The sequence below is a fragment of the Drosophila biarmipes genome, chromosome 3L (genome assembly GCF_025231255.1).
Source record: "Drosophila biarmipes strain raj3 chromosome 3L, RU_DBia_V1.1, whole genome shotgun sequence".
NCBI lineage: Eukaryota > Metazoa > Arthropoda > Insecta > Diptera > Drosophilidae > Drosophila > Drosophila biarmipes.
The window spans coordinates 27,653,871-27,720,688 of NC_066613.1; the positions used below are offsets into that span (position 1 = coordinate 27,653,871).

At 47.3% G+C, this 66,818-nt stretch overlaps 12 protein-coding genes and 1 long non-coding RNA gene across 20 annotated transcripts; 10 read left to right on the plus strand and 3 right to left on the minus strand.

Moving 5' to 3' along the window:
* Positions 1-12,062: 12,062 nt before the first annotated feature.
* LOC127010896 (uncharacterized) lies at positions 12,063-14,407 on the minus strand. Of its 3 annotated transcripts, none has more exons than XR_007763773.1 (5): positions 14,302-14,407; positions 14,099-14,210; positions 13,235-13,958; positions 12,451-13,129; positions 12,064-12,380 (listed from the first exon to the last, which is right to left on the minus strand). It is a non-coding gene; the product is annotated as an uncharacterized LOC127010896 (long non-coding RNA). The 3 variants fall into 3 exon arrangements; XR_007763772.1 differs by having other exon boundaries at positions 13,211-13,958; XR_007763771.1 differs by having other exon boundaries at positions 12,063-12,380; positions 12,451-13,958.
* Positions 14,408-14,533: 126 nt separating this feature from the next.
* On the plus strand, positions 14,534-15,420 carry LOC108027748 (uncharacterized). Its single transcript, XM_017099304.3, has 2 exons — positions 14,534-14,656; positions 14,705-15,420. Exons 1-2 carry the CDS (start codon positions 14,644-14,646, stop codon positions 15,316-15,318), a joined length of 627 nt encoding a protein of 208 aa, XP_016954793.1. The 5' UTR covers positions 14,534-14,643; the 3' UTR covers positions 15,319-15,420.
* A 508-nt stretch (positions 15,421-15,928) lies between these two features.
* LOC108030576 (involucrin) lies at positions 15,929-18,467 on the plus strand. Its single transcript, XM_044094839.2, has 11 exons — positions 15,929-16,569; positions 16,694-16,795; positions 16,854-17,081; positions 17,137-17,211; positions 17,258-17,383; positions 17,441-17,566; positions 17,616-17,738; positions 17,797-17,922; positions 17,981-18,070; positions 18,129-18,188; positions 18,249-18,467. Exons 1-11 carry the CDS (start codon positions 15,997-15,999, stop codon positions 18,465-18,467), a joined length of 1,848 nt encoding a protein of 615 aa, XP_043950774.1. The 5' UTR covers positions 15,929-15,996.
* An 84-nt stretch (positions 18,468-18,551) lies between these two features.
* On the plus strand, positions 18,552-22,992 carry LOC122817735 (uncharacterized). Its single transcript, XM_044094846.2, has 4 exons — positions 18,552-18,687; positions 18,751-19,372; positions 19,440-19,546; positions 21,099-22,992. The coding sequence occupies exons 3-4, from the start codon at positions 19,535-19,537 to the stop codon at positions 22,590-22,592; spliced, it is 1,506 nt and encodes a 501-aa protein (XP_043950781.1). The 5' UTR covers positions 18,552-18,687; positions 18,751-19,372; positions 19,440-19,534; the 3' UTR covers positions 22,593-22,992.
* Positions 22,993-30,436: 7,444 nt separating this feature from the next.
* Positions 30,437-36,749, plus strand: LOC108031162 (probable basic-leucine zipper transcription factor N). Its single transcript, XM_017104385.3, has 2 exons — positions 30,437-30,660; positions 34,835-36,749. Exon 2 carries the CDS (start codon positions 34,954-34,956, stop codon positions 36,538-36,540), a length of 1,587 nt encoding a protein of 528 aa, XP_016959874.1. The 5' UTR covers positions 30,437-30,660; positions 34,835-34,953; the 3' UTR covers positions 36,541-36,749.
* Positions 36,750-36,946: 197 nt separating this feature from the next.
* LOC108031142 (vesicle transport through interaction with t-SNAREs homolog 1A) lies at positions 36,947-38,318 on the plus strand. The gene is made up of 2 exons (XM_017104360.3): positions 36,947-37,156; positions 37,216-38,318. The coding sequence occupies exons 1-2, from the start codon at positions 37,063-37,065 to the stop codon at positions 37,812-37,814; spliced, it is 693 nt and encodes a 230-aa protein (XP_016959849.1). The 5' UTR covers positions 36,947-37,062; the 3' UTR covers positions 37,815-38,318.
* Positions 37,878-39,233, minus strand: LOC108031153 (uncharacterized). The gene is made up of 2 exons (XM_017104372.3): positions 38,962-39,233; positions 37,878-38,855 (listed from the first exon to the last, which is right to left on the minus strand). The coding sequence occupies exons 1-2, from the start codon at positions 39,139-39,141 to the stop codon at positions 38,394-38,396; spliced, it is 642 nt and encodes a 213-aa protein (XP_016959861.1). The 5' UTR covers positions 39,142-39,233; the 3' UTR covers positions 37,878-38,393.
* A 359-nt stretch (positions 39,234-39,592) lies between these two features.
* Positions 39,593-41,348, plus strand: LOC108031345 (retinoid-inducible serine carboxypeptidase). Its single transcript, XM_017104612.3, has 4 exons — positions 39,593-39,748; positions 39,817-40,602; positions 40,665-40,850; positions 40,908-41,348. Exons 1-4 carry the CDS (start codon positions 39,697-39,699, stop codon positions 41,201-41,203), a joined length of 1,320 nt encoding a protein of 439 aa, XP_016960101.1. The 5' UTR covers positions 39,593-39,696; the 3' UTR covers positions 41,204-41,348.
* Positions 41,349-42,020: 672 nt separating this feature from the next.
* Positions 42,021-44,156, plus strand: LOC108031217 (retinoid-inducible serine carboxypeptidase). The gene is made up of 4 exons (XM_017104455.3): positions 42,021-42,150; positions 42,704-43,495; positions 43,552-43,737; positions 43,807-44,156. The coding sequence occupies exons 1-4, from the start codon at positions 42,084-42,086 to the stop codon at positions 44,100-44,102; spliced, it is 1,341 nt and encodes a 446-aa protein (XP_016959944.1). The 5' UTR covers positions 42,021-42,083; the 3' UTR covers positions 44,103-44,156.
* Positions 44,157-44,486: 330 nt separating this feature from the next.
* Positions 44,487-47,550, plus strand: LOC108030004 (uncharacterized). Of its 2 annotated transcripts, XR_007763770.1 has the most exons (3): positions 44,487-45,095; positions 45,598-47,333; positions 47,404-47,550. XR_007763770.1 is itself a non-coding variant. In XM_017102522.3 (2 exons), the coding sequence occupies exons 1-2, from the start codon at positions 44,985-44,987 to the stop codon at positions 47,206-47,208; spliced, it is 1,722 nt and encodes a 573-aa protein (XP_016958011.1). In that variant the 5' UTR covers positions 44,487-44,984; the 3' UTR covers positions 47,209-47,378. The 2 variants fall into 2 exon arrangements, 1 of the variants encoding a protein (XP_016958011.1); XM_017102522.3 differs by lacking the exon at positions 47,404-47,550 and having other exon boundaries at positions 45,598-47,378.
* Positions 47,542-50,417, minus strand: LOC108030017 (zinc finger protein 239). 5 transcript variants are annotated; one of them, XM_050886440.1, is made up of 3 exons: positions 50,399-50,417; positions 48,980-49,037; positions 47,542-48,912 (listed from the first exon to the last, which is right to left on the minus strand). In XM_050886440.1, exon 3 carries the CDS (start codon positions 48,909-48,911, stop codon positions 47,910-47,912), a length of 1,002 nt encoding a protein of 333 aa, XP_050742397.1. In that variant the 5' UTR covers position 48,912; positions 48,980-49,037; positions 50,399-50,417; the 3' UTR covers positions 47,542-47,909. The 5 variants fall into 5 exon arrangements, with proteins under 5 accessions (XP_050742397.1, XP_016958025.1, XP_016958035.1 ...); XM_017102536.3 differs by lacking the exon at positions 50,399-50,417 and adding an exon at positions 50,288-50,393; XM_017102546.3 differs by lacking the exon at positions 50,399-50,417 and adding an exon at positions 50,355-50,373.
* Positions 50,109-51,717, plus strand: LOC122817734 (uncharacterized). The gene is made up of 3 exons (XM_017102512.3): positions 50,109-50,534; positions 50,585-50,998; positions 51,057-51,717. Exons 2-3 carry the CDS (start codon positions 50,585-50,587, stop codon positions 51,528-51,530), a joined length of 888 nt encoding a protein of 295 aa, XP_016958001.1. The 5' UTR covers positions 50,109-50,534; the 3' UTR covers positions 51,531-51,717.
* Positions 51,718-51,853: 136 nt separating this feature from the next.
* Positions 51,854-55,715, plus strand: LOC108029984 (proteoglycan 4). Its single transcript, XM_017102497.3, has 3 exons — positions 51,854-52,244; positions 52,301-52,637; positions 52,697-55,715. Exons 2-3 carry the CDS (start codon positions 52,606-52,608, stop codon positions 55,560-55,562), a joined length of 2,898 nt encoding a protein of 965 aa, XP_016957986.1. The 5' UTR covers positions 51,854-52,244; positions 52,301-52,605; the 3' UTR covers positions 55,563-55,715.
* Positions 55,716-66,818: the final 11,103 nt, after the last annotated feature.

Genomic DNA, 66,818 nt, shown 5'->3' on the forward strand with positions numbered 1-66,818 from the left:
GCACGCATCACATTAATCGCCGGGCAGGGCAAACAAACCGCATAATGCCATCGCATCCCGGCTCCATGCCTCATCCTCGGCCACACATCAGCCAGGGGCAGTGGGCAAGCCTCTGCCTGCGAGCATATTAATGAGTTTTGAGTTTGGATTGAGGAATGCCAGGCATATAGCACCGGCGGAGGGGGATCCCGAGCCCGGGAGAGACGGGCAGAGGTCGCGAGCAAGTGCAGCCAGAGTCAGTGATTTGGCTCTGGGGAGACCCCTGAGATCCCGATCCCAGTCCCGACACAGTCCCTGCCTGCATGTGGCATTTCTGGGGTCGTCGTCATCTGACGATCGGTGGTGGTTCCAGGTTCATCGACGCATCGGAGGGGGCCGATTATCTCGCCACCGATGGGGCATTTAATTATTCCAATTCGGCGTGGCACTTGTCGATTGTTTGGTATTTCCCCAACTCCGCGCCGATATTTCCCTGAATTCCCTTTACACGTTTCTGGTTGCTGGTTCCTGGCAGCCCTTCCTGCCATATCTTTATGGTCTTATGTAACCCGATTAAGGAACGCCGATCGCTGACCCGCTTCAGGGAAATCGCTTTTCCCATTAATTACTATCAGGGGTTGGGGCCTCGGCTGCGGCCCGGAGTTCAGGGCAGTTCATGTTGATGTAATCGCGGTGCATTATCACCCGAGACTTCGAAATCGGAGCAAATATTTGGCCTGCATTAGGTCATCGGGGACTGATAAAACCCGAACCGAGGACAGGCACCAATATTAGGGTCCCAACTTTGACTCAAGTGCAACGCGTGAGTTGAGCAAACATGCACTCATGCCGAACGAAAGTCGAACCTCAAGTCGGTTCACTTGAAGACCGAGACGTTCGTTTGCCACAGGAAATGCTTTCATGCCACAAGGCGGGGAGCGCAGTGTTCCAGTGCGGCGAAAGTCGCTGATAAGAAGTGTAACTCATGGTAATAGCATGGGAGCTGAGGGGGCGCACAGTGGGACCGAGCTCTAGGTCTCTGAGAGCAAGTCATCACAGATACTTTGGGCTTAGCTCATTTTCAACTGCGAGGCTTAATCCCTTCTATAATAATCCCTTATTAGGTTAAAATCTTACTAAGAAAAGATATTAAAATTAACACTAAGAACTTAAGTTATATGGTATCCCCACACCACTGTGCCCGAGCACTCCACATTGATTCAACCTCAACAAGTGGATCCACATCCACATCCACATCCACGCACCCCGCGACCAAGAGCCGGAGTTCGTCGGAGTACACACTGGTACATAAATTAAGACTGGTGTTTGTACACTAGTGTGTTTGCCCTCGGTCGGGCGAATTATGAAGTGTCATGTTTGTCAAGACCGAACGAATCCATGTCCACGGCAATATGAGGTATCGAGTTACGTCCACAAGACCGTGCACTGTCTTTGGGTTTCTGAGTCGCCTCGGCTTGTTTCTTTTTCCCAGGCCGCAGAACTTTCGAGAGAAAGAAACCGAAGGATAGATATGCGGTGGACCCGGAGAAGTCACGTCGTGACCCCAAGCCGGGTGCCATTATGTTTTATGAACCCGTGGCCGCCGTCTGTGACAGTTTTATGGTGCATTTCGATTGGGATTCTGATTTCGTGTTTCCCGGCTCCATTTTAACACTTTACGAAATTTAATACAAGCCGCATTCATATGCATAATGTAATTCGAGATTTATTGTACGAGTATTGGGAAAAGAGCACCGCAGCCCGAATTTAAATGCCGCTGAGCCCACATAAATGCGACGGGTCGGCGTGTCCAATTTTCGGTGCGATTAACGCCACTCCCTCCGTCCCCTCCATAAGAATTCAGAGCTTAATTGGATCGGCTTCGGCATACTACACTGTGTGTGTTTGTGCGGATAATAGACTGAAATTATGCTTTTATTGAAATAAATTAAGTGCACGTGCGCATATGTGGGCTGTCTGTGGAAGTCGGCGGTTCAGTCGATCAATTGGTCACTCCCAAGACCCGAGGATGATAAGATGAGGCTGCTGGGAACGGAAATGAATAGTGCTCTAATGCGCCCCCATGGCAAATGCTAGTCTAATCGAGTCCACCCTCTATAACGAACCATGCAACACAGAAGAACGGGATAGATATGACTCAAGTTCTTCATTACTGTAGGGTTCACTGATAGTTCTGGGTTCTCTGAACTATCATAACCAAAAATGCGAGAATCAGTAGCACTCAAAAGATAATTAGTTATCAAATCACAATAGAGCTAAGCTGTATAGCTAGTACTGACAACATTTACATCGATTGATTAGTATTTAGTCTGTGCCAAGTTGAGCCACAGCAAACTTAAACATAAATCAGTTTTAACTCAGATCAAAGTATATAAAACTTTAGATTGAGCCCATAAAGGCAATATATCAATTTTCCAAGCAATTTCGAGTCCGTGCATAATATTCCGCACTCGCTCCTTCAAAACACCATTACCAGCCCACATGTAAAACAGATCGGGTCAGCACTCCCTCCCCACAGGCAAAATGCCAGGAAAATATGTCCGACACGAAATTTATTTAATAATATAAACAAAATGTGCGCCAAATTGCGTAGCCAAGCAGCCGTGTTGTTGCAGTGGGTGTCTCGTGTCTCGAATCTCGGGGATTGTCCGTGTGCAGTACGGAGTGCCACAATGCCAATATCCCACCTTTACGGTGGCCAAAGTGGCAAAACGGCCAATGCAGTTTGCCTAGTTGGACATTAACAGGTCGTAAACCTTTTGGCGCGACCAAACAAAAGACAGGCGCTGAAACCACTTGGCACTCGCAGCTCCCACTCCTCCCGGGGATCCGCAGGCTCCAGGTCCCAGGTCCCAGGTCCCAGGGCCCAGTCCCGAAATCTGAGCCAAGCTCACGATGGTCGCTGGCCATAGCAATAACAAAACGCTGGCTCTGTCAAATAAGTCCCAAAATAGCAACGCAAATTTGACCAGAGACATAAATAAGTTTTATTGTTGCCACTCGGCCACTGCGGTCATTTTGTCTACTTCTCCATTTTTCCGCGAGTTGGGTGCGGGTGGTGGCCGAGCCACATGGCCAACGGGCGCCACCGGAGCGTCAGGGGCGGAGTAAGTCACCTTTTCAAGGGGTTTCTGCATGGTATATTCAAGTCTTATCGAAAAATCTAATAAACACTACATTGTTTCTAGAATTCCAGAAGGATTTTAGACAACTAAACTAATGGCTTCTTCGGAATTGAGTTTTAACAGAGAATGAATACATTTTATTCCTTCAATTTTCGTTATTATTTGGAGTGCACTGAAGCCCCTTTTCCCCCTTGAAGCCCCGCCCTGACTGGAGTAGCTGTGGAGCTAGTTGTTCGGTCCAGTCAGCCGCGTGCTTTGTTATTATTAAATATTACGTACGCTCGCTGTCCGTACATTTGTTTATTGGCTCGCCGCGGCGATCGCGCCTATAGCCAATCGTCATAATTGAATTCCAGCGGCGGGCGTTACTCCAGCCAGTTACCGCTAGGCGGTCGCCCAGCCCTCCTTATATGCAGGGTACCCAGACTGTGTGTACATTGATCTTCGGCGGTTGCGTGTTGCGGCGGCGCTGAGAATTTGATCGATTCGTTCGATTAGTCGGCGGAACATGCAATCGACACGCAGCACTCTCCTTCAATTGCGCGCCTCGGTTTCGGTTTCAATATAAGGCAAGCACAGTGCAAAAAAAGATTGCTAGTATTCAGAAGTCCCAAGGATAATAATTTTATGTGAAAACAGGGATTAAGAGACCCCTGCTTAGAACCCTCAGCTGCCCCACAAGGGTTAGACTTATTTTCCAAAAAAATTAACATCAAGAGGACCAAAATTTTTCTTTGTGTCTGGGTACCGCTGGAGCTGGGATCGTACTCGTAATAGATCGATCGCTGCTCCGGGTGCTGCTGATTCAATTTACTCCACTGCAGTTGGGCAATTGAAATTGTCTTATTCGAACTCGGGACAGCTCGGCCTGGGTCAAATGACAACTCGAAATGTCGGACAATTAATATCGCCGCGTGTGCGGCAAGGTGTGCCCACTTAAGGTCAAGCTACTCAGCTTGTCTGGACTACTAGGAAATAGCTGGGTTCGGAGAGTGGAATGGGATATGTAGGGCACTGTTGTGACATCAGCCAAAACAAGTAATTAACACGGCGGCTCTCGTTTTAAATCATTTTTATCATTTATTTAAAGTCTGGCTACTCCAGTATTATAATTTGATTGTAGCGGAACCACATACCATGGACCTATGACTGCCTTATTACCAAATTAGGGGCTAGCTTAGGTCCCGCTTTCTTTTGAGTGACTTACAATGAGTTTCCCAACCAAAAGTGGAAGTCAGGGGCCTGTTCTTCCTCAAAGCCCGAACAATGGAGGAGCTTAAATTACAAATCCCCCGGGCGGAATCCGCAGCCCACACACGCGACGTGGGACGACCTCTCAGAAGCCGGCAACTGGAGCAACTGCAGCAGCCCATCAGGCTTTCCGCCTGCCACCGACATGCCAGCGGATCGGGTCGGGGTCACTGCCTCGTTTTACAAGGCATTCAAAAGGAGATTTGAATATTTTAGGAGGCACACGGCGACATTTCAATGGACAACAAGTGCCAGCAGCCCCCTGACGACAAATGGCAGAGAACCAAGGAGTACACTGCCAGAAAACAAAGGAGATCGGGACCTTACTCAGTGTGAAATACCTGCATTATGCTTTGAAAAATGTTTAGTGTTAGGCGGATCAAAGGTTGTTAAAATAAAATAATAAAATTAAATGGTAATTCTATTTTAATGGCTTTTCAATCCCTCCAAATCAGGAACATGTTCCCAGTACTTTTTCCCGGTGCCATCCCGCTCCCGGGGCTCCGACTCTGGATCTCCTCTGGCCGGGGGTCTCTCGGTGGAGCGACCCGGTCTGCAGGTGGTCGTCGTACAACTCTATTTTTTATTTTGTCGCGCTCGCCGAAGTCAGTTTGCAGCGGTGGTCGCTCGTTTATTAGACTGGCTAGCAGGATGGCTGGCTGGCTGGCTGGATGGCTGGCCAGTGGCTACCAAGTGCCCAAGACGGGGACCTCCTAACTCCGAGCCGCAGCACCGGCGTTTCGGCTTTGCATCGACGGCGTGCATAGAATGCATCGCATACCGCGCAGATACAGATGGCAGGCGGCGTATTGTATCTGTATCTGTATCTGGATCGGAGATCGTCTGCCCGCCTGGCTGGTGGCTGCATTTTATGCACCTTTTGGTATGTTCATTGTGAATTTATTGGACTCGATTTTATCGCTCAAACAAATGTTGCATTTTACAAGTGGTTCAAGTGCCTGCCAACGTTGGCTTAAAGACGGCGCTTATTAATGAGCCGGGAGTCGGCTGCTCGGCCGGTAGTATCTGGTATCTGGAGCTGGGAGCTGGAGCTGGAGCTGGGATCTGGAAACTTGGGGAGCGTGCCCGAGATCTGCAGACTGAGAAACTGGCGCTCGATGCCAGCGGGAGTTTTGGCCGCAAACTCTGGGCTGGGAGGGGTGTGCCCCATCGCTTACTCCCGATAAGTCGGAGCCACGTTCGCGGGCTTTTGGCCGGGTTGCGCCGAGCAAATTGTGGCAATCAGTCAGGGGTAGTCAGTCAGTCAGGCCGCACAATTAATATCAAATTAAGCCGGCGGCCAAAAAAGTATTAGGCAAATGGCCGCTGAGCCTCATGCGCAGGAAACCCAACCAGATTCGTCAAATTGAAAAATAAGTACAGCAACGAAATTCAGACTAAAGTGTTTTAGAAATAATACCAATTACTGTGGGCCAACAAAATAAGGAAATATTCAAATCAAACTGTTCTACAAAAAAAAAGCTAAACGAAAATTCCACTGAGGATACCTAGAGCCACCGAGCAAATTGCCCTAAGTGTGCTCGTTAGACCTTTGCTTTCTGCTTCCAAATTACACCCATCAATCATCTTGAACATGGCACAACTATCGAATTAACCCGCAACCGAAAGAAAATCAATAGCGATTCGAATCCCACTTTTCCATTTCGATGGACTCACGCAATGAGGACACAATGGGGAGCACCTGCGATGATTAGGGCAATCAAAAGTGTTTAACACAATAGCCGCGACTACACTGGCGAAAATGTGTTAGTCCAAGAACTGTCAAGGAGTATAGTAGCCAGCCACTCTTATCACGAAACTATTACTAGCTAAGTGAACGATATTTTGTGAACCTCTTTAAGTGTCATCTGTTGATTTCTCCTCCCCTACTTTTTTTTCAGTGCCTCCAATCGATAATCACAATTACTCTCCTGTGTTCGCGAGCCCAAAACATCAATCAAACCAAGTCGATTGGTCAATGGGTCAGCGAGGCACTCAAGGCGGGTTCACTTGTCACTGGCAAGTCCTTCGAATGTCACCCCCAAAGGGGCGTTGGGACACACACACCCATTAGGGGCGTGGCTCGGGGGCAGGCAAATTGCTGTCACAAGCGCCAAATTATAGACACTCGCCCAGTGGCTTGGACTTAATCGAAGACGAACATCTAATTGACATAAAGCCGACATGCTAAGTGACATCGACATCGTCCTCCGATGAAGCTCATAGATACGTAGCTACAGCTAATGATGACTCTGTTGCTGCTGTTGCTGCGATGTTGCTGCCACAAAGTTGCTGCTGCGTACCACGACGACGACATCGCATATCTCACATCTTGTGCCGATATTTATGGGCCCGGGTCGAAAGTTCAAACGCTGCCACAACGAGTTGCGAAAAAGGAGGAAGACGCAAAGCTCGGTTTAATCGGGGCCCCTGCAAAGCCGATTAATTAGAGGCTTACGAGGTGGACCTCGTACCCTCCAGGAGCACGTACACAGGTGCGAACCCGCGGATTCTCGGGACTCGAGGGAAAGGTGCCTAGGAGCTCCGGCTCTTTGGCCCTCGGCCACGTCAAGCCGGACAGGCACCCATCAGCCAGGCTGGAATGAGGGAAACTGAAAGGAGGGGGAACAGCACCTGACAGCCAAGCCACAGCCGTCAACAATATCCATCTGAAGGAGGTCATAAAGCAAACAGTTTAGGGTGAAAGGTGCTGCGCGGACATGCAACATGCAGCACTGCCAGCTTACCAAAAAATACAAATTTTAAAGGTTAGTCTCGCAGGTCGAAGGTGGAAGTACCCTGCATTATGGCCTAATGAGTCGTTCTTTCTAGATGAATAAGTCAAATATTAACAGTATAAGTTTCAAGGCATATTTATAAGAGGATAAAGGATATAAATATAGTAAAGTATTTACAGAGCATTTATTGTCTTTTCTATTTGATCATCCCAAATCATATAAAGAAGGTTAGGTGGGGAAAGGGGTTAGGGTAAGGTTTCATTTCTTCAAAGTACCTCATAGGGACTCTGGGAAAAGCAATACCCTTAAATGTGTGTTTCCCTATCTCAGGATTATTTTACGCAGAATTTCTCTTCTCGAAACCCTTTCGCGAAAACGGCCATACCCTCTGTGGGGTTATAAAAATCGCCGCGAAAGAAATATGTCTGGAAATGGCTTGGCTATAATTAATTTGCTGCGCCGGCCGTGCTGGTGTGTTGCTGTACCGCTGTTATTGCTTCTGGCAGACAAAATCAAAAAAGTCACTTATGACTGACACTTTGCATATGAGGCGGTAAAGCCCCCGGCCCCGGCCCCCGCCCCAACCACCTGTGGAGCGGACTGCAGATGAAGATGACTACCCAGACATGCAGTGACTTATGATTTTTCAGCGGAATCCTCGCGCTGCTTCTGCCTCCTGCCCCTCCGATGATTTACAGAAAAAGTTACGAGCGTTTGATTTACGATCGAGGGAGAGGCTCCCCAGCTCCCCAGCTCCCCAGCTCCACAGCTCCAAGAGTTTTGGGGCGTACTGCCGCTGATGGATTTGTCAAGTTTGTGGGTCAAGAGTGGCCGCTTGTGCTGCCGGGGCTGCATTTTGGATTTCCGCCAGCCGATGGTTACTCAAAATCGCGGCTCCGGCGAGGAGAAAAAGCTCGCAGCCGCAGTTTCGTGATTCGTGTGAACACAGGCGGCAACTAATTGCGACAACTGCAGCAGCCAGCAGCTGACAAAAAGACTTGGAATTCTTGCAGAAGAAAACCAGTTGCGCAGCCGCAGTCGCTGATGGACTGTCAGATGACCCCATGACCCCGCCGCAAAGCGACTCTGGTGTGTGACAAGGTGTCGATTCCGAAAAACAGGCGCGGAAGCCGCATATCTCCAGGGTGGCAAGATGCTTGGTCAGGGAAGTTTAATCTGTGGTCCAAGTGCCAAATAAGAAACCATAATAAATTGTTGATACCATCATAACTAATAAGTAGACACTCATTCACCCTTTTAATAGAACCGTCAACGTTCCCGGCTTGTTAGAAAAGTAGTTTACATCACTGGACTCTAATGTCCCGGCAGGCAATTAAAATACTTCAACATTGTTTTCCATTTGTCTATCTGTGTCGCCCTATGACCGAAGGCAAGAATGTTGCCTGCATGTCGGCCGAGGCTATGTCTTTTCATAAAAGGCTGCACACCCCACCTGTGATTTCCATTTTTCTACTTTGTTTTCCGATTTTCAGCACTTGCTGGCTGGCTTTTGGCATGCGACCCGATGTCGAGATGCTGGCTCTCTGGAGAGCCCGTAAATCATTCGCCAACGGACAACAACTTGTCATCGGGCTATGGAGCTCGGAATACGGAATACGGGGGTATTCGATTCGGACTCGGACTTAGAGTGGGTCTCGAGTGGCGATCGGGAGTCCAGGAGACCGAGAGGCGGCTGCCAGCGCGATTTTGGACCAGTCATGGCTCAGGTTGCATATAAATGGAGCTTAATGAGCTCGTGCCAAATAGAATTGTCAGCGGGCCAACTCCATGCGGAGAAAAAGCAATAGTTCTGGTAAAAAGTTGTGCGACAGGGAGAACTGGTTGTCAGTAATCTGGCATCTTGTGCTCTTGGGAAAGTTAATAAAAGATTTTATATTGTAATTAAAATTTCCTTTTCTAAAAAAATGTTTAACAAAAATGTTTTACAACAAATGTTGCCATCCTCAACGCACTTTTTCCCAGTGCACGTTCGTGTTGCGCTCAAATTGTTGTTAGAATTCCGCAATTTAGCGGTTTATGGCCGCGCTTTTGAACTGATCACGAACCCATAAAGCAAATACACATTGCGAGCAAGAGCCAAGTAAGGTGGAACGCCGGTTTCCTCTGCCAAAGGGGCGCGGCAGGTGCGGATTTTATTATTATTTTTCGTTGGCTTTCCCACGCGCCTAGAGGCGCTTTTCGCAGGAGGAATATCGGAGGGGCTATTGTTTTGGGTGCAATCTGCCATCTTGGCAGTGGTCCCCACTAACAAGCTGCCGAACGGTCCGCTGTTGCACCTTTATTATTTTTAATTGGACTGATTTCCCGCTACAGATACATTTGTATCTGCGCGTGCGCAGCGTTGACATATGGCATCGACTCCGCAGTCCATCCAATCCATTCCAGTCCAATCATCCTAGGCCATCACCCGTGGCCGTCCGAAAGACGGGACGCGACTGTACGACCGGCAGCTTGTCGGGCAATCGGGAGTTCAGGACCAGGAATCGCAGGCATCTTGACCAGCTGTGAGGCTCCTTTCCGCCGGTCGGGAGGCCAAGGGTTGTCGTGGCAGTTCTGGGTTGTCAGGGTTGCGCCGCGAACTTTTCCCACGATTGCGTCAGCATCAGCATCAGCTGCACTTTTGCGCGCTGTTTTCGTCGTCAGCTGCACTGAGGGAAAATGTACCATTGAAGTAAGTAAGGAAAAGAATAAATGCCAATGATTCCTACATTTAGAGATTTTTATAAAAGGTCGAGGTAATTTATCTAATGTATAATATCTATTACATCTTTAAAAAGCTTATTAAACGTAGCAACGTTTCCTAGAAGTATCACATCACATTTAAGAAAAATCTATAGGCCTTCCTGATCTGAATAATTCTGACACTAAAAGTGTTTTTTTTAACTCTGGTATTTTCGCCAGTGTGCGCCATTTGATTTCGCTTTTTCCGCGATTGTTTTTTGCGCCGCCCGGCGAGTCCTGGCGAGCGTCCTTGGGGTAGAAGGAGGCGAAGAAGTTGCCGACAGGGGCTGCGGCAAGCGGCAACCTCAATTAGGGGTTGTCATCTGGCCGGGTCTCGGTAAGCAGCCGCTGACATACTGCGACATTGTGACGTCACAATGTGATTCCCCGCATTGTGATTCCCAGATATTTGCATTCACCCAGGGCCCAGGTGTTTAGAGGCAGGACTCGACGCCTTCCAGTCAGCGAGCGCCTTTGTCCTCCGCTTGACTTCCCACAAAGGATCGCTCTTCATCGACGGGGAAACGCCCCGCATGGGTGTGCCTGTTTGGCCCAGTGGGTAGGAAAAGCCATGCGCTAAACCTAGATTACGTGGGTATATTATTATTATTGACTGCTGGCGGGGATCATAAAACGATTAAGCTTATTAAGATCCATGGGAAATCCCATCCTTGCAAAGCATTTAGGTATTTCTATACTAAAATATATTTCCAATATCTTCCAATGTTTTTTTTAGATATGTGAAAGAACCTGACCAAAAACATTTCAAAAGCCTAAAATTAAGCTTTAAAGAAGATCTCTCTGTAAGCCATCGTATGTAAGCCATCGATCAGATGAATAATTTTAATTCAGCATAAAAATCAAATATTATCTGCGTTATTCATTGCCTTTGGTAGGTAGATTAATTTATGGCCAACCGTCAGGCCGAAGATCAGCCAAAACTGTCATCGATCTTTCTCCGATTTTCTCCGCGAAAAACTGTCAAACGGCAGCTCCGCTGGCGAGTTGTTAATCAGCCGAATCAAAAGTGTGCCAGCCATTTAGACATTGTAGTCGGCTCAAGGATTTTGACAGCTAAGCTGACATGCAGAAAAGCGAGGGGCCTGGGCCGGGGCCGGGAAAGAAGCAAATCCATAAGTCTGCCGGAGATGGAGTCGGAGATGGAGATGCAGGGAGCCCATGTCGGGTGTCTCGGAGTCTCACGAGTTTCTCGAGCGCATTGTATGACTGACTGGCGACCAGGTGAGTATGGCAAGCTCGGGCCCAGTGCTCAAAATGCAATGAAACAATCAATCAAAGCGCTGAAAGAGGCTTGTCGAGCAGATCGGAGCACGAGTGCTTGGCTATGGGAGCTCTGAGAGCTATGAGATCTATAGAGCCAGGGTAATGGGCCTGGCCACCGCGTCTAACGGTGGAGCTGCGCACAAAGGCACAAAATCAAATTACCGGCAATGATTAATCAATCAGCACGGGCACAGTGCTTTCTGAGATACACAAAGCGCATAGCAACCTCAAACATCCCATTCCAACATATGCAGGTCGTACACTCCTGCAAATATAGTGGTTTCCCTTAGTTACATTAAACCTCCTCGGTACTTACCCAAAAATGTACTAATAGGGATTGTTTTTTTTATTCGAATGGGACTCAAAGCTTTATTAAGCAATATTATATATTTATTTGAATTTATTAAGTTAAGTTAATAAGTTCCGCTTAATAAGAAGGATAGTTTGATTTATTTTTTTCCTGTTTTAAAGAAATGATTTTTAAAAAAAGGATAGATAGTTAAATAATGATGATATGCCTATTAATTTGTACTGTATTTGTACATATGTAATTGGTGCCTCCTTTTCTCTCCGTGTGGTCAATGAGCCACCGCATGAACACGATCTTTGCCGCTGGCCTCGTCCGGACCCACTGTGGGTGTGTGTGCGGGTGTGCGGGTGTGCGCGCGAGTGTGTGTGCCGGCCAAGTGGGTGCGTTCTCACAGCTGGATGCCCGGCGTCCAAGTCCAAATCCGAGTCCAAGTCCAAGTCAAAGCCAACTGCCAGCAATCACGATCCAGGTCCCGAGCCTCAGCCAGAGCCACAGATACAGCAGCACACACCTGCGAACTCCCACTGCCCGCAGTCCCCCGGGCACTCCCCGAAACACAGGCCGCAACCCCACCTCAGCCCCACTCCAGCCCCGTCCCAGGCCATACAGCATGCCCATATCGCATCCACGTGTGCGTTCTGCCCGCCTTCTGGCAACCGGCAACCGGCAATGCCCAATGCCCCCTTCCCATGGCCGAGCCAACTGCAACTCCAAATCAATGCTCCTTGTGGCGGCTTCTTCCCAAAAAGGTTTTGTGGTCGGCGGCGATCGTGCCAAAAATGGGTTTGCAACTGGAATTCGCTTTTAGCCAAGCAACATACTCGAGCGTGTGGGGACCAGGTCCAGCATCTCAGATCCTGCTCCAGCACCATTCGATGCACTGGACAAATGGGCGACAGAAAACTACCAGGGTATTTGGTGTCGCAAAAGCTATCTCAGGTAAACCGATGTTTCATTTACTTCTAAGCACCCAAATAAGCAGTATTTGATTTTAACCTACCGTTTGAGTAATATTTTTCCGAGTGTAAGGCCCCTGGCAGATCTGCCAAACTCCCAAGTGCAGGTGGCGATTGGCCAAGACCAAAACTCAGATCGGGCGACCAGCTGGTGTCAACAGCTAGAAAGTTTTAGTGCCGGCATACCCACCGCCGTACTCCTCATCTCTCCTTGATCCCATCACCTGGTCCCGAGATCGTGAGAATTAGTGCGGCGGCGCGAAATTTATTTGTGTGCTGACCAAAAACAAATGCCGCGTGATTTCAATTTATGGCCATCTAATGAAAATTTGACAAATAGCAAATTGGCAGGCTTCGGGTGCGGGGCCAATAACATACATCATGATCATGATCGCTGGCGAAAAAGGCACTTCCGTCAGTTGATTGGAGTGCCCGGGCTCGATCCCGGTCCGATCGCAGGCCCAGGGAAACCGCGAATCTCGAGCAGTCTGTCAAAGTTGTTGGCTGCTCCGATTTATGTCTGCTCGATGGAGTCAAAGTCGTGACCCGCGAACATTGAACTCCCAATGAACCTATCTTGTCTACTGTGCGGCTCAAGTTGTGTGGACTTGGCTTGGGTTTCCACTTGGAGAAATGGATAGCTTCTGAATAGTATTACTGTCTCAATTATCAATGAATTGGGTTTGTACATTTCTGAGAAGCCCAAGCTGAATTGTTTTGATGCTGTGGATCGTAATTTTATGACTACCTTCCTTGTTTTTCTCAGTGCGCGGGTGAAATATAACCCGTAGAAGAACAACTTACTGGCCGATTGTTTAGCGGTCTCACCTTGGCTTCCACCGAGCAACTAACTGGGATTTTCGGGGCCCACAGGCAGCGCCACACATTAAAGCGAAATAAATTCGAAATCCGCCAGCACGAAGTGCAATTTTCAACTGTTCAGCATAATGAAGCCATTGCCATGGGCAGAGTCTAACAGAGTCGAAAGAGACCCCCAGACCCAGTGTCAATCATATCCGAGAGTTTATTTTCCCACATTTTATGGTCGAACTCCTCATGGGAAAATCAGTGAGTTGGCTTCGCCTAGTTGCGCAACAATTATGTCGCTCTGGTTTTGGCCCTCTGAATGAAAGGGTCTGTAGGGTCCGCACACCTTCTACAAGGTTGCGCTCCGCTGGACCCCCTTCCGAAATATTGTGGAAAAGCCAGCCAGTCATTTTCTGGGGTTGCAACTACTAACTGCTACCATGTACTACTGTCTTTTTAGCCATTCACGGTTATTACCTAGTCCAGAACGGAAGTGCGCTTCTTGAGATCTTCTGACCAACTTTTTCACACATTCCCCTCGGCGCACAGGTGTTCCCAAGGAGATACGCCATAACGTTTGCCTCCAATGTGCGTATGTAAATTTATGTTATATTTTGAGCGGAAATTAAATATACGATTCGCTCTATTGGGTTTATAGGGAAAATTGCGTTTGAATTACATTCCACGATACGACTTCCACTGTCTTTAGATTTTCCTATTGCTCAATAAGTCAACTGGTTGAGTACTTTTAAATGTGGAAAGAATTGCAAAGAGTTGAATGTTATTTTATATTTAATGCATACAAATTAAATAAATAAACGATATAAGAACATTAAATAAATAGTATTGATTTTAAACTTATTTTACATGTTACAGTTTACTTACATGTAAATTATTTATTGCTCCCTGGCGACACCTAGCGCATGGCGATATAACTAGTATTCGATACCCTTCTCTGCCGGCAGGTGGCGCAGCAATAAGTTGATACAAATCCTATCTGAATGAAAAAAATCGATAAATATCATGGTTTTGTTATTTAATTGTTAAGACTTAATAAATAAATTTAATCGTAAATTCAAGTTTCTCACCAATTTATGGTATCTCCACTTTCAGTTCCTATTCTATTGCAGACCCTCTGATGGCTTCTGTCCAATTGCCCACCCGTCCGTTTTTAGGATAACTATTTTCCTTTTTATATAAATAATGATAAATGGTTTTAGCTGCAAGAGCCCATAAACATTTCAGTTTGTTTAAATCCGAAGTGCAAAAGACATTTCCATCTCCAAGATGCGCACAATCGACCATAGCTATCGATAGACACAAAACAGAAGCAGATGTTTGGATCATGATAATGATACCTTCCCCCGCGATAGCATGGTCACGCCGTTGAGTTAATGCGCAGCCTAGAACAGTTTTTTCTTTCGTAAACAATGGAAATCAAATGTAAGTAAACTCATAAATGCAAACAAACCTAACAATAGTACCTTTTAGACGATGAAAAGAAGTGGAATGCGTCCAACACCAGGATGCTACTTACCCTCTACAGCGAGCGACAGGCGGATTTTCGAAATCCGAAAAGAAAGATCAAGGACGTCTGGGGGGAAATGGTCGTAGCCCTGCAGAGCCAGGGGATGACGGATATAGACGCCACTCAGCTCGACCGGAAGTTCAGGAACCTGAAGAAGACCTACTACTGCATAAGGAACAAGCACTTGGCGAAGGGACCGCAGTACCATCCCAACTGGCAGTTCTACGACGAAATGACAGAGCTTCTGAGGGACGAGCCCGTGCCGTGGACGCAGGACCTGACCGTGGATGACTACTCGGCGATGCACACGTTCCTGCGCGATGATGACCAGTACAATCCGGTCAATGACATGGAGAACGGCACGATGCTGTCCATCGGCACCACTGTCAGCACAGTCGTTCCCCGCCCGCAGAGGCGTCCGTATCGCAAACGAAAGTTGGCAATGGGTCACGCTGACTCCGGACACGAAAATGGTAGCCAAGGCCCAACGCAACCGACCAGGAGAGCGGATCCGGTCACGGTCTTCAATGCCGCAGAGCCGGAGCCGAAAAAATCCAAAAAAATAATTGTACTATAACATTTCGTTCAACTGATGTAGTTTCTTTACATTGATTGTCATTTATTTGAAACACAACACTGTGCAAATGGTTTTGGAAAATATTCCTTATTTAAACATCAAGTTCCTTACTTTTTGTTTAGTGAAATCTGGCATCATCACAATAGTGAAAAAATTAAGACAAGACAAGCACCAGTCCTAATAAAAGGCGTATTAAGAAGTTGCTAGGCTCAGCCCGCTCAAGTATAGTTCTTTGCAAAATATTTTGCAATTTCAACGTTATTAAACGTAATAAGAGGAGTTTGCCGTAGTAATATTAACAATATAGAGCATTGCCCATCATTTTTAAGCACAAACTTGATGGCTAAGTATTGGCAGCACACACACCAGCCCTGAAGATGTGGTGTGAGTATTGGCTAAAGGGACTAGTCTGGCAATGTGATACATCCATTATGGCAGTTTGTTGTTAGTAAATTCAAAAACAAAAACGCTAAGTGCTTTAATATACAGTAATTGATCAAATAATTAAAAATTAATATAATTTCAGCTTTTAGCAATCTAGTAACTCAATTTAAAGTGGTAAAACTTAATCGATAACTAGGAAATGGCATCACCAAATAAAGCCATTTGGCAATACCACACTCGAGAATTTGCCAGCCCTGGACACATATTCAACCAATTCTCCTACTGCCTTAAATCATGGCCAAAAAAATGAATTTACCAGACAATTTGCAGTCAAGGGTATTCGCACTTGGTCCTGCACCCCCTGGGTTTCTGCCTCCGAAGGCCAGCGCCTTCGCCGCCGCGGAATCGAATCTCCGAAGAGCCACTACCTACCTGAAAGACACCAACAACAGGCTCGAGTATTTGCGAGTTCGACTGCAAAGGGAGACAAATCCGGCCAGACGCATGGCTTACAAGGAGAAAACCATGTCCTTCGCCAAGGAACAGATCCGGGCCAAGGCACTCATCACCAAGTACCGGCTCAAGCTGGTCGCCCTGCAGGATGCCGAGATTTTCAAGGTCACCAAGCACCTTGAGCAAATGGAGGGCCTCCTCGCCGATGTGAACAACCGTCTGGTCAACCTGAGGAGCAAAATCGTAAAGGAGTCCGATGCCAAAGTCCGGCAGGTCGACGTCACCAACTCATTCCACCTGGTGCGGGAACAGCACAAAACCAAGGGACTCTGCGAGCGGTGGCAGGATCGTCTGGACCAGCTGAAGAAGGCCAGAATCGTCAGGAGCGCCCAGCTACTTCAGAAGCCAGCGATTGTAAGTCCTCATGGGATCAGGGAACAGTAACCAACCGATATCCATATTCATAATAACATCATACCCAAAAAAATGTTATATTTCAATATACGATCCTAATCGATCTTACGTCGATTGCTAACAGTTCTCTTTGCAGAGCCAGAAACCAAAACAACAGTCTAGGCCACTGGAAAAGCCAAAAACAGAACACCAAAAGCTGCAAGAAGCCCTGGCCTTGGAAGCATCAGTAAGTAGAGCATATTCCAGCATTCGCTCAATTTAAATAAATCATTAATTTATTTTAGAAGGCCAAGGGTGCCAAAAATATTACCAGTGAAACTGGCTGCAAGAGATGTGCCTTCCTGAGAAAGATGGACAAACAATCCAAGCTTTGTAGAGTGTGTAAAAAATGGGCTGATGATAAGGGCAGGGCCAAGGAAACAGTACCTAGAAAGTCGGAGCCGAATGAGTTAGAAGTTCGAGTGCGCATGGATTCCAGCTCAAGGGAATCTACGATAAAAATAGAAATAGAGGTTCGTTTTCCAAGTACCTTTCCGACAGATTGAATGCTTCAAAAATATTCCTTAGCCCGTTGAACTAGAAGAGATCGAGGAAATGAAGTCTTTGGAAAAGGAAACTACCTCAAATGCCAAAGTGGAAAAGGTGAGTATGACTTTTAAATGTATAACTATTTAATCTCCTTCTACAGCCCCCGCAGCTATCCAAACCTGTAAAACAATTGGCTGGGAAACCTAAAGAACTAAATGTAAACGGAAAACGACTTCGAGTATCGCTACCTTCCCGTGAACCTATTTCAAATAAGAATGTTAATAAGGTGAGTTTTAGCCTCAAATGTAAAACTATTTTTGATTTCCGAAATCTTTTTCTACACCTAACTCAGCTACCTTGCCCAAATGGACAATCACCTCGGAAACCTGAGAACCAAAGTCCAAGTGGAACCCGATTGCAAAAGACTGGGCAATGGTCGGTAACTATATCGAAGGCCAAGGTGAATAAGGTGAGTTTGAGTTTTGACTTTTAAATGGTTTTTACTTTATTTTGTACAGCTTCCTGAGCCACTTCGTCGCGTTGAGAAGCAGACGGGGCAACCGGAGAAGCCTCCGAGCGCAAAACGATTTCGAACAGCACAAGCTCAACCTGAAACTATCTCGAATATCAAACCCAAGGAGGTGACTTACTCCTTCAACATTAAAAAACAGCTTTGATTTCAAAAATTCTTTTCTTTAGCCTACTCAGTTTCTTGAACGAGTTAAACAACAGCCTGGGCAACCTGAGGAACAAAATCTAAGTAGAAAAATATCCCGAACAGCACAAGGTTCCTCTCAACCTGATTTGAATAACAAACATGACAAGGTGGGTGTTTTTTAAAATCGCTTATTTCCAGCCTTCTCAAATATTTTCCCAAATTAAGCAACTTATAAAGCAACCTACCGAGCAAAATCAAAGCGAAAAACGACTTCAAACCGCTCTAGTCACTCAGGAAACTATATCGAAAGACAAAGTAAGTAGAAGTAAAAAGTATTTTAACCTCTACATAAATTCCTAAAATACCTTTTTAGTCCCCTGAAATATTTCCCTCCATCGTATCTGTTAAGTCGGAAGCAGTAACCTCATTTAAGGTGAGTAAATTTATCAAAAACTTTTTGAAACATAATTTATAGATTGATTTACCACCAAAGGAGGACCAGGTGACAAGCAAAGACTCTGTCGACCCCAACGAAGTCACATCCATACGAGACTCCCTCAAATCCATCGACAGTAAAAACATGGCTCTGGCACACCTGAAAATTTTACAAGAGTATGCCATGTTAAATGATAACTTTCGGGCCATAGGCCTACTTACGGAAGTAGAAAAATCTATTATCCATCCGCCCCAGAAGGAAGATTTCGATCTTTGATTTGTGGATTGTTATGTCGTTTTTTGACTACCTGTTTCATTTTTAAGGCATTACCAAAAATGTAAAATTACTGCCAAGGTCCCCTGTTTATATGGCGATTTTGTTTAAACGGGTTTTTAATTTTTAAATTTCGAAAATGAGAAATCGATAAAAATAATATAATACTGACTTTGGAAGAGCCGAGCAATCGGAGGAGGCATTGCCGATTTGAACGATCAAAGTACAAAAACTATATTATTGTTTTTTTTTATCAGGAATTATAAACTTTCGCTTTGCTTTTCAGAACAATATTTTCAGCTTTAAAATAATCTCCAGGACCCATAAAGGACGATGTTCTACGCAGGCTTACGTGTTTGATGATTTACCCTAAGGGTGGGCTACCATGACACGGTTCATATAGCGAACCTCTGCTCAACATATGAGTTGACCTGGCTAATAAATGGAAATAGATTTTGAACTGCAACCATCGGTCGTTAAGATCAGGTGATAAAGCGCCTTGTATATGTTGGCATGTGGAACCAGTTATGGCTGCTTTGGCGAGAGATTATTTGCTCTCGATCCGAACAGACTAAAAATAAGACCCAGGCAATCCGATGCCATAGCATGCCACGAAGACGTAGCTCGATCGCCGGGGAGAGGTGGGTTTCGAGCGCGAGAGAGGCGAAAGAGCGAAACTTCTCGGAGCGCTCGCGAAGATCCGGTTTTCGGTCTCGGAGAGCGTCGGAGAGTCGGGATCGTTCTTTTCGCCCCGCATGTGCATGCTACATACGGTTCATTCCTCGATTTGCAATCGCTCTGGAAACTCTGAAAACGTGGTGCCGCAGGTTTCGCGTGCTTAATGTGCCCAAAAAAGCGCTGCATATTTGTGCAAGACCAACTCCTATGGCATAAACAGTGACTAAGAGGTACGTACAGTAGTTTAATGCGCTTGTTGGCAGCACAACAATGTAGTATAACTTTCATCACGCGCAGACTTCGTCATTTCAAGAGTATCATCGGAGAGCACGCTAAGAGAGAGTGGCGAAGAGCGCACCGCAGCACAGAAACCTGTATGTGTGAGAGAGGAAATGTACTCTGACGTAAGTACTCTTTTCTCACAGTGAGCAACTGAAAGGCCATCCCATAGATACACGTTCTTTATTTGTTGATTTGTAACTCACGCAAAGAATGATATTGGGATAGTACTCCCGAAATTCATGGGTTGGTATATTTTTCTAGGTCCCTGTAACAACGGGAATATTATAAAATGGTAATTGAATCGAGCATTTAATATCTATTAATCACCAATGTTGATCCAGAGCCTTTGTATCTTAAGGGTGCGATCGTCACTATTTCGTATTGAATCGAGTGTATAATAGCTTATCATTACAACTGTTGATCGAGAGTCTTTGTATCTTGAGGGTGCGATAGTCACTATTTTGTTAGAACTTAAAACAAGGTTTAATTGCAGTATAGAATATGTATAATTATCCCTAAGTGTATTATGTAGAGTCTTGGCAATTGTGCACTTGCTGTCAATCAAATTTATTGTTCTCTTCTTTTAGGATTTCGCTGGTCCAAAATGTAACCAAATGGGAAAAATACCTTTTTTCGAATTCGTTACTCTCCGAAAATCCCCTACTTCTGAGAGTTTGTATAGTAGCCTCCAAGCTGGCAGAGTCATGAACCTCTATTTCAGTAACTTTCCGCTTTAGATTCGATATTTTGGTAATGTACTCATTAATCTCTTCGGTTTTTGAGTCCATTTCTAATTGTATTTCGTTTAGATTCGACTGCAAGCTGGCAATTTCATTTATCTTCTCACTAAGCTGTATGCGGTGTGAGTTCCCCAGAGTTATGATTTCATTTTGGAGGGTAAACTTCAAATCGGCCAACTTTTCATCAAATGCTTTTGAACTCTCAAGGGCTGCGTTTTCCAGCTCAGCAATTTTAGCCTTCAGAGTCAATACCTCATTTTGTTTAGAAATTAATCGGGACTTCACATTACTCAATTTTACTTCACTTATGGCCACGTCGCTTTCAAAGCAAAAAAAGTCTGCAAACTTTTCGCTGATAGTTTTCTTTTGCTGTTGTTTAGTGATATCATTATTAATCTCGTTAGCTGTTTTTTCTGATACATCCAACTGTATTTGAAAGTTTTTTAATTCCATTTTAAAAACATATGTGTCGTTGGTTTTCATGGATCGATTTACACTGAAGAACTGTTCCACCGTTTTGCTAAAAATGCTTATCAGTTCTGCTGTCCTATAATAAGTTCGCTGGACTTCCATTTTTCGTTTACTAGTCAAGTTAAATATATGTTAATATTTATTTTTTACTCTAGTGTTTTAAAGAATAAATACTCGCCTAGTAGCCTTGCCTAAGAAAACATATAAATAAATTGCTATGAAGCGCAAGAAATGGTTTGTTATAGTAAACAGTGTGGCCGAAACCCCACCATTAGAGATACCTTTAGGTTTTTAAAGAACACAAATCTTATCAGCAGTGTTCTGGGTTTCCTTTTCACCTCTTTTTTAGTAACCCCGTATATTTTTAGGTATATACCATACCATTAAAACGCCTAATCAACAAAATATATTGAAAAAAGAGTAACCTTGGTCAAGAATTAAATGGACTACAATCCAATTGCAGAATGACGAGGGGCACGAACATTCCACTGGAGCGCAGCGCATTCGGAACGTGTTGACTCTGGAGGAGCGGGTGGCCGCCATCCGGCAGTATGACATAGTGCCGATGTACAGCAAGATTGCGCGCAACTTCAACTGCAGCTGGGAGCAGATCAAGAGCATAATGTCCAACCGGGAGGCGATCCTGGAGTTCCACGAGGCCACCAACCGCCTGAGCCAGCCGGCCAGCAAGGATGCCGAGCTGCGCCGGCGCAAGCTGAACTTCCTGGGCCACTGCCTGTACGAGTACATCCAGAGGGCCCAGTTCTATCTGCACAGCGACATCAACGAGGAGATGATCCGCAACCGGGCGATCGAGTTCCGGGACCTCATGCGACTCGACGGCTTTGTGCCGAACAAGCCGTGGATCAACCACTTCAAGGCCGCCTACAATATAACCCTTTCGAATCGCCAGATCACCATAACCCGCCGTCCGCCGCGGTCGATGGACTTGCGGGACATTATGTCCTACTGCGGGCGACACACCTCCATGGCCTGCAGTCTGGCGCCCAGATCTCCGGAACCCTCGGCCACTACGAGCCTTGACGTCCAGAGGCTCGCCGATCGACCTCTGTACCGCACCAAGACCCTGGTCACCACGTCCACCCAGAACCAGGCCACCTCGGATGAAGTGCAGCTGCGACGCAAGCGAAAGATCGCGTTCCTGGAGAAGTGCATGTACGAGTACATCCAGCGGTCCCAGCTGCACAACAAGGGTCGCCTAGACATCGACAACCTGCGATCGGTGGCCATCAGTCTGAGGGACATCCTGAAGATTGAGAGTTTCTTCCCCGACAAGGTGTGGTTCAAGCATTTCAAAAGTCGCTATAACTTCACCTTCTCGGTGGGTGTTCCGGTGACCAATCGCCGAGTTCCGCTCTCCCTGGACCTGCGCGACATAGTGAGTTACTGCAGTCGCAATGAACACAAGATCACCCTGGCCCACAAGAAGACACAGGAGCAGCTGAGAGCTGGCTTTGTCCACTTGCCACGGGTGGAACCGAAGAACGAGGAGTCGGAGCCAGAAGACGACGACGATTGCGTGGCCATAGAGGTGCCACCTGAACTCATTGAAATTAACGACGATGAGGATAATGAGGACAATGATAGAAATGTCGACTCCCCGGGGAGGGCCACCAAACGAAAGTTGGAGCAGGATGAAGAGCCTGCGCCCTGTGAGTTGAAAATTCAAAAGATTCAATCGCTCAGTGAGCCATTTTCTGGGGAGACGGAACTGCCACAGCCTAATAGTCCCGGGCATTATTCGGAGACCAGCGATGAGGCCCATCTGCCGCGCTGCGTGGAGAGCTACAAGGATGCACTGCGTCTGCTAAAGCCCCTGGAGGAGTTCGCCCTGATGGAGGAGAACTACCGCGCCATCGGCCTGCTCACCCAGCTGGAGAAGATCTTCGAGACTGGGGCAAAGAAGAACGGGGAACAGAACAAGTCCATGGAATAGAAACCCAACCAAATACTTGTGCCTTAAGTCTAAGAACTTGAAAAGTATTCAATTATGTTAAACTTTGATGTGAAGTGTGAAGGGTTTGTCATTACAAAAAAGGCAAAAAGGTCACTTAAATATAATGTTATTCCTTTAAGTTAAAGAAATTAGTTTACCCAGGATGCTGACTATGCTTTTCGTCAAAAAAATTAATTCCTTTATATTAAAAAACTTAATTTACAACGAGTCTCAACTTGTATTTTATAGGTGTATAGTTTAAAGCACATATCTAATATAACACCTTAGAAGTAAAAATTGAGGTCCAACTTTTATGCTGATTTAACTATTTTTACTTTCCTTTCCTTTCTTGTATATGTACTGGAAAATAAAATCTTTGATATGGATTGTCAAGGTATTACACACTATGAATATCCGTTGGCAGGTCGTTCGTGGGACTGTTCCCTGGTCCTTTGACCAGGTTACATAACAGCTTGCCGTTTCCCAGCGAGACTCGCAATCAGCGCTTCAACTTTACGTTCGTCCTCTAAAACTTTCCGCGATGTGGGATGAGATTGAACGAGTCCGAATGACCTGCAGCGGAGTTGAAGCTGAACGTGCGTGGCACAGAAGCTCCGGAAGTGGGCAGATGGAGAGGCAATCGGACTGGGAATGGCGGTGGAATGGTGCCCCGTAGGTGCTACATCAATTCTAGATGGGTAGTACAGCCGGAGGTGGTGCAGCGAAGGACGAAGGTCGAAGGACCAGGTGGGAGGTGGAAGGTGGAAGGCGGAAGGAGGGAAGAGCGGATGCCAGCAGCGCAGCATCCCAGCGAGGGACCTTGCGGTGCCAGGGGGTGGACACTCCTCACAATCACACTCACACTCACACGTCGCTAGCATATACGTGCAGTGAAAAAAATCACCATCACCTTTTGATTTTATGTCCTGTATATAACCAATCCACATGCAGTTTATAAAAATGGATGGGTTTGGAACCAAAATAGCATCCCTTATATGTTTTAAGAACATTTGGATATTTAACACCTATCAATAATGAAAATGCCCCATAATTTCTTCCCTAGTTGAGTGGTAATAGGCTTACCTTGTGCAGTGTAGGAGCGCTACGACTACACAACCGGGTGTACGTCTACGGAGCGTTGGAAGTGCCACAGCGCCATCGCTACAGCGCCATCCGTTCTCGATTGCGGCAAAGTTTCGCCATGCGAGGGCAGCCCTCCTGGGCAACAGGAGCTTCAGGACTTTCGTTTCAAGGATTTCCGACCGACGTCGTCAGACTCGACTGACGGCGACGGCTTGACTATAGCACCCTCAGAAGCGGAAAACCTACGAGTGTAGGGTTAGGTGCTGGGGGGTCCCCGGAAAGGTAGAGCCCGAGCAAGAACAACACGAAGAAGAAGCAACATCAATGCAAACACAACAACTTTGGCTCGGGTTACTGCCACACGGCTGCGCCCCAAAACAGAATTGAAGTCCCAGCGTTAAGAGCTCTGACATAAAACCCTGAAAGCGGAATTGCCGTTGAGGGATATACGACGAGCAAGGGACAGACTATATGTACAGCTCTTCAGCCACCTCAGCCTCGTCCTCCGGCCCGCCGCTTCTCCTCCTCCCCGCGAGTGCTGCCGGGGTTCGGTATGGCATATACAGTATGGCATGGTACACATGCCAATCGCAGGACGGGAGGATGTAGCGCCGCAGGCATGTAAAAGTGTCCAAGTGGGTACAGTACGAGCTTTATCATGTTACGCAACTGCTTGTGATCGGTGGATGTGCCGAGACATTAAAGGGTAGGCCCTACCCAAATTATAGCTTACTTTAAAATTACACTTAATAAGTCCCATAACTCTGAAAGTGCATTTATTTATTTATACCAAGAGTCAATGCTATGCATCCTCTTAATAGGCCTGGATTTTTAAAGCCCTCTGCCATTTAACTGGCCATTGCACAAACTTTTGTTGCGTTTTTATTTCTCCGTCCCCATAAGGATATCTTAAGGCGTAGCATTTTATTGAGATTGTAAATGTTAGAGCCCTGGGGCCTATTCATTTATAGCATTTATACAGCGCTTCTGGTGTAACTTTTTTTATTGTGTCGAATCATCGAGTCCCACTGGTTCCGGGCGCTTTACTCATCCACAAGGGTGGCTTTCGGGAGTATGGCGTGACCAACTGCCATGCCATGTTCCCCAGAGTTTATGAAGGCAATTTTATCTTTCGTATATACAGAAGTGGTTCATTGTTAGAGCCGGGAAAGCTTTTGATGCGTATAACCTCTCCCGGCAGACTCTTGAGAAGTATATATACAGTATATATACATAATGGATGTATAGGAAAGTCCCAATAAATAGGTAAAGCCAGGTTAAAACTCTTCGAAGTCGATGAGTAGTCTTCAAGAGATCAATCGATATGCGGTAAAGTTCCCTGGGGAAGAACAAAAACAGAATTACCTGCCATCGCCCCATTTACCCATTAGCATCCTGTAAACGCATTCGATTTCATCTATTTACTTTGGCACTTAGCTGCATATATAATATCGATTCTTTCACCATACAGACTCACCCGTCGACCCCTTTAATCACCGAACAGGCAGGCGATGCCATAGTCGTTTCCATTGTATGCCAAATACGTCTGGCTCGCCAATCTGTAGACCCCGGCTCAGGAGCGACTCTACGAGCACCCCGTTCCGCTAGTGCAGATATATATCGAGCATATGCAATCCGAGCGGAAAACGTGAGAACCGACTGGATCTGACGACTATGGCGGTGCTGGCGAAACAAGTCCGGTTCTCTGGTTCTGCTGTTTGGGCTCTAAGTACCCCTTACTTCTGGCTCGGGCTGTCGGTTCGGAGTAAGCCTCTTGGGCTTTTGAGGCTGCAGGCAGACGGTGACGACGATGATGATGATGGCCCTTGAGCTGAGACTCTGGGGGCCTCAACGATAATGATGACGATGTGCCCTCAGCTTTCTGTCATGCGCCGCTCCAGCGTTTCGAGTTCGCCTTTCGTACTCGCACTTCGCCTTCCCTCGGTCTCGTGGCCACACAGCTTTCGATATAGATGGTAATCTATCTATACTGTGCAAAGATGTCCAGAGGACTCGAATGAGGGTCTCTGCTTCGGACAGCTTTCCCTCCGAACCTCAGAACCTCTGAACCTCCAGAACCCCGTCAGTCTGACAGTTCCGACTCCTTTCGGAAGGCCGCCATAAATACCAATCCAATCATCTTGGCCAACGACATGTATTGAATTTCATTTGGGTTTGATTTTGGTATGAACAAATCGATTGGTTCGTTTTTTGGAATGAAAGTAAATCGTTCAGTTTTGCGCATGTTTGCCTTGCTAGAGATGACTAGCCCTGGGGATTCCCTATGATGTAGGGTATGGGGTTGCTTTCGTGTACCACTGTGGGAAAAAATGTGAACGTTTGTGGAATGCCAAATCCTTATTTGTTCTTCTGAATTAATTTTATCTCTTTAAGAGCAATCTATCACCCATAATATACACCTAACCCAACATAAAAATTCCAATTAGGCATATTATGGTTTTATAATAATCTTTTTTTGCAAGCTAAGGCGCATTAAAAGTACTTTTTCTTTTTTTTTAGCTATAGGTAATTAAGTTTTCCATGAACTGCCCCCTTAGCCAGCCTACGCCCTTTAAGTACTTGTTCAAAAACAGCACACAAAGTCGAATACCAATTTCAAACGTAACCAACTTATCAGAGGTGTAATATCGTACACCTTTATAATAAGTTTCTAAATACAGCTACTTTCTTATTTCCAAAAACGCAACGAATTTGTCAAAATTTAAATTTGTGTTTGATCATATAGGTATTTAAGTTCATTGCCGATCTTATTTTATAGTCCAGTATTCCGAACAGATTTTCCAATATCCAGTTTCCACCACCACAGTGCCAATGGAGCGACATAACACCACCGAATTGTTCGGGGCACAACACGAGATGTAAAACCCCGATATGGAAATGGCAATAAACTCGTAGTAGCGACGGCAATGAGTTCACATCGCATGGACGACGGGGGGATTGGAATCGGAATCGGGACTGGGCCTGCGACTGCGACTGGGACTGGGATTACTAAATGCGGCGTCGACTGTGCTAACAAGGGGGCAGTGGCATGGAATCGAGAACCGGGCGGGGGGAAAGGAGCGGGCCACTGGCAACTGGAGTGGCAGAAGGCACAAAGGAAATTACTAGGAAAAATTCAGGTCCCTATGGTGCTTTTGGGTGCGACGGTCGTCGCATAGATACCCACACACACCGATGGCTCTATATAGCCGCAGATAATCAGGGAAGCCGACTGAGCGACGGACGGACGCTGCAGGCGGACATCACATATAGATTATAGCGCGCACAATGGGGAGACGAGCCAAAGATGCGGCGATACCAGTGGAGGTACTCGTCTCTTACATACCTTCAGTTTCGCTCGAGGGACCAAAACGGAACACTGAGACCAAAACCCAAGCCGAACCTCAAACCGGCATCGCACTGGAATCCAGCGTGCAACAGGGGCCAAGGCCCGGGACCTAATCAAAAAAGGTAATGGAAAAATACTATCTCGGGTCGTGGCAACGATTTCACAATGCCGGCTCCGTCCCGGGGAAGGAAGTGGGGCAGGGCGAGGGCTAGGTTCAATATAATACATAACCATAATAAATTCCATGGCTAAATCCCCGCATCTCTCCAGAAAAAGGTCATAATAGATGAGCTTAGTCGAGCCGAGGGCGAGTGGGCGGCCCTCCCACTTACAGTGGAACATTACTACCTGAAACCTACGTTTTCGAGTGAGTGAATAAAATAAAAAATTAATATTAAATAAATATATTTTTTCACACTAAAAACAAAAACAAATCAAAAACTTAATGTTAAACATTTTTTCAGAATTTAGACATTAATTTAAAAATTATTGTTGCCTACTTTTAGACACTTTAATTAGATATTTTGAAACGGCTGGTATTTCTGCGAAAACCTCGATAAAATAAAAACGTACATTATAAAATTAAAAAGACAAACAAGTTTATAATTAATATGTTTAAAATATATAGATTTTCAAATCAAGGATGTTAGAAATGAAAAGGGGAGCGGCACAAACGCTAATCTTAAGCTAATTACCACTCAGTTTTCTCGAGTTAAGGAACATTTGGCTTAGAGAAAGGCGGTTTATATATTGTCGCCTGTTTATATATTGCTGTGCGAGGCCAAGTGTGTGCTTGCAGGGTTCCGTTCCTGGCCCATCGCAATCACTTCGGATTCGAATTCGGAGCCATGAAATGGCAAAAGGAAAGGTCATTTTCTCCGATGCTCCAGCTCGCTTTCAAAAGGTTGCCAAGGGCTTTTACCCCCTGCGACTGCCGCCATTACTTTCGTTTCACGTCCACCGCAAAAGGCATTTGTAGAAAAGTTTCCCTAGCTGGTCAGTAGCGGATAGCTGCTGGAATATAATATAATAGAGTCGAGTCATCGCCATCGTCAAGCACCCGAGCATCCAAGCATCCGAGGAGCGAAAACCCAGAGTCCCCAAGCGCACATCCGCCCAGCCCAGAGCCACCCATTAGCACCACCCGCCGCAGAGGTTGCTGCTGTGGTTTTATACCTTTTCCAATACTTTCCTTATACATATACTCACACCTAATATATGCCAGGCGGGATATATGCTGTGTGTGCGACTCCCCACCACCCGGACAGAGTCGCCTCGAAGTGGAAGGGAACCGACCGAAGAGTACGAACCCAAGCTGAGCGTTATCCATTTATATCTTCAACTTGTATTAGGACTAATCCATCAAAACGCTCCGACCTAATGTCTTCAGCCTCTGCCGACGTCGCTGCCGACGCCCCAGTTATTTTGTTATTTAGCCCAATCTCAAACCCAATCACCACCGCACCGCAGCGATACTTCAACTTACAGCTATATACACAAGATACACATGGCCGTGACTATCAGCTTGCCAGCATCTCCAAGATATGTGTGCTTTGGCTTGGAATGGACTTTCTGTCCACTCACGTTTATATATATGTACTATAGTTGCCATGGCACTTCGCTGACGGATGTGAGTCTCCAGTGCCTATATTGAATGTCCCAAGAACCCGAACCCGATTCCGAAGTCGAGCCAAGCATCTCTGCATCACGACTCGCTTATATGGAGTACCCATAGGAAAACTTGTTTAATTGGTCCGAGCCACACGAAAACTTTATCTTACAAGCCGGCGATTCGAGTGGACCAGAGGGAAGATCGTTTTGTGTCACGGCTCTCTAATCCGAACTATCTGAAATGGGAACTACGAACTCGGAATACTTAACAATTTTTATTATTCCATTAATGTGTATACCCCTTAAAAGGTAAGGTTATTATCTATTTTTGAGTTCTAATGAAAAACTCTTACTCTTACAAAGATCTTTTTCAGATATTTGTACGTCTGAAAAATATTACATTAGCTCAAGATTGATCACAGCCTACTTCCAAACAGGGTTCACCCCAAAAGCGTCGATAATAATACCCAAAAATAGGTATAACTGCCGCTGTTTGCCTGATGGCACACATACCGCCGATAGATATATCTGACTCAAGCACACAGATACCGGAATTCCAAGCGCCTTTCGTCAGACCCACAGCCGAAACCACTCATCCACCTCAGAAGAGATACAGATACACACGGGCACGACGAGATGGATGAGGCGGAGTGGAAGGGAGGCAGTTACCATGGCGGGCTCTACGTAAGCCCGAAAACCCGAAAAACCCATCAGAGAGCTCTATGTACAAGCGCCCCAAACTGAAGCCGTAAAACGCACCCCAAAGGTAGGACGAGATGACAGGTTGGGCTTCGGATTCGGATTCGGATTCGGAATCGGTCGTTGGGTTCGGCTTGGATTTGGAGCTCGGGTCTTCGGGCACATACCGCCGACGGCGGGCAGGCGAGACGGAGGCGGGACGCCCGCCAACTGACACTGCCACCCCCAGTCTGGCGGTCCCACGTTCGGTCGCCTGGTACTTGCTACTTTTGTTGTTGTCGCTCTGCCTGTTTGTTTTTCACGTCTTGCGCTGTCGCCAGCGTCGAATGCGGTGGAGCAGGGCTGGGAGTCTGGCTACTTTCTAGCGACCTTTTGTGTTCCTCGATTCTATGAACACCTCCCTTCCTGATGTGTAACCCTTAAAAGGTAAAAATCACCCCATAAGGATCCGGAAAGTATGCTATCATATAAAGATAAGTGAAGGATTAATATTTTCCCAATTTGCTATCTTAGCCTATCTTCGTTAATGGTATAACATTTAAAAAGTTTGACAGGGTGATATCTGACTCAAAATGTGTTAGTTGAAAGTCCAAGAAGAAAGTTAAGAGCATGGGTAGAATTTCCGAACTTATAAAAGCAATTTAGTAGTAATATGAGAGATTTCTATTGTCCGGAACTGTTTGTGTACTTGCTTTATAAGATGTTACTTACGGATCTTCAGTAATAATATCTACCGGAACCTGTAGGTATAAACTGCAGAGGACGCTAGAAATAGTGTGCTACTAATGATAGTGATAATACCATAATGGCCTCTTTCCTTACATTAGATCTCTCTCTTGAGCGGACAAACTTTTCAGTGCCACTTCCTCAGCTTGCCCTCTGCTGGACCTTGGCTATTTCCACAGCACCTTTGGCATCTCAGGTCGAGAGGTTCTTGGCATCGAGCCGTCCTTGCCGCCGCTTCTTCGCTTCTTCAGCCGCTGCTGCTGCGCTGCCGGCGCCTCTGCCGCATCGCTGGCAGTGCCTTAGGTTTTGGTTTGGCATGGCTTGTTTGGGATTAAATATTTCCTATAGATGGGAAAAACGAGTCGGTCGGGGTCGTTCGTCGAGTCGTGGCTGTTGGCTGTAGCCGTAGCTGTGCGCTGATGATGTCGCTAGTTTTGGTTTCGTACACTCTGTGCTGAACGTTCGTTGGCGGCGGTTCACGCATCGCGTCCGCAGTGGTTCGAAGTATCGTGTATCTCTCGCGGCAGTGCTACAACTATAACCCATAGAGGCCTGGACTTCTAGAACGGGCACTTTCCGCGTTTTTCGGTGACCCTGGATGTGAGTAGAGTCCACTGTGCGGATGGGTGATGTGGGATTGCGTATGCCTGGGATTCTGTGGTGTCAACAAGCGGGGTCTTGAGACTCGGTCGCGTCGCTGCCGACGCCCCGCTGTTATTGTTGTGTATTTGCAATTAAAAAAGCCGCATTTGCATGCGTTGTGTTTGCTGGTGTTTGCCTTTGAAAAATCGCCGCTTTTGTTTTCATTCGAGTGCCTTAGACCGCGCGGCGTCGGAGGGGTTTGTTTTGGTTTTGATTTTGCATTCGCCAGATTTTCGCCAGCTTATTTATTTACTTGTGTGTGCCTGTGGGTGTGATAAGGGTACGTTGCCCGCTGATTTGGCGCCAACTGAAGGAACGTGCTCCCCGGGAGTGGAGAGTCCTTGAAGCGGCCAAGGACAATTGCGAATCGGGAATTGGAGAGGGCGCGTCAGTGGGTGTTTCCGATTAAATGGGGCATGACTAATAAGTAAAGCTGCTTATGGAAAGCTCCTCTATTGAAGTAAAGTGGTTCTGCTTACGATCAAGGCTAAATGAGGATGAGTGGGATGCCCAAGGAGCCTATTTAAAAAGGCGACTTCCTTCTGGTTTACTTATTGAGTACGTATATTACGTAGGTAGTGTGATGGTGAGTGTTACTCAAATCAAAATCGTTCACCATCCCTCGACAATACAATCTCCTAAAATACACCGAACTGGCCATCCATATCTCACATTAATGACCTCATAGACATAAAACCCAGATACAAACACACAGAGTCATGTGGCCAGCATAGACATAGTCTGTTTCTTTATTCCCATGAGTATATCTTCCCCCTCGAATCTGAACGAACTCGCAAGCACAGTGGAGAGGACTGGCTGAAACTCGAATCATGGCATGCCATGCTATATAACATCCCGTCCATTTATGCGCTGCTGGTAAGCCAGCCAAAAAAGGTCCGACCGAACCACCTTGAGATATAAGATAAATAAGTAAACTCATGCCACAGCGCAGCCCAAGAAAGACGAAAACCAATCGCAAAATTACCTGACATCGTGAACCGAACCGAGTGAAACCCAAAACTACCAGCTTAATCCCCAGAGCGGCGCAATCCGGGACGGGGGAATACTTACTTGTATATATATAGGGTATAGAGCATAGGTATGGTATAGGGTATGGACGAAGGGCGAGGCGTGGTAGGTAGAACGTATAAACGAACCAAAAATAAACGAGCCAAAAACCGAACCGAAAACTAAACTTCCTAGGCGAACAATGGCTGGAGATACTGCGATACCGAGATACAAAAGATACGTGGCCAACAAAGGGAACCTGGGTTCGGTCTGGGTCTGGAACTGGGATTGGGACTAGCACAGGGACTGAGACCCAGGCCGGAGCATCATCTTGATGGCTCCGATGATAATGACGCTGCACGAAATTTCACGAAGAACCCAGGAGCTAAGGCAGCCCAGTCGACATGGGCTGCCATTAGGGTGATTCTGTGGGAGGGGAATCGGGGCATCGGAATCGGAATCTGCAGATTGGGGCGGGAAGGTGGGAGGGCGGCGGAGGGGCGACTTGGCACGGGGAATCCCCCCGGGGGCTGACGAGGGACAACTCTCGAGGCGATTAAGATAAAGTGCCAATCGATATAAGGGAAAGAAAGGCAAGAACTGAACAGGCGAACTGAACTGAGCGAGCGGAGATGTCGAGATACTCGTACTTGGAGCTACATCCACGTCCACGTCCGCATCCGATGCTCTGTGTACACTCACAGGCGCCGCCAAAATAATAGTGGCGCGAAGGGGTTATCATGGCAGGCAGAACAGAAGGGACTCTCAAGCCAACTAGAGGAAGTTTTGGGGTTTTATTAATTTTGTATTTTTAAAAACTATTTTAGTCTCATTGAAAAAATCGTTGCTCTGAATAAGTAAAAGAGGATTTATTTTATTTAACCACAAATAAAATTTTATCAAATAAATGTCAAAAGTTATATCTCTAGAATCGCATATCATAGGCATAAAGAAACGCTGCTCTATAAAGGTAGGCTTCAAAATCCCCCACCATTCCTCTTAGAGCCCTTGACCCCGATATGAGTACTCTCATAAATCTACGAGATGTACTGCTCTGGCCCTTCGAAAACCCACCACTAGTCCCTTGGCCGCTGCTGTGAATATATAGCCAACTCAGAGCCCAGACTCTGAGCTTACCATACCCATAGCAATAGCCATAGCCATAGCCTGGGCCATAGAGAGCGACATAAAAGGAAATATAAAACCATTTATAAAGCGAGTCAGTCAGGGGAGATTTGGATTGGAATTGATGGTGTAGTGCACTCGACGCTGCCTCGGTGTGCGTGCGGATACACAGACATGCCCACGGACACACACACTCTCACTCCCCTGCAGGGCATAGACGAGCGCAGTCGCGCTGTGTGTGTCAAGGTGCGAGTGTAAGATACTTTCAAGACGGAAAAGTGGAAGGGTTCCTGGGTTCGGCTTGGGTTCTGCTCCTTCGGTTCGACGGGCTTGGGTTTCTCGGGCTGCGAAACTTTGACGCCGGCAGCGCTGCTGCCAAGAAGTTTCCGGCACAAAAACTTCGCCCAAGTAGAGCGCTCAGCTGCCCCGAGCAGGGAAAAGGACGGAGTCTGCCAGAAAGAGCGATGGAACAGTGAGCAACCCCTAAGCTGGCCGGAAGATAAGGCCCAATTCCGTAAATCCGTGTCAACAACTTGGGAGCGGTGGCAGGCGGGGTAACCAGCGGACGTAACCCCGAGTTATCTCCCTTGGGACCTGGCCAGCAGTATCTGTAAAATTGCTATCCTCGAAATTCGCCTCCGTGATGAGAACAACAAAGGAAACAATATTAGCAAAGCTAAACAGAGCCAGAGATTGGTCAGATAGAAATGTCTCATTAATTTAAAAATCTCCAGCGTGGTTCAACCCCCATATCGGCGTCATTTCATTAGATTAGTTTTTCATAAGAACAGGCCTTTATAGGATTGTTTGGTTCTTGTTTCTTATCCAGTGACTATAAACTAAAAAACTCACATTTGTATATCTTTCAGACAGTCTAAATATCTTAAGTTCTGTCATTCTTATAACAGCGAAGGTTACTTCTTTCCTTTTAATTACTACATTTTTTACAAATAATCATTTTAAAAGATGTTGAGGAATAGTGAGGGTCAAAGCTTCAGCTTAAATCTGAAATTAAAGAACACATACTCGCTCGTTCGACCCGATCTTAGAGTGAGAAAAACGAAACGGACATGCTGTTCGCATTAAGTCATCTCGATCTCAATCGCGATCTCGGGGACTGTGTTAATCCAAAGACCGGCTCTGACTCAGGCAGGTGGGTTCCGTGACTCAGCGTAGGTCTACGGCTTCAGATGTATCTCTCTGGGGGCGTTCGGTAAAAGGGGCGCGGCCCAGTCGTTCGCTTTAGCCAGGCATCTCTGTCGAAATCCCCGGCAGTGTGAGTCTGAACGGTATGGAATAGGAGACTTGTGGCTGTGTGTGAGAAGAGTACTCCCGATATGGGGCTCTGGAGGTATGGCTTTGGTTCTGGTTTTCGGGGGCTGTATTGATTTCCGAAGGCGTAAGCAGCAACTGTCAGCACTTTTATAGCTTTTTGAGCTGTGTGTATCTGTATCTTTATCTGTGGCTGCTGTATCTGTATCTTCTGCCGTCCTACTCAACCTCTCTGAAGTGGTCGGGCTAGATGCAGATGCTTTTTGAAGACCCCGAGGTCGAGTCTATATAAGATTTGTGATCTGTCGTAATTTCGATGAGTCATGTGCTCGAGTTTTGAAGTCCCAAGAATGCATAATAATTAAAAAAAAGTGTCCTTCTCAAAGCGTACACATCTGTGTTCTGAGAAACTCAGGTCGATCGCTAATTTGCCCCTGTTGATTATTCAGATTACCAAGGTAATTTTATTTGCTTACTCTACAAGCTGATTGTACCTTACAATTTTTTACAAGCAAAAATTCAAATGCAAACACTTGTTGCAAAGAGCGCCAAAACACAAGGGTTAAAGGTTGCCACTCCTCGTTTCCGGAACCTAGGCCTTGCCACACCCGGTCAATTGTAGCGGTGCTTTACGAAGGCGGGCGAAAACAAAACAAATCGCAAATATTTAATTAAAAATTAAGCCTCAAATTCCGGGTGATTAATGTTTTCCAATCTTTTCTTGCAGATTCCGGTCGAGTTTAATTTTCCCTCCATTCCGTGGCCTGGCGAAGCGTGAGCAACGCCAGCAACCCAACATTTAAGATTCGGGGCCAACAGCATATCCATCCGCACCCGCAGGTCGAGATGCCGAGCATCCGGAGGTGCTGCATCATCGGCTGTTTGTCCAACTCGCGCCAGCACCCGAGCATTCAGTTCTTCGCCTTCCCCCGTCCGGAGAATCCCTTCCACAAGCTGTGGAAGGAGGCCTGCCACGCCTCCCTGCGGAGGATTGTGCCCTTCAAGAAGCCGGTGGTGTGCGCCCTGCACTTCGACCCCAGTGTCCTGGGCGGCAGGAGGCTGCAGTCGAATGCCCTGCCCACGCTGCGCCTGGAGGTTCCCTCTAACCTGGAGGCCGTGGAGCAGCAGGCCATGGTGGAGGAGATCGAGAGGAGCCGCAAGTGCGCCTACATCAATGCGGTCGTCTACGAGTGGCTCGTGAGGGCCAACATCAATCCCCAGCTGCGCGGCAGCATTACCCACGGGATGATCAAGGACAAGGCGGAGAATGCCCGCCAGGTCATCGGCAGCACCTCCTTCATAGCGGACAATCGCTGGCTGAACCGCTTCCGGGAGACCCATCTTCAGGGCTTTGCCCAGAAGCTAGCCAGCAATCAGTTGAAGTCCCTGGGCTCCTCCCTGTGGATCCCGGACATTGTGCAAGACCTGGCCCATCTCTTTCCGCCCGCCAGCGCCGAGAGAGTGGCCAAGCTGGAGGAGATGCCTGAGCAGTACATGAGCTATATGCAGCAGTACGGGGAGTACGAGGAGGACGACGACAGTATGGATGTGAAGGAGCAGAGCTACCAGGAGCAGCAGCAGCAGCAACAGCAGCAGTTTGCCCTCCAGCAGCAACATATGCAACAGCAGCACCAGATGGGCCACCCCTGGCCACCATTTCCTGGACATCCCGGACATCCGCCTCCACACCCCGGTTTTGCCAGCTTCAATGACTTTTATTTCGAGCGGCATCAGCAGCAAATGCAACAGCAACTCCAGCAGCAGCAGATGCAACAGCAGGCGCAGTTCCCACCGACTATGCCGCCGCAAAGGGAACCGTTCCAGCCCCAGCTGCCGCCAAATGTTCCTCCCCAGCGGGCAAGTCCCTTCCAGCCCGTTCAGCTGGCCAAGAGACCCAAAATGGAGTCGCCCGATGACGATGAAGTGCAGGAGATCAACTCGTCGGTGACCTCGCCACCACTTCCCCTTGCCGAATCCACTTCGACCAGCAGGGACAGCCGAAGTTCCAGCCCCAAGGAGCAGAATAACAATAACAGCGGGGGCAGGGACAGCGCCAGCAGCAAGGAGAACGCTCCTAAGGGTGGCGGACCAAGTGGCAAGTCCACTCCCGCCCTCTCCGCCAAAGGAAAGGACTCGCCAGCTCCAGCTCAGACAGCAGCCAAGCCCTCCTCCGCTCCCGCCTCGCCCAAGAAGGTCCCGAACGGATCCGGCTCCTCTGGCAGTCAAACCAATGGGCACACATCTCCTGAACCCGAAGACAAGAAAGCCCTGGCCATGCTCAAGGAGTTAGACAGCTACCACCAGGCTTTGGAGTACCTAAAACCGCTTGAGGACTTTGTGCTCTTCAAGGAGAACTTCCGGGCAATCGGACTGCTCTCCCAGCTGGAGTTGGTGCTCCGCAAGGGGGACAAGGCCACTCTGGTCGAGGGTTAAGGCGGAGCGGTCAGCTCTACCCCATTTCCAGGACGAGCACAAAACACAAATGTGATGAACGTGTACATATGTATCAAGTAGTATTATTAATACCACCAAACAAGCTGTTTAGGCCTACAAAGAATCTCCACTCGCAAAAAGCTGAACATACTTCATTAATTTATTAATTAATCTAAGAGCATTAAAATGGAACTTAAAAATAGTATAAATGTTTTTGATTGGTAATTTCTAACGATTCTTTGAGGGAGGCTAGAAAACGTTTTTTATGATAGAATGGGTTAGGATTATTTGAATCCTTAAAATCGTCAGATAACTATTGATAGGTCTGGCAACCCTGCGCCAAGGTGACCACACTGTGTAAGTACAGTGGTTAAGTGTGACCAATCCTGTGGTGGCGAATAACCCTCAATTTCCCACTCCCTTTACCAATGTTTACGTTTTATAGCGAGAAAAATCAGAAAACTTAGCAAATTGTTGCTAAAAAGTAGTTTTAACCACTGGACAAGGCCGAAAACCGCACAAATGTCGCTGCTTGAGCAATATGAACAGCAGTATGCTTCGCTGATCGCCGAAATAACTGCCCATATTGGACGTCTGCAGCAGCAAAACAACAACAGTGAGTGGGTTGGTTTTTCAGGAATTAGATACCAACTAAGTTTTCACCCATTTACCCAGGTGAACGCCATGACTTGTGCAGCAAGATCGACAGCAGCCTGCCCGAGGCCCAGGAATTGCTAGAGCAGATGGGCCTGGAGGTCAGGGAACTGAATCCCGGCCAGCGGAGCAGCTTCAATGGCAAACTGCAGGTGGCCCAGGCGGAGCTAAAGCGGCTGCAGGCGGAGTACAGGATGACCAAGGACAAGCAGCGCTCTCAGACGAATGCATTCACCACCCTGGACTTGGGGGACAGCTATGAGGACGTGTCCATCACCACGGATCAACGCCAGCGCCTGTTGGACAACTCGGAGAGGATTGAGAGGACGGGCAATAGGCTAACCGAGGGCTATCGAGTGGCCGTGGAAACGGAGCAGTTGGGCGCCCAGGTGCTCAATGACCTGCACCACCAAAGGGAAACGCTCCAGGGCGCCAGGGCAAGGCTCCGGGAGACTAACGCCGAGCTGGGACGAGCTTCTCGCACCCTCAACACCATGATGCTGAGAGCCCTGCGCGAGAAGGTCGTCCTGTACGGAGTGGGTGTCTGCTTTGTGGTCGCCGTGGGCGTCAGTCTCTACCTGACCTTCGCACCTAGTTCCGCCAGCTCCGTCACTTCGTAGTTTTAGTCAAGAAACCAAAAGAAATCCATTAGCCCGAATTCAAAGGGTCTAGAAGCCTACCCATTCCAAATTCGTGAGTTGATTATTTATTGTTTAGCATATTTTATCTTTACGAGATATTCTGTGGAAGAAAGCTGCAGACTTACGCACTATCTATATACGAAAGGGTGGGGGAGTTCCATCAAGGGAGATCGTATGAGAAGAGCAATCTGCGGCTAGCTCTGGGCTTACAAGTTATTCTATTATTCGTTCGTATTACTTCTCTAATCATAGTTATTATTCCTCAGATTACCTTCTCTTGCCACGACCTCCCCCATCCTAATTCGCGTGTACAAAGTTTAAGTGGTTAATGTTTGGCGCCTGGTTAATAGTAACTAATCCTACTCTATGACTCGTGTTCGCATTCGGGACGTATTTCTCGCATAAATTCGAAATGAACGTGTATCTAAAAACCATAAACATAGCCGAGAACTGTTAACAAATAAAGGAAACAGTAAAAATGCATCTCTGCATGGGGCATTGAGCCTGGCCGGGGTGTGGGTGTTCCAAAGCCTAACCGAACTCAATGTTCCCCAACTGCTAGCAGCCGCAGGCGGAGGCGTCCTCCTCGTTGATGGCCGCACTGCTGCCCGCCGTGTCCACTTGGAAGCTCTTGTGCTCCAAGGCCTGCAGTTCCATCTTGGAGCGATTGGCCAGGACCAGCTGCCTCGAGATGTCGCGGAACATTTCCTCCACGCCGCCGCCGTTGCGGCAGGATGTCTTGTAGGTGGCACTAATCAACGAGTGGCACTGTTCGCAGAAGGCCTCGACCTCCTCGTCGCTGACCTCCGGCTCCCTGCCCTCCAGGTCGCTCTTGTTGCCGCAGATGAAGATCTTGGCGTTCTCCGCGTAGGTCACAATGTCCAGCAAGTGCTGCGACAGCGAGTGGAACGATGCGGCGTTGTCCAAGGCGAAGACCAGGATGGCTCCCTCGGCGAATTTGTAGTACGAGGAGGTCACAGAGGCCACGCGCTCCATGCCGCCGGTGTCCCAAAGCTGGAGCTGCCAATGGGGGGACATGGTAGAGGGGTTTCATTCACACAGTGGAGCATATTCTATGGGAGCTCTGCATGTTCACTCAGCGCTGTTATACAACCGGAAACCCCACCTTGATCTGCTTCTCGTTCACGCTGTACTCCCGATCGATGTGGTCCAGTCCCAGCGTGGATTTCCTGTCCGTATCGGTGACGAAGGTGTTGGTGGCAAACCGCCGGAACAGCGAGCTCTTGCCCACTCCGTAGTCGCCGCACAGGATGACCTTCTGCTTGGGAATGCGCATCGTGGCCATGGCTGAGATCTGCCGAGATTCGTCCGACTTTAATCCAATTACTTTGTTATTTCGCACCTGCAGACACAAAGGGGACAACAACAATGCGACAACAGCTGTTCCTGCAAAAACACTGCCCGCCGCAGCGTTGCCAGCCTTTGAGCGTTATCGATGGCCGATAGTTCGATTGCCCTCATCGAATTCAAATGACCTTATCAGTTCCGATCTCATCTAGGATCTGCTTTAAATAAAGTTTTTTGGATTATTTGAAATCAAGCGTCCTTTTGCTGTTGGTGCTGTCGTTATCAACATTTACTCCAAAAAGATTGCTGACTAGAAACACATTTTTTGAATTCGAATTAAATAAAATGTTTAAATATAGTTTAGTGCTTAGATAAATGCTATTATTAAATACTATTCTTAATATTAACATGCGCTGCGCTGAACACAACATAGAACCTGTTCTACAACAACAATCTATCAATTTTGCAAAACCACTATCAAATGACCACTGCTACTGATAATGGCCTACCCTTTAAATAGAGCTACTACCTACGTTGTCACTCCCAGTTGAAGATGTTGACTTGGCTGATGACATTGCTGGCGTTATTCGCCGCCTTGGTTCAAGGTAAGAATCATAGGACGAACGCTATCTCGGAGAGGAAAAATGTAAAGTTATATATAAATGGAAACTAGGCAAACCTGGCTATGGTCCCGGGGAGCAGGACTGGGGCTACGTGGACGTGCGTCCCGGTGCCCACATGTTCTACTGGCTGTACTACACCACCGCCAATGTTTCCAGCTACACGGAACGACCCCTGGCCATTTGGCTCCAGGGAGGTCCTGGTGCCTCCTCCACGGGCTACGGAAACTTCGAGGAACTCGGTCCAGTGGACCTGTACGGCAACTGGCGCAGCTGGACCTGGGTGAACGACATGAATGTCCTGTTCATCGACAATCCCGTGGGCAGTGGCTTCAGCTACGTGGATAACACGGCGCACTTCACGGCCACCAACAAGGAGATTGCCCTCGACTTGGTGGAGCTGATGAAGGGCTTCTACGCCCTGCACCCTGAGTTCGAGGAGGTGCCGCTGCACATCTTCTGCGAGAGTTACGGCGGAAAGATGGCTCCGGAGTTCGCCCTGGAGCTCTGGAACGCCAAGGAGCGGGGCGAGGTGAAGAGCAACCTCACCTCGGTGGCCCTGGGGGATCCTTGGACATCGCCCATCGACTCTGTACTGGCCTGGGGACCTTTCCTCAAGGAACTGGGCATTGTGGACCACGAGGGATACAACGCCATTCAGGAGGCGGCCAACTTCACGGCGCAGTTGGTGGAGGAGGAGCGCTGGATCCAGGCCACCTACCAGTGGGGCAACACCCAGTGGGAGGTGTTGAAGGCCTCCAAGGGCGTGGACTTCTACAATGTGCTGAAGGAGACGAAGGGCGGGCTCTACCAGAGGCAAAAGGCCTTGACAACCGAAGGTGATCCATCGCTTCACTTCAAAATGAAATGGTCTTTTTAATCTGTGAAACTCTTCCTGCAGAACGTATATATCGCACCATGGTAAAGTACGACATTGATGAGGATCGCACTCAAATTCTGGAGGAGCTGATGAGGGGTCCTGTGGCGGAAACCCTGGGAATCCCCTCGAATGTGGTCTGGGGATCGCAGAGTGGTACCACCTTCGACATCCACAGAACCGACTTCATGAAGCCCGTCGTCCACATTGGTGAGAGCCTATCGCGGAGATATGCATATTGTAACCTAACGACCTGTTAAACTTCAGTCAACGAACTGCTGGAGAAGACTCCTCTGAAGGTGGGTGTGTTTTCCGGTGGCCTGGACCTGATCTGCGCCACTCCGGGCACCGTCAACTGGATAGCGAAGCTGGACTGGAGCCGCAAGGACGAGTACCTGGCTGCTCCTCGGAACGCCATCACCGTGGACCGCATATTGGAGGGCTACCAAAAGTCGGGCGGCAACTTCACCATGTTCTGGATCAACCGAAGTGGTCACATGGCTCCGGCGGACAATTCAGCGGCCATGAGTCACATCCTGCGGGAGTTTACCACCTTTGGGTAGAAATGCCCTTCTAAAAACAGGAGGCAAATACATCGTTTTTTAAGGGGACAGTAATTTACATTGTTTACTTTAAAAGCATTACAAGTAAAATTTCTTGGAAATCTGTCAAATAAATAAATAGGCCTTTTCCCACTACATAATCCAATTTGTTGTCTACATTCTTTACTTATAAGTGCCTTGCTTTATTGGGTAAAATTTAAAATAACATATTTCGAGTAAATGTTGGGTATTTCTTTTCTGGTTCTGGGAGGATAAGCTACAGAACCCATTTTAACAAAAGTCATTTAGGTCATACATTTTTAACATTCTATTAGTAAATTTACTGCCTAACAACAAATTACTCCTGAAGAATGTGGTCTAAATGTGTGCTAATTCTTTTCTAAATATGTTCGAATATATATTTCGATTATGTAATTATAAACCTATAACATAACAAGGCTTCTAAATAAAGAGCTATGAGAGGTGCTTTCCTTATCTCTCAGAGATGTCACATGGGATAGACTGCAACTGAAAGCGAAAAACAAGTGGAAGAGCCCTGGAAAAACCACTCAAGATAGCATAGTGCAATCTATGCCACATTTTCGGACGACTTAGGGGCTCTTCCCAAACGTGTGACACGGAGATTTGCCCAAACGGACAAGTGTCTAGCTGAGATTGACCAAAGAGCCGCGTCATCGTCCAGCGAAGGGCCATAAATACTCTGCAAACAAACTCCCCCGCCGAAGATTACGAATTCCAGGTGTGTCAGGTATGTCAGGTGCTCAGGCTACTTTACCTTCGACGTCTGGGAGCAACCTGCGGTCATTCGGCGGTGGAACTGCCAAGTGTTCGGTTGGTTCTCAGCGGTGTCTCTGGGAATCGGAGTTGGAATCGGTGCGCCATGACTGGACGGGTTATCATCGCTCTGTTGGCCCTGCTGGGTATTGCCAGCTTGGGTTCTGTCGACGGTGAGTAGCCCGTTTTATATTCCGATCAGGGGTGCTAATCGCGGAGAAAGTGTTCCAAAGCAAGCGGTTTTTACGACTCGTGGAGCAGGTCAGCGAAAGAACCGCAAAAACTATCACTTACTTTCAGAGCTCAAGTCTGGGCACTTAAGTCTTTTATTACGATTATCTTCTTGATTTATTGATCGCCATTCATTTTCTTGAGATGTCTAGCACTCTCTATGGGGCAATATAATCACCTATCTCCAATATCTATGACAATTAATCTTATCTAAGTGGCTACTCATGCAGCCATTTAATATACTTAGCGGCTAGATTACGCTCAAGTCTTCCCCAGAAATCAGGGACTGCCACCAAAGTACGTTTATGCGTGGGTAAAATACAATGTTCTAAGACCTTTGTTTAATAGGAAAGAAAAAGATTTCAAATTATTAATGTAAATGGAAAGTCAGTACTTAAGCATATCAGTGTTGAAAATTGGGGAGATCAAATGGGAAAGTACACGAAAACAATGAATAAAAAATATTTGATAACACTAAACCAAACGTATCTTCAGCTCGAAAGGGCTATGGCTCCGGGGAGCAGGACTGGGGCTTTGTGGATGTCCGGACCGGCGCCCACATGTTCTACTGGCTGTACTACACCACCGCCAACGTCTCCAGCTACACGGAGCGTCCTCTGGCCATTTGGCTCCAAGGAGGTCCTGGTGCCTCCTCCACGGGCTACGGAAACTTTGAGGAGCTGGGTCCTCTGAAGCTCGATGGCAGCTACCGGGACTGGACCTGGGTGAAGGACATGAACGTGATGTTCATCGACAACCCCGTGGGCAGTGGCTTCAGCTACGTGGACGGCTCCTCCTACTACACGACCACCAACAAGCAGATTGCCCTGGACCTGGTGGAGCTGATGAAGGGCTTCTACAAGAACCACCCGGAGTTCAAGACCGTGCCCTTGCACATCTTCTGCGAGAGCTACGGCGGCAAGATGGCTCCCGAGTTCGCCCTGGAGCTGGAGTACGCCATCCAGCGAGGAGAGATCGAGAGTAACTTTGTTTCGGTGGCTCTGGGGGATCCTTGGACCTCGCCCATTGATTCTGTGCTCTCGTGGGCTCCCTTCCTGCTGCAGCTGGGCATCGTGGACCAGGATGGCCACGACAAGATCGAGGCTTCGGCCCTGAAGACAAAGGACTATGTGGACCGTGAGAAGTGGACACAGGCCACTCTGCAGTGGAGCTCCACTCAGTCGGTGGTGCTGCGCGAGTCCAAGGGCGTGGACTTCTACAATGTGGAGACCCCGACCCTGGGTGATCAGTACAGGGTGATGGCCCGGGCTGCCATGACGCCAGAGGGTAGGGATCTGAAGTGTCTGCCTAGCCGAAGCTAACGTCACCATCTCTTCCGACAGAGCTCATGTACCGCACTCTGGTGAAATTCGACGTGGACGAGGATCGGGACCAGCTGCTGGAGGACCTGATGCTGGGACCCGTCACCGAGGCCCTGGGAATCGACACCGGGGTCAAGTGGGGCGCCCAGAGCGGCACCACCTTCACCAGGCTGATGGGTGATTTCATGAAGCCAGCCGTGCATGTTGGTAGGTTATGCTGTTCCTTATAGTCTCATTTACTTTAATCGAGATAAAAAACTATTTTTTATAACTAAGTGGGTGAGCTGCTAAGCAACACCACCGTGAAAGTGGGCGTCTTCTCCGGAGGCCTTGACCTCATCTGCGCCACTCCGGGAGCCGTCAATTGGATCGCCGACATGGAGTGGACCGACAAGGCGTCGTACGAGGCCGCCTCCCGCGTGGGAATCACCGTGGATCGGGTTTTGGAGGGCTACGAAAAGACCTATGGTAACTTCAGCATGTTCTGGGTGAACCGGGCTGGTCACATGGTCCCCGCTGACAACCCGGCTGCGATGTCGCACATCCTGCGACACTTCACCCGGTTCGGTTAATATGGGGGTAGTGAAGAGGTGATGACGAACGAATAAAGATTATTTTGCAATGAATAGAGTCTAGTTGTTTTTAAATTAATTAGTTGAGCTTTGGTTGCTAGTGAACGTAATTTAGAAAAACATAGTATAATCAACATTTTTGTGGCCAAGACCAAGCATTTCCCTGCTTGTTTTTAGTGCTTTCTTAAAATTTGTTTATCCGGTGAAACTTCTTTTTCAAAAATAAACAATGCAATATAGTAACAAAATAAAACCAGTACATTTCCTTTCAAATTTAGCGCGCAACGATCCTTTTGTACAAGAGCGATCGCCTGCGGCGTTGCCACCTGGCTGAAGTAACAGTAAAGTTGTCGCATGCGCAGTTGCACCCTCTCAGCTGTGCTGCCACACGCACACACACGGCGGCGTTCGCTCTCTTTCCGACTGACGTTGCGCATGCTACGGCAGCGGCAGAAAAAACAACGCGAGATAAAGCGGCAGCTATTTTTGTATGGGTCGTCGACTAGTCCACACGGACATCGGAAAATACGCGAGGGCGGCGCACGGCCAGTTGGAAAATCACTATCAGCAGGGCACACAAAGCACGGAGAAGCAGAGGAAAGCCGCGAGCCAAGCCAAAGTACACGGAAAGGCCGAGGAAAGCCAGAACAGCAATGACGAAATGATTTGAATTCGCTTGCCACTCGCAGTCAACGCGCATAATCGTAGCCATCGCACACACACGGGCGAACGGGCCCACACACACACGGGCGAGAGCGAGTGCGGCCGAGTAGGGTGAAAGGGGCGGGCGGAACCGAGTGGGCGCAGCAGCAACAACAAGAAACAAGAACACGACGAAAACAAACGGCAATTGCCGTGTGAACTGCACGGAAAACACAAACAATGCGGATACGCGAGAAGCGCAAGTTGCAGAGGGAGGAGAGGAGGGGGGAGAGGGAGAAGAAGGAGCACAAGGAGTCCTCCAAGGCGCAGGACAACAACAACAAGGAGAAGGTGAGTGGCCACAGTGAAGCCCCCCTAAGTGTTTCGCAACAAAGAGACTTTGTGCTTATCAGAACGCTCGACTTAATGTTATGATCTTGAAATTATCAGTCTGGATCTATAAGCAACGTTATAGAGACTAGAGTTAACTCAATTTTGTTTTAATAACAATAACCCTGTATAAAAATACTTGCATACACCTGGGTATCACATTTTCTATTTAAAAACACCTGAGCGAAAATACGGCTGTTTTCGGAACTGTTTTTTATGTTGACCTAATATTTCTTCGAAAGCATTATTATTAGCGTAACTTTTCCTAGTATATGTCATTGTAAAGCGTTGAACATAATGATGTAGATAGTCTCTTGTCTGAAAGAAACACTTATCTTTAACAAAATGAGCTTTACTTCTGCCACATACGTATCTAAATCCATTAGGAGTCCTCATCCATAGTGGTTGTCTTGCCTTATCTCGACTGTATTTACCCTTACAACTCCCTTTTCTTGTTGCCCAGCCCACCGACCCGGAGGGTCCCTCACCAGCTCACGCGCCTGCGCCTGCTCCGGCACCCACTGTGACCCCACCGCCCAGCCTGCCGGCGGCCGAGAAGGTGGCCTTCGACAACCGCATCAAGCGCAAGAACGTCCTGGCCCTCAACGAAAAGGTGGCCGCTCTGCGGGAGTACGATCGTCTGCCTGTCTACAAGCACGTGGGCCGGCTGTTCAACTGCAGTCCGGACCAGATCAAGCGGATCGTGCAGCAGCGCCAGGAGATCCTAAACGCGTGGGACCAGCGGACGCGTCGCAGCCAGGATGCCAAGACCATGGAGACGAAGACCGTGCGAGTATCGATGCTGGGCAAGGCCGTGTACGACTGGTTGCGGCGCATGATGTACTACAGGGACTTCAGCATCACCGACGGACTCATTCAGAAGATGGCCTTGCAGTTCAAGAGCTCCATGGGCCTGGCCCACTTCTTCCCACACCAGGAGTGGTGCGACAAGTTCCGGCGCACCTACAACATCCAGCACAGCGACACCAGGCTGCTGAAGGTCGGCTACACGCAGGGCTACTCGGTGCAGATCAAAGACATCGTCAAGGACGTCATGTCCGAGTGCATGCCAGAGAGCGGGCCGCGAAGCGAGGCGCACGAGGACGACGAGGAAGTCAGCTTGGGCAGTCCGCTGAGTAGCAATCCCCGCAGCTGCGGCGATGACGAGGATGACGAGGTGGATGTGGACGGGGGCGGTGCCAGCGGAAGGGAGGATGAGCTGGAGGAGGAGCCCGATGTAAAGCCCTCGTTGAGTGAACTGAATTTGGCCAGGGCTCTGCAGCCTTTGCCACCTTTGGTGAGATTACCCCTGCAGACTAACACCCCACCAGGCACGTCCCAAAAAGTGCTCCTGGCCACTCCCATTGTGCCGCCGCAGGCGGGTGGACAGCCCATGACCATGACCATCATACCACTGGCCACCCTGGCCCAGAGCATCACACAGATTCCTGCCCCGCAGCAGCAGGACAAGGGTCCTGCGGTGCCGCCGCCCAAACTAGAAATCAAGCAGGAAAAGGACATCAAAATGGAGCCTAAGGACCCAGAAGAGTTTCACGCGGAGCAGACGGAGACCGAGCCGCAGCAGAACGAAGCTCAGGCACCAAGCGAGAAGGAGTTGGAAATGCCACCCACAGTGCAAATTAAAGTGGAGCCCGAGCCTGAGCCTGAGCTGGAAACGGAAATGGAAATGGAAGAGGAGCCAGCGGATCTCGATGAAGATGCGAACAATGGTCGCTCTAGTGTCACCTCGCTGGCCGAGGTCCTTGCAGCCAATGTGTGTGAGGACGAGATGGAGTATATCGAGCGGATGCGGCAGCGTTCGCCGGCGGCGATCGAAATTCCGCTGAATCCTCGCCAGGGCACCAAGCGTCGTCATGAATCCGGACAGGACGACAACAACAACGGCGAATCCGGTCAAGGAAGTAGGTCGTCGAGTGTCATCAGCTGCGCCGATGCCCGCAAGTACCTAAAGCTCCTCGAGGAGTTTGCTCTGTACAAGGAGAACTACCGGCTGATTGGGCTCATCACACGAGCCGATGAAGTGATGCGCGAAATGGACGACAATGTGGCGTAGGACGAGCCAAACAGCACGAGTTGGCCGAGAAGGAGAGGCAGCTGCAGCCAAAGAGCATTAGCGATGCAAACGGGAGCATCTAGAAGATGCAGATCGGTCGGATGCAATCAATCATTAGATCTAAGGTAACTCTAATTTGTACGCAACCCCAATAAACGCAATCAAACTTATGTCTGCGCTCTCACGTAATTTCAGTGTTCGCGATTTACCATTTGGCAACACAGAAGGTGGCTAATGAAATATTGCCTGATCTTATGTATCTGAACTTAAATCTTAACCGGTGCCTATCTCGGACGCGCTTTAAAATGCGAATTAAGCCGAAATCAAAATCAATTTTTAAATTTATTAGTTGTTTTTTTATTTGCTCACGTATTGAGATAACAATTCTGCATCTGTGTGAATACAGTGATAACGTTTCTTAATCAAACGTCTACAAAACGTCTTGCTTAGCTTAAATGATTATAAAGGTCACGCGTTAGCACTAGGATATTGTTTAGTTTAATATTAATTAGAGCACTGGTAATCATTCTTACTGGACTTTGGACGCAGAGATCAATTAAATGAGTTTTCTTAGGTGTGCGTTCGTTTTGAAAATGTAATGAAAGACTTTCGACATTGAGAACACTTTAACGGTCGATCTCCTGTGTGGGTTTCCAGTTAGGATAGGAGATTCTTTAAAGGACTTTGGACTTGGGAACACTCTAAGACTGTTCTCCTATGTGGACTCGCAAGTGCTTTTTTCGATTTGAAAGTTGATTGAAGGACTTTGGGCATTGGGAACACTTAAAGGGCCGTTCACCTGTGTGCGTTCGCAAGTGTCCTTTTAGGTTTGAAGATTGTGCAAATGACTTGGGACATTGGGAACACTTGTAAGGACGTTCTCCTGTGTGTAAGCGCATGTGTGTTCGAAGACTTGCTTTAGCAGTATAAGACTTTGGACATTGGGAACACTTGAAGGGTCGTGTTTCTGTGTGTCGGAGGATGTGTGATTGAAGACTTGAACTGCTTATAAAAGCCATTGGGCATTCTGAGCACTTGAAAGGTCGTTCACCTGTGTGGGTTCGCAAGTGCAGTTTCATATTTGTAAGGTGAATGAAAGACCTTGGGCATTGGGAACACTTAAAGGGTCGATCGCCTGTGTGCGTTCGCACGTGTCCTTTTAGGTTCGAAGAAGCTGCAAAAGACTTGGGACATTGGGAACACTTGAAGGGGCGTTCTCCTGTGTGTGAGCACATGTGTGATTGAAGACTTGCTTTAGCAGTATAAGATTTTGGACATAGGGAACACTTAAAAGATCGTTTTCCGGTTTTTCTCTTATCAGAACTGCCTGTCTTCGTTTGGAAAACGGTCTGATCTGTTTCGCAGTTCGTTTTTTGGACACCATCTCCACTTTGTTCAGCCCCTTCGGTGGTTTCTTTCTCATATAATTCTTCACCATCGCCTTCCTCTTCCCTTAAATCATTAAAGAAGCAGAAGAACTGGTAGCTCCTTTCGTATGTTTCAATAATATCGAAGGCATTCTGGGCATACTGCAGGCAGGATTCGCAAATGGTTTCAGGAAGTTGGTCATCTTTTTCCACCTTACAGCCAGTGCATTGATAAATCATATTTCCAATAGAAATGCCCGATTCATGATTGGAATCGAAAATGTCGAACATGTTTTTGTGATTTACTAGACAAACACGACATATCGAGGACTCCATCCTGAAATTACAAAAATATAAACACTTAACAAATAGTTTTTTAATAATATAAAAATGTTATAATGTACCTGTTTTAACTTGTTGTTTGTAGTGACAAATTGGATGCTAGCATTTATTCCAGAATTTCTGTGTGATTAAATATAGAAATAAGAACAATAAGTGGAGGCTCGAATAGGCAAAGAGTAACTTTCGAACTGATTTCAATAGGCGAAACTTTGACTTTAATACATATTTTGCGGGTCAAGTAGTAGTTATTCAGGGTTTTACCTGGCTCTTTAGCGGTCGTAAGTGTCCCAAATAGTAATTACCTTAACCTTACCCTTTTGCGGAGTATGTTTATGACACGCAATCTTTTCAGGGCGCTTCGGTATTGCTACTTTGAAATCTTCTCAAGCACTGGGAACACTTAAGGGTGCTACACGGTAAACTATAAGATAGTTCTTCTCCCGCCGAAAGCCTTTGAGCAGTGGTAACACTTTAAAGGTCACCACGGAAGCTCTACTGTTGGCGACCCTCTTATCAACAATCAATCACCCCCTATCATAAATGGTATCTGACAAGTAGAAATTGTATGCATTTCAAGATAAGTTAACATTTGTTATGTACTTCGCTTCGTTGAAAGCATCTCGGGTTATAGGTGTCTTTGGTTTCAAAGTGTTATTTTGTACGCCGTTTGTCGCCCAACGAACCTTCCAGTGTTGACCTATGCTGTGTTCTCACAGCTAAGTCCACACAATCACGGCCAGATGAATAGTCGCGCTGATTTCGCTGGTGAAGTGCGCATGTCTGCCCTTAGTTCAGCTTCTTCTTGTTTCGCCGCGCGGGAGGTCACCCACGAGCACCCAACCACCCACACACTCACACATGTGACCACAGAGAGCAGCGCCCAAGCAAATAACGGAACAACGAGGTCAATCATGAAATGCAATCTTGTTTGAGAGGTACTTTTGCGGGTATTTTTGGAACTCTTTCCCCACTCAGTGGATGGCTCCTGAAAAAGAGTTATAAATACTTCTGCACTTGGCTGACTAAAGGCCGACAATCTTGATTGGGGCTCGAATGGGCGAATGCGCATGTCTGCCCTTAGCTAAATCGGAATACTTCTCACTGCTCGCTCTCTCTCTCCCGCACACACGTGCACCGAAATGGCGGGGGAGTTGGAGCTCTTTGTTTGTAAATACGCCGTTACAGAGTGCAAAAATGGGGCGAAATACGAAAGGAAAAGTGAGTGAAGGAAAGGTACAGAACCAACTCAGTTTAAGCAGACTTCAAGAGCACTGGAAATGCCTGGCAGTCAAATGATTTATTGCGCATTTCCACACGCACACATGCACGTCCGTCAGCCGACTAATCAATCACTCAATCGAGACACTTACACACGCACACCCGCTCAATTCCGCTCTACATCAGTCAGTTCGTGATTGTCGCTCGAGGAGAACATACGCTTGGGACGCCGGTCGGTCGCCAGGTGGTGGGAATATACATACATATATGTCCAGATCCAGAGCAGCAACAACAGCCAGTGGGGTTGTGTGCGGCGTTTTCCAGCACTGAACGGACTGGTCTGGCAACCCCGGCGACTTGTAAACAACGCCAGCTGACTGGCGTGAAACAACAAAAAAGGTAAATATTTATGTTTAAGTGAAACCCCAAACTAAGAACTCCTTTTTTAGATGGCAGCTGCGCTTCCAGATCGCTTTAGTGCGGGCAAAAGACAGTTCTGGCGCGAGTTCTTGGCGCTATATCAGGGAATGCCCGAGCTGTGGGACGTCCACCATGTCAATTACCGGAACAAGGAGCTGCGGAACCGGGCCTACGAGTTGCTGGAGAGGAAGCTCCGGGAGATCCAGCCGAATGCCACGCGCACCGAGGTGGGCAGGCGCATCAACATATTTCGCACCAATTACAGGCGGGAGCAGATGCGAATCCTCAAGCAGAAGGAGCTGGGACTGCACTCCGACCTCTGCAAGCCCACCCTCTGGTTCTACGACTACATGGGCTTCCTCCTGACCCAGGAGACCTTCCAGCACAGGACCAGAAAAGGTCGAGGGGGCAGACAGAAGCCGGTGCTCAGGCCCGAAAAGGACGTGGGTTGAGGCCTTGGTCCAGAATAGGTGCCAGTTTTAACATATGCATATTCCGCAGGACAAATACAACTCGAAAAGCGAAGATCTCAACACGGACAGCGTTTGTGATTGGCCCATGGGTAATGAAAACGTCGTAAGCCACCCACCCGAAGATGCGGATCCACATTCCGAGGAGGGTCCCCTGCTCAGCCCCAAAGTGGAGATAATTGAGCCCGAGGAAGGGCGCCCAACGAATGGAATGGAGCATACTGAGGTCAAGGAGGAAGCGTGTGCTGGGGATTCATTGAATGCCAGAGAACCCGCCAGCCCGCCCCAACCGGAGCCCGAACATGAACGAGGCACTGCCAACACTGTTCTCAGCGAAGCCTCCGAAGTGCTGGCCAGATCCTGGGCCATTCAGTACGAGGAAATGGCGCCCACGCAACGCATCCTGGCCAGAAAGGCCATCGCGGACATCCTGTTCGAAGGATGCATGGGCAACCTGCGAATAAACCGCGGGGAACAGCGCAGCACCGTGGCAAATAATCTCTAATCTTCGATTCACTAGAATCGAGTGAATTCCTGCATTTGTTACAGTACGATTAATGCGTGAAGTGAGTCCAGGCTCTGAAATATTAGATTTAATCGCACAATTATTTCGACTATTATTTGCCACCAAACCTCTCAGGCCATAATTACTATTTTAAACTTATTGAAATACATCGATAAACGAAGAATACCGAGTACAAGAATTAATTCTCAGTGAGTGCGAAATGAAAACAACTTTAATTGTATCCAAGATATCTTATCTGCATTTAAATTTCCCGCCCAAAACCGCAGTGTTGGATATCGATAACAGGAAGCCATAGAAATTGGCAACGGGCTGTTTTTTTATCGTGACACGCTTCAGTGCCGTGGCAACTATTTATCCTGAGCCTGTTTTGCTATGCGCTCGTTCTATCATCCCTAAAACAGAGTCCTTCCCTGCAGATGTTTTATAATTTACGTTTATTGTTTCTGAGTACTAAAGTCGTTCTATGGCGGAATTGAGTACCTGACATATCTTTGGGCGCCAGCCGTGCCTAAACACAGTCACGCACACATCTCTTTTCTGCAGTTGTTTTTATTCTGTTTGGGAAGGATAAATAGGAGAATTTCAGAACTACCTGGCTTTCTAACGCGCTGCGCATGCGCAGGTCCTTGCATTCACTTGCGCCTTGGGTTTGGAGGACTGAGCACCATTAGCAAGGGACTGACGCAATTTCTGGTGAGTGGTTGTCTATGTCTTGCGTGTCGCCAACAACTTAGGCTTTTATATTGCAGGTACAGTTGCGGGCGCTCCATTGCTAGGATACATTAGGGCCAGGTGTTCCAACTAGCCTACTCAAATAAGTCGTTGAACTCAGAGGGAAGCTTAACTCCCAGGACTTTAAGGGATCCCGCCAGATATGGACACGCCTCGGTTGAGCTAGGCCCTAATTCGCCATGCGTTTGCAAGCTTTTCGATTTTATCGCCAAACTGCGATTTATGTACAAAACTAACAGTCGCTTATCAATAGTTGAAATGTCTGCTATGCATTAGTATTAAGCTGCACACTTCCGCCTTACGAATCTCTCGATAACGGTCTATGATGCAAAAGTGCAGCGACTTGGGAACTAAGTGAGTAGTAACACTATCCAATAAATCTCTACAGCACGACTAATCAATCGCAATTGCAGGGCGTGGCAGCACTTCGTGCGCTTTGGGCAGAACAACCTGAAGGTAAGGAAGGGCCCGGACGGTCACTACTTGGAGAGCAGATGTCGCGAAGAGCTGCAGAAGTCGCTACCTGCAGAGTCGTTCGAGGAACTGATGGCCTGGGTGGCAAAGTGGCTGAAGCGCCTGGACGAGAAGAACGCTATGGTACGCCAGCAAGAGTTGTCGCCGCAGGACCCAAAAGATAAGGTTTCCGATAAGGATCTGCCTGCGGGGAAGCAGGGCGACAAGAAAACATCCGCTGATCCCGCAGTTGTGGACCTTTGCAGCGATGGAGAGGATGGGGAGTCCGTCGGCCGCTTCCCTGATGGGGAAGCCTTGGACTCCGAATCGGTCATCTCCAGTTCCTCACTGGTAATCCTTGACGATGAGCTGGGCGAGGTGAACTTGAAGGACTATGCGGATCACGTCGATGGAAAAATAGATGAGGCCTCTTTAAGAAAGCGGAATCGCGGGGAGGAGGCTAAGACACCTTGTAAGGCCACAAAGCAGACTTCAATGAAGGCGTTCCTGACTCCCAACAAGAAGAAGATCGAAAAGAGTCCGTCTCCTGTCTTCCGACATTCCTTAAAAAAGTATATTAAAAGATCGAAGATTCCTGCCAGTAAAGAGGCAAAGGATGTGCCAGCCAGCAATGAAAAGCGAAGTGCTCTGATCCTGCGAGAACTGAACCTTGAAGGCGGAAACAACCTGAACCTCAAAGGTGGAAACCACCTGGACCTCGAAGGCGGAAACAACTTGAATATCTCCTCTAAGGAAGAAGCGATTCCCGACGTGGTAGTTATTGATGATCTAAGCCAAGAAGATTCGGCGAATAAAAAAGAAAAGTGTGAACCCCCAAATGAAAAAACTAAACCAAAGACTCTGGCACATTATGATATCAAAGAAAAACAACCCACAGATAAAGACCAAAACCAAAATGACATCAAAAATGAGAAAATAAAGCCCAATGACCTAACTACTAACGAGATTCCACCCTGTGATTCGTCTATATCCAAAGAAATTAAATCAAAATCAGAATCTGATGTCTCAAAAGTGGCACTGAAGTGCGATGCAAAAGAGCTCTTGGGCACAAGTGAAGTGGCCAAAGAAAATAGTGAACCAAATACACATAAGGAAGGGCCAAACCTTACTATTACGAAGGATGACTCCTTTAAAAACGAGCCCATGCCTGTACAAGCGGAAATGCTATTAGCTGATCCCCAGGAAAATCAAGAACAAACTCTCCATTCCAGTATACATGCAGAGGTACAACCCGATCCGCCGTTAAATACCATACGTATTCGCAGCGATCTCGTTGCCTGCCCAATGGATACGATTCGGGTTCGCACCGATCTTTTGCAGAATCATGTGGATCGGGTACAACCAGAGGACACTCTCAATCAGTTACGGGATCATGTTGACCAGACTTCACCAGCTCAACATTCCAATCCACCGGGAGCAGCTGAAAAGCGGAAATTGCTGCCAGAAACGGCTGGAAATCAATGTGATTCGACACCGACGAGCTTCCACGGACTGGCGAAAAGACCAGCCGTAGATAACCATAATCCTACAGTAAACACCTCCAGATATCCACATCCACCGAAAATTGTGGGTCCTCCAGCACCCGCTTATGCCTCCAGATACCAGCTAATTGCACCTGCACCAGCGATTGCTTCATCAAGTGCCAATGTAAGATATCCATCAGGAGCCACTGTAGCCACGAGCAGCACTCCCAGTTATCCGTCTCAAGTTTCCGTCTCCCGTTGTCAACCAGTTATTCCTTCTGCACCGCATACGAGCAATTATCAATTAAATGGGGCTAGAGCGGGAAATCCAGCATCCATCCCTGTGAATGCTGCAGCCATTAACAATTCCAGTTATCCAGCGGCTCAGGGATCTGCTACAAACTCTAGGTACCCGCAGGAAATCCCCGTGTCTGCGGGAAATGTTACCAACCGAAGTTATCCACCGTTTATGCCTGTGGCCCCTGTCTTAGCTAACTCGGTATGGTACCCGCCACCGAGATATCCGTCATCCAATTCTGTGGCCGTTTCACTAGCGACCACGAGCTTTCAGCCAGTTTGTCCAGCCGCTCCAACCGCTTCTACCAACTACCGAGGAAGTAATTCTGTGCCTCATACAATGCCTACAGCTTCTGTTTATAAACCAGTCATGTCAGCGGTTCCAGGATCAATAGCTTCATCCATGTATCGCTCATCTAATCCTGTGGCTCCTGCAGCAGCTGCCTCTTCAAGCTTTCCGGTAACTCCGGCTCCAGGATCAGTGGAGACATCCAGATATCCCCCACATAATGCTATGGCTCCTGCACCAGTTGTGGCTTCTAGTTATCAACCAGTAAAGCCAGCGGCTCCAGGATCAGTGCTTACCTACCGATACCCTCCACCTCCACCAGTAATGTCAGCAGCACCAGGATCAACCAGATATCCCCCACCCAATCCTGTGGCTCCTGCAGCAGTTGTGTCTTCAAGCTATCAACCAGTTAGCTCAGTGGCTTCGGGATCCGTGGCTCTAAGCAGATATCCTCCACCCTATCATGTGGCTCCTGCAGCAGTTGTCACGTCCAATTATCAAAAAACCAAACCTGCGGCTCCTGCGCCTGTAGCATCCTCCAGCTATCAACCAAACAATCCTGTGGCTCCAGCTCCTCATTGTGCATCCAATAATCAACTTACTGGTTGCCCCACCAATTTGTCCAACATCATGGGCATGCTAGCCCAGGTGGAGTTCTTTGCCTATAGTCAAAAGAACCAAGAAGCATTCCATCTTGTCAACCAGCTGCGCGTGAGCCTCCAGAAGGGAGCGGCAAACAATGGCCACGCTGCCTAGGGAATTGTTTAGATTTTACCATTACATTATTATGGCTTCAAAGAATATAATTTTAAGAAATTTACTCGTTACTTTGCTAGTTTATAGAATCTGTTGAATATGCCATTGCATTTTGATACCGAATATCAAATAAAAATATTGGTCTTACTAACATTTAGTTGTTGTACTTGATACTAATTGTTCCAATTGTTATGGATTTTAAAATCTCAAAAGGTAAATCTTTTGGCCTTTCAGACTAGGGGCCTGCAAATGATTTACCCGTCTGTTGTTGATACTTCTGCACCTGTGGCACTTTAAGTTTAGCAGATGAGCTGCCACCTGCCTGCCCAACTACAGCTGCAGTGCAAATACTAGATACAACGCCTAATAAACCAATTAAAATAACCATTAACTATGAAATTATAATGATTTATGTTTTTAGTTTAATTGATCTTTAACAATTTTGTGAAATATAAGAATAAATACATACAGAAATCAAAAATAATATTTTTGTTATCTGATCTCTTACATGACTGGTACTCCAGCACTATAACTCTGACCGCTGCTGTACGCCTGCAATTTAGCTAGACAACTGCAGGGAAAAATTCAAATCACTGGGAGATGCCGATTGGGGCTGGTTCGGATGGCTCTGACGACTGCGAGCTGTTGCAGCACTTTGCACCTGTCGTCCGCCCAACGCAAGTGAAAAATCAAGCGCAGCTTTAATTGATACAACAACCGCAGTGGAAACCCAGTTCTGGGTGAGATGGGATGCTGATGCTGGGGTGCAGTTGCAGTTGCAGTTTAAGTTGCACGTGTTGCCTGCAAACTAGTCGCGGCAAAAATGCTGTAAGAACCGCCAGGCAGCTGCCGCCTGGGAGTGGGGGCATGCATAGGCTCGGGACCCCACAATCGGGAGAATCGGGGAGGAAAAGCGCCCTTCGAGGGGCCGAGTCCTAAATGGGCATTGAAATTAAATGCAGCTGCTTTAATGAAGCTGATGCTTGGTTCGCCTCGCATTCAGAGATGCCTAGTTGGCCTTTTGTCAGATTCATCTATTTTTTGTGCTGCATAATTATTTAAAAAAGCAACATCTTTTCGTTTCCTCTTCCTACAAAATCAAGAACGTTAGATTTTTAGTATAGCTTAAATTTACAAAGACACCACTGAGGGGATAGGCTAAGATGGTCGATGGATCGGATCGAATGGCCTGGTCAAATCTGTGAATATGCCACAAACGCTGCCCAGAGGGCGTGCGGTGGGCGTGGCAGCGGGCCACAGAGTGAAGTACCCGCGGTGGTCGCCGTTTTTCTCGACTTGGTGGGCGCCAACAATCTGCAACAGCAGCAATCTGCAGCAGCAGCATCAGCGGCAACAATCTGCAACAGCGAGAGCAACTGCAACACAAACAATCTGCAACACGGCGCCTTCGCCTTTTCGGGACATTTAATGGGAGTTGCCGTTGCCTTTTTTGGTGCAACGAAATCAAGCAACAAATATCTTTTTATCGCTCGGTGCTTTCCCCTTTTCCCCCCGGATGATGATGATATCGTTTGCTTGGTTTGTTTGTTCGCCTGCCGTTTGTTGGCTTATTTTCGTTCGCCAGCAGCTGTGACTTGCAACTCACAACACTGCAGTTGCATGAACGTAAACGCTTTTCGAAGTGCCTGGCCGGCGAAAGGAACAGCATTTAGGCTCAAATGATCGCAATTTGGCCAAAACCAGAGCCCAGCCCTCTGGAATCGATGCGATCATGAGCTGCACTGGATCTTTTGGATCGCGTCTGGAACGTCTGCCTAATCGATAAGCTCCAATCTGCGAAAGTAATCTCAGAAGAGGTCAATTGGAATTCCAAATCTGTTGTAATGCATTTTTGAAAAGGATTGAGCAGTACACTCCACCAATGAGCTAATATAGGTGCCAAATTGATCCTGACATTTTTTGTTATCTGTGATTAAATACATTGTACAAAAAGACATGTTTATTAAGCCTGTGTTCCCAGACAGCCTTTTGTAGCGCCCAAAAGTGGGTAAACAGTTGAACAATAACCAATTGCAGTTCCCACACATGCGGCACGCGTCGCAAGCGAAACCACCCCGATCCGGCAGATTGCAGGTGCGGACACAGTGCGATGTAGTTAGTGGCCACATAGGGGTGGGTATGCGATTCGATCTGGGCTCTGGACAGTCGGCTGCTTCCCAGCTCATCGCGAATGAGAATCGGGAATCCGGAGAGTCACACGAGAACCGAAACAGTTGCTCTTGTTTGGGAACGGGAACGGGACCGGGAGTGGGAATCCGAATCCGGGGGAAATACCTTCCAAGGCGAGGGTGGGTGGCAACCTCGAGTCGTGTGAACTTGGGCGAGGAGTTGCCCACAGACTAATGAGAATCTCTGGAGCATGCGCAACGAGCTTAGCAACCGAAAGAGGCATTCAAATTGAGTTGGAGCAGCTTTTCTCAGGAGGTGTGTCTGGCATAATGTGGGAATCAGACCCAGAATGCGGCTGGGAACGGGAGTGGGTATGGGAAGAATGCCTCTGGATTTTCGGGCTCCTCTCGGGCTCCGTTGACCAGCGCAATTACATGATCAAAAATTCTCCTCGCACTTTTTGCCGCCTTTGCAGCTCCGAAATATCTCGAGAGCCTTTCGCATGACCACAGTGTGGGACTGAGAACTGATTCAGATTCGGGTACTTATGGCTGCGGATATGTACGAGTATTCGCTATCCCGCCTGCATCTTAATGAATTGCCGGTCATTTGGGGCCGCGCTGCTAAACGAGCATTACCTACTAAACCCCGGCCATAAGCCCCATAAAAGTTGACAAGGGCAGCTGGAAACTCAGAAATTCAGAAACCCAGCCACAATTTTGTGTTAATGATGGGCCGGGCCAGCCGAAAAAAGGATACGGCGCCTTTTGATTCTCCGCATATTTTCTGCTCCGCGTGCATTTCGAGTAATCTTTTTGTTTATTTTTGCGGCCCGAAACTTTTATGAGCCAGTGAGTAAGCCGAAAAGTTGGGCCTTCGGCGACACCTTTTAAGCGCGCCAATCGAATCAATGTTTTAACACGAGAATACCATTTCCGAAACGAGCTAATTAACGACTCCCGAAACGAAGAAAAAGTCCAAAATTCTACGAATGCCCGGGGCAGCTGCAGCTGCAAACGCAGAATTGGGCAAACGGAATTCATATTCGTTTGATTTCATTTCGCCAGCCTGCGAAAGTGAAACCGCAGCAGGTGATCCCCACTCGGCATCCTCATTTTTTGCCAACAAGTTTTGGCAATTTGAAAATCTCTGCGCTAATTACTGACGACTGGAGTTGGGAGTCGGGACTCGGGAATCGGGGATGCAGCTGCCTTGGACTCGAAATATGGGACTGGGAACGAAACTGGGGCCGAAACTGGACCTTGTTGCCTAATTGAACCCATCAATTTGGAGTTAATGAAGTGGCAGCCGGTCCAGAAAATGTCGCTGCGCGTTTTCAGCTCCAGCGACGCTGCAATTCATGAGGCATCTCTCTTTTTCGGTCGATAACGGGGCACAAAACACATTCGCCGGTGCAGGGGAGAGCTTCCTGTACAGCAGCCACTGGCTACCGTGGCAGCCGTTTAATTAGCGGGTTAATTGGCCATGAGCCAGCCCCACAGCCCCGACCCCTCCCATCCATACGCCGTATTCTACACCATCCTATACCATGTGCAGCGCCTTTCGCAGCCCCGCGATTTGGCAACTTCATTAATAACATAGATAGCCAGATTTTCCTCGCGCCAACTGCCGTTTGTCATAGAGGCGGGTACAGTGAGGAAAAAGCTTTAATTTAAACCAGTGTTTCTCTTATTCTTACCAATTGAAAACTAGAACTGAAAGTAGGCCGAGTTGTCAAATATTAAAACATAATTATATTGATAATTTAATGATTTTTACAACTGCAAGTTTACTTATTGTCGTTATAAGAAATGTGTAGTACAATATACAAATAAATAGAGGTTTCTTCGCGTGCACGAGGAATCCGCAGTGGCAGTTGGGAGCTTGGGGCTTTGGGAGGAGAGCCTCTATCGATGCTGCAGTGACAAATGATATGTTGACAACGGCCAACAGGTAGTTGCAAAATTTTGACTTTTGCTTATCGTCGAGGTGCGAGACATTATACGTGAATAAATGCGCATGAGCAGGAGGATGGGAGCCCGTCTGCGTCGGCAGCTTCATTTGCGAAATCTCCCGTTTATGATGGTCATTTACCGCCCCGCAATCACTCATTGTTATCAGCTCCGAAGAGGAGATCTTTGTTCGGAGAGCCTTTTCTGGTAGCCCTGCCCCTCAGGGACCATCCATCATCATTTACGGGCGCTATCAGTTAAGTGGAAGCACAGTCCTCAAAGGAGTTGGACAAAAAGTAAAGGTGGATCATCCTTTTTACTGAATGGGAAATAATTGACATATCTGAAAAACGAACAGCTGTATTTATCGTTTACTTTAATGATTGTTTTTTAAATATATTAAAAATATATAATAAAATATTACAATTATATGTAAGAAAGGTATCCCCTCCAAAACTCTTTCCCAAAAAATAGTACCCCTGCCTTTGAACCGCTGTTCCCCTCTTCATTTCTCCTGGTTCGTGTGACAAAAATAGGGGGACACCTTATAGTAATCGTAACACTACATTTGTTAAACAATAAATTGTTGATTTATGTCATGCTAATATTTAGGATTTTAGGGACGTAATTCTGGCTTACTTCTCAAATAACTCCCCTCTTCCATTCAAAGGGGAATACTGCTTACGTTCCAACGGAGACTTTTTACCCCATGAGCCACCCCTTAAAAACCCCTTAGCCCAAACCCACCACCTTTTAACTGCTGTGAAACCCCTTAACCCCTGCGTGGAATCAAGTTCCACGCAGAGCTTCCCCTCAATTGCCCCTGAGTTTCTCCTCACTGAGCATGCGCAGCCGTTTCCCCAGCCTGGGAAGCTTCCCCAGCTCGATAGCTTCCCCACCTCGGAGATCCGTTGGAGAATTACCCCAAGCTGGATATCTCAGAGCACGGCTCTCTCGTGCGGCCGACTCTCTGGCAATCTTGGAGTTGAAGCCGCAAACGAATTGGACTCGTAATCATGCGGAAACGATCGCACCGACCTTTTAGCAAATCCAAGAGCTGCATTGTACATTTTCTCGACCGATCCGTCTGCGCTTTGCGGTTTCAGTCCGGCATTTATAGGGCACCTTTGGGATTTTTGATGAACCTAACTATATACTGATAAATGTGAAGGTTCTAGCTTTGCAAACAAATGAAAGATATCTCTCTTCGAAACAAAAACTTCCTTCTCTGCAGGATTCTTCTCCGCGAACCCCATGCAAATCATCGCAGCGGCAGAAGTTAAATCCACCAGCGACCTTTTGATCTGCTTTGCTGCACTCAGTCAATACAATTATTATTGATTTGCGCCGGCTTTCGCGGGACTTGGCCTTATTGGGGCGCTCCAAGGCGAACCTGAACCTGCTCCTCGCACTCGCATCCCGATCTTTGGCTGAATCTTAACCCGAACCTGAATGCGAACCTGAACCTGAAGCCCATGGCGCGCAATTTGCGGCTACGTGTCTGAGATTTGTAGTTGCAATCAGTTTGAACTGTCGGCTGGCGACTGAGCAGAAGGAACCCGCGGAGCCACGATTACGTGCCAGGGCCGGGTTCAATCTCCGTCTCGGGTTTCCGACTCGGACCCGCACTTGGACTCCAATTTAGGTTCAATAACTGTGAAATAATCAGCGGCCAATGGAGGGTAAAAGTCAAATATTGGCCATCATTTGGATATGCTGAAATTGCACAGGGCTTTCTTTTATATTTCATAACTTTATAGGCTTTGGACCTTTGGTCATTCCTATTTTTGTAACTATATATTATTATGATTTCGTTTTCCGAAGATGTAGTCCCTTCGACATCAGACTAGACCATTTATCTTGCTAATGTTTCCACCTCCAACGGGCTCACCTGGCCATCCGTTTTGGCCACAATTAGTAACCTGCATCGAGAGGGCTTAGTCGCGCAGTCACGGCGGATCGGGCGGATTACTTTATTAAAGATCTGCTCGGACCATGTTCGTCGGCAGCTTTGGCTAAATGGCATTTTAATCAAAATTGTCGCCTCGGGGCCGTGGCCGGCATTAATGCGCCGCATTATGGCCGTGGCAGCAAATTAAAGCCGCCTAAATGTTAAACAATTTGCACTCGGGTGCATTAGTCAGGGAGTCAGGGAGCCAAGGAGCCGGGGAGATGGCCCAAAAGCGCTGTCTGGCTGGAAAAAACCCGCTTTTGCCGGCGATCTTGGTCAAGTGGTTGGATCGTCTGGCTCGGTGGCGCGGTGGCTTGGTGGCTTGGTGGCTCAGTGGATCGCTGGCTGGTTGAGTGACCAAGCCGGGTCTTCTCTAGTCTAGTTAATTTAATTTCAACGTCACGTCGTCACAGTTGGCCGTCATCACGGCCCCGCTGCCCGTCGCAGTCTGATTTGAATTCCCTGCCTTGCTTTCTGCCTTCTGCCGCTTTTTGCGGTCTGCGTCTGAAATTACCCGATTTCGAGGTCATGGGAAAATCGTTTTCAGTGGGCCGCACAATGGGCACCTTATTTATCTTCGATTTGCATGCAACTGCGAGTGGACACGGGATCTGGCTGGCAAAGAGCAGGAGCTGCAGCTTCACTCGTTGAGATTAAGGTTTTGATTACGGAGGGGGCTTAGATCAATTTAACTTGTGAGCGATCACTCAGATACTGTTATCACCTAATTTATTTATATTTATTCTCTTACAAATGTTTAATTCCTAAGCTTTAGTGTACTAACTTATTTTTGGGTGAGCTCAACACCTGGGAACTCGACACACTTGACCCACTTGGAGGTTCGGCGTTCCGGGAATGTTTCTGCCAAGAGCTGGAGGCTACTTGGCGGTCGCCGATCGCCGGTGGGCAATGCCAAACAATATCAGCTTAATGACTCAATTCCGTTTAATTGAACATCGGCCTGGGCAATTACACAAGACATTTAGTGGCCGTAATGCGACCACTTGACTCGATTCGGTTCGTCTCGTTTCGCTTCGTTTCGCTGTCGTCTGGCGTTTCCACATAATTAAAAGGCCGGATTCTAATTACCAGCCCTCCCCGCGGCGGGGAAATGTGTCAGAAGGCATTTGGAGGGGCATTCGTTTATGCAAATGCCACCGCAGAAACAACGCCCAGCTGCAAGCTCGGGTGTGCGCATGACAAACGACTTGAACTTGCGACTGCCGACTGGCGGCCGAGAGACACAGAATCATAATAAAGGCGAAAATGAAATTCGCAAAATTTAATAAAGTTTGTCGGCCGCCATAAATTGCGTTAAGCGTTTACCATTTACCATTTACATATGTGCGACATGCTGAGAAGTCTCGAAGGTGAACAGCACGCAGAGAAACAGCAGCAGCCGCAGCCGCAGAGTCAAGTTTGTGTCTTAAGTCTTTTGATTTTTTGTCAAGTTTGTGTCTTAAGTCTTTCGTTTTTTCTTTTTTTATGGGCCAGTGCGTGCGCATTTGCATTTGGCTGCGGCCATTTTTTAATTGATATTTAATTGCAGGCACACACAATTAAACGCAAATAAAATTATATGGTGTTTTTATGCCCGCAGCTGCAAATTGTACGCAAAAGTAGTTTGATTTTATTATTTTATTTTATTATTTACTTGCGGCTTAACGGGCTACTTGGGCATAATGAAACCCGAGAGCAGCTGTCCTGGGCGGACAAAGGACTGGAAAAGGTGGCAAAGTTTTGAGGGCGTCCATGTAGTCTAGTCCCGAATACCGTCTATTGTGCCCGAAAACCCTTGTCTAACACTCATCAAGTTCAATTGAAGTTCTCACGTTCGCGATTGTCGGGCTAATTTGAGTGGGGATCTCTTTTGCTTTCGACGTTTTCCAGTGAAACAGGAAACGCACTCAAAGCGCTTGGTTTCTCGTGTGGGAATCCACGGGATTAATGATTACCTGGCAAATGGCCAAAGCTCAAAATCGTTCGAGCCTCCTAATTGAGACTAACCGATCCAAATTTGTCTTGTCGTTAGCCTCAGGTCGGCTGTTGGCGTTGGCGGGGCTTTGAATTGAATTCAAATTGGCCCGCAATTAAGTTGAACAAGGTGAAAATGGAGATTGCAAAGACTAGGGAGTCGATTTAGATTGGATTGAGAACAATATTATTATCGTACTTGTAAAGTATAGTGAGATATGATTATTAGAATTCTGTAGACTGATAACGTTGCTCAGATTTCTTTGCAATTCTTCTCTCGAACATAACTAAAAGAGTTAAGTTTTGGAAAGAAAGAAATTCAACTTTATAGAACTGATAACCTAGCTAACGAGAAAATGTTGTAAAATGTTTTGATTTTTAAAAAGGGGTAACATCATATTTTTTTGCTTAAAATTTAACAAATTAAAATTTTTAAGATTTGAACACTTAACGATGGGAATTTTTTTTACGAGTTCAACAATGTATGACATTCTATATTTCGAACATTTTAGGTAATAGTACGTACAAAAAACTGTTGCTTTTGTTCTTGAAACGCACAATTTTGAACATATGGCAAAAAGAGACAATTTTCTCTTAGTTTTTTTGTCGTAAATCTGCTAAAAATAATGTCACAAATGAAAAACCTACTGTTTTCTTCAGCCTAAGAGCTAAGCTAACGAGTCGTATAATTTTTAACTTCATTTAATAAAAATAAAATTTCGCCAAAATTTTCACTTTTTTGTAAGGGGTACCATCACAATTTTTGACAAAAATGGTCAAAATTTAAATTTTGCAGGTTTGAATACCATTCTGCGGGGAATTTTATTACGAGTTCAACGGTGTATGACACTCCATGTTCGGTTGCCTTGTTGCAAAGTTATGGAGAAAATTCGGACATTTTTTGTGCAAAATTTGAACTATTGTCAGAAATTATCGTTTTTTTTTTGGAAAAAAATTTTAAAAATTTTATATTTTCTGGTTTAAATGCCATGTTATTACAAATTTAATTACTAGTTCAAGGAGGTATGGCTTTTTAATATAGAACAATGTTTGGCTTAGATGTGATGAAATCATTGTTCGATTTTAGTAAGAAAATCTGTCGATTGTCAATCAATACGTTACATTTTAAAATATAACAATTAATAATATATACGCAACAATGCATTACCTTAATTATCAACATTTAATTGTAGAAATAAAGTAGAAACTTAAATGATTTATTTAAAAGTTTTCCGTGGAATCGTGGTATATAATAATGATAGTTCAAAACTGTAGGACTGCTCCCAAAGATTTAATTTCAAAGATTTGCAATCGACTATCTCCGAGTACACTCCACCCCATTTCCCTTGACCATGGCTCTGAATTAGTGTCTTTCGGTAAACAATTCCGCTTATCTGCCTGTCTATATCTGCATATCGGCCACTATCTGGCCTTTTGGCCGCTTGGCTGCCTGCCCGCGGCCTAAATGGCCGGCCACATTGAACTCGACAGGCGAAGCCAAGGATTTGGTTGCGTCTGCGCTTTCTTGGCGTCTGCAACCCACGGCCAAGACTTGGCGCCATTGAAATCGAGCAACATGCAAAGCAAGGCTGAGAAAAGCAAAAAGAAACCCGCCGAATGGGGAGCAGACCACGCACCCAGACCCCAGACCCCAGACCCCAGATTCGGATTCAGACCCGACCCGAGAGCCAGCCCAGACATTTGTGGGGTTTTGTTTGCCAACAAACGGGGGCATTGAATGCTTTATTTGGTAGTGAAAACGATTTGCCAGCTTGGTGCCAAGTTATGCGTCGCCCGTGGCTGCGAAAATGGTAAAAATAGAGGGAAAAACGGCGCCCAGCTGCACTCGAGTCTCGAGTTTCCGTCTATTGAACTTGGAAGACCATGTCGGCAGCATTCGATTGACTATTAACTATAATTTGGGCTGCAGAATAGGCAGAATCGCCGATGTTGCCGATGTTGCCGATGTTGCCGACGCTGCTGATGTTGCTGCCGAGCTGATGGGCAGATGTTGCTGCGTTTGTCATCGCCGCGACAAGAGCAACCGGCAACATGGCTTGTCAGCCTTTTTCGGACAGCCCGAGAGTATCAAACGAAGCCGCACTTGCTTCCGCCATCATTAATAATCCCAGTGGCCGTATGCTGATGCATAAGTGCAGGACACCAATACCAGATACCGCTGCTCTGGTTCTTGTTCCGATGTTGCCTGATCTTGTTGCTGTCATTTCGCTGGGACTTTTAATTTATTTATGGTTCGGCCGCAGCTTCTGCCACATTCAACTGCCATTTCCACTGGCAACTGGCCCATCTGGACGGGATGGCCAATCTGTAACTGGGGGATTGAGCACTGCCGGCCTCAGCATCCAGTGTCCCCCTAAATGGCAATTAAGCAAACAATTTATAGCGAAAATGTGCGGTTTAATTAATGTTTGGCCTGCACGCAGAAATTAGCAAACACATGTGCGAGTGAGTGGAAATGGAGAGGATTCGACTCCTCCTCGGGAAATGGTAGGTACTTCTGGCCAGAAGTTACAGGCCATAAACACGCCAAAATTTCGAGCCGACAGCGCCGGCAATTTAAATAAAACTTTTGCTTAATTGCATCGCATGTGGCTCTGCAACTGCGGCCACTGCAGCTCTCCGCTTGCGATCGTTAATTTAAATTGAACACATTTAGGACATGGACTTGGGATTGGTATTAAGACCGGGATGGGCTGGTCCGTCTGCCGATGGCCGCTTTAATTGCCATCGAGTCCAGGGAGCTGCCAGCTCCTTGCCCGGCGATCTCGGCGATCTCAGCGGCTAAACGATTTCGTTTAATGCAAGTGCCCATCGCTTCGGGCCTCTCCACGTGCTGAAAGTGATTTGGCTCCCCTGCCCGCCGGACATTTTGGTCATGGCGAACCGGCAATTAAGGTTCGCTCCTCGCTCCCTTTCCCCTTAAAGAAAGGAACCAAAAAAAGGGGAGTGGAGTCTGGAGCCTCCTGCCTAATGACTTTTTAATTGGCCACGGCTCGGGGACCCCCAAATAGACCAGGGTACAGGGAATCCTGGTAATCCGAGCCGGGATTGAGCCATCAGCTGGCCATTGCGGCCCGTAATCCGAGACGCATCGCCTCCATCTAAGCTCCGATTCGCACTTGGCCGCCAGTTCGTGTCAGCTGCATCATTAATGTCTCAATCCATGGCCGTAAAAAATGAAAAATAAGCGCCACAAAGAACAGAAGCTGCAGCTGGTAACAGTAGCCA

What these genes read in the sequence shown, in the direction of transcription:
- LOC108030576 (XM_044094839.2), top strand. Translation starts at nt 15,997, where the DNA reads ATGGCCAAAAAAATGAATTTACCAGACAATTTGCAGTCAAGGGTATTC. An exon ending in CAAATGCCAAAGTGGAAAAG is followed by an intron (nt 17,212 to 17,257) that starts GTGAGTATGACT and finishes CTCCTTCTACAG; the next exon opens with CCCCCGCAGCTATCCAAACC. An exon ending in CAAATAAGAATGTTAATAAG is followed by an intron (nt 17,384 to 17,440) that starts GTGAGTTTTAGC and finishes CTTTTTCTACAC; the next exon opens with CTAACTCAGCTACCTTGCCC.
- LOC108031162 (XM_017104385.3), top strand. Translation starts at nt 34,954, where the DNA reads ATGCCGAGCATCCGGAGGTGCTGCATCATCGGCTGTTTGTCCAACTCG.
- LOC108031142 (XM_017104360.3), top strand. Translation starts at nt 37,063, where the DNA reads ATGTCGCTGCTTGAGCAATATGAACAGCAGTATGCTTCGCTGATCGCC. An exon ending in GCAGCAGCAAAACAACAACA is followed by an intron (nt 37,157 to 37,215) that starts GTGAGTGGGTTG and finishes CCATTTACCCAG; the next exon opens with GTGAACGCCATGACTTGTGC.
- LOC108031153 (XM_017104372.3), bottom strand. Translation starts at nt 39,141, where the DNA reads ATGGCCACGATGCGCATTCCCAAGCAGAAGGTCATCCTGTGCGGCGAC. An exon ending in TGAACGAGAAGCAGATCAAG is followed by an intron (nt 38,856 to 38,961) that starts GTGGGGTTTCCG and finishes CCCCATTGGCAG; the next exon opens with CTCCAGCTTTGGGACACCGG.
- LOC108031345 (XM_017104612.3), top strand. Translation starts at nt 39,697, where the DNA reads ATGTTGACTTGGCTGATGACATTGCTGGCGTTATTCGCCGCCTTGGTT. An exon ending in ATTCGCCGCCTTGGTTCAAG is followed by an intron (nt 39,749 to 39,816) that starts GTAAGAATCATA and finishes AATGGAAACTAG; the next exon opens with GCAAACCTGGCTATGGTCCC. An exon ending in AAAGGCCTTGACAACCGAAG is followed by an intron (nt 40,603 to 40,664) that starts GTGATCCATCGC and finishes CTCTTCCTGCAG; the next exon opens with AACGTATATATCGCACCATG.
- LOC108031217 (XM_017104455.3), top strand. Translation starts at nt 42,084, where the DNA reads ATGACTGGACGGGTTATCATCGCTCTGTTGGCCCTGCTGGGTATTGCC. An exon ending in CAGCTTGGGTTCTGTCGACG is followed by an intron (nt 42,151 to 42,703) that starts GTGAGTAGCCCG and finishes ACGTATCTTCAG; the next exon opens with CTCGAAAGGGCTATGGCTCC. An exon ending in GGCTGCCATGACGCCAGAGG is followed by an intron (nt 43,496 to 43,551) that starts GTAGGGATCTGA and finishes CTCTTCCGACAG; the next exon opens with AGCTCATGTACCGCACTCTG.
- LOC108030004 (XM_017102522.3), top strand. Translation starts at nt 44,985, where the DNA reads ATGCGGATACGCGAGAAGCGCAAGTTGCAGAGGGAGGAGAGGAGGGGG. An exon ending in ACAACAACAACAAGGAGAAG is followed by an intron (nt 45,096 to 45,597) that starts GTGAGTGGCCAC and finishes CTTGTTGCCCAG; the next exon opens with CCCACCGACCCGGAGGGTCC.
- LOC108030017 (XM_050886440.1), bottom strand. Translation starts at nt 48,911, where the DNA reads ATGGAGTCCTCGATATGTCGTGTTTGTCTAGTAAATCACAAAAACATG.
- LOC122817734 (XM_017102512.3), top strand. Translation starts at nt 50,585, where the DNA reads ATGGCAGCTGCGCTTCCAGATCGCTTTAGTGCGGGCAAAAGACAGTTC. An exon ending in TGCTCAGGCCCGAAAAGGAC is followed by an intron (nt 50,999 to 51,056) that starts GTGGGTTGAGGC and finishes CATATTCCGCAG; the next exon opens with GACAAATACAACTCGAAAAG.
- LOC108029984 (XM_017102497.3), top strand. Translation starts at nt 52,606, where the DNA reads ATGATGCAAAAGTGCAGCGACTTGGGAACTAA. An exon ending in TGCAGCGACTTGGGAACTAA is followed by an intron (nt 52,638 to 52,696) that starts GTGAGTAGTAAC and finishes TCGCAATTGCAG; the next exon opens with GGCGTGGCAGCACTTCGTGC.